The sequence below is a fragment of the Aethalodelphis obliquidens genome, unplaced genomic scaffold (genome assembly GCF_003676395.1).
Source record: "Aethalodelphis obliquidens isolate GAN/ISIS:26980383/991018 unplaced genomic scaffold, ASM367639v1 scaffold1, whole genome shotgun sequence".
Taxonomy (NCBI): domain Eukaryota; kingdom Metazoa; phylum Chordata; class Mammalia; order Artiodactyla; family Delphinidae; genus Aethalodelphis; species Aethalodelphis obliquidens.
The window spans coordinates 81553304-81624558 of NW_020837945.1; the positions used below are offsets into that span (position 1 = coordinate 81553304).

Here is a 71255-nt window from a genome sequence, read left to right on the forward strand (position 1 = left end):
ATGAACAGATTAAATAATGAAGGTCTATTTTTCACTTATTTCAAAATATGGGAGGATATTTTGATAAATATATATTTATATAAATATGTATATTTATATGGTGTGGTTTTTCTTTTGCCTTGGGCTCAATATGGCTCTGCAAAGCACCGCCTGACAGATTGGCACTATTATGATCATTTTATACATGCAAAACTGAGACCTAGAGAGGTTGGGTAATTAATTACCAGAGGTCACATAGCTAGTAGGCAATGGAATTGAACCACAAACCTAGGTTTGTCTCCAAAACCCAAGCTCTTTCCAAAATTGTGTTGTGTTTTTGTTTAAGACATTAGACCAGGGTTGGCAAACTTCTGTAGAGAGCCATATAGTAAATATTTTCAGCTTTGTGGGCCAGTGGTCACTGTTAAACTACTCATCTTTGCCTTATAGCAGGAAAACAGCTATAGGCAGTATGCTAATGAGCATGGCTGGATTTGGCCCATGGGCAGTCATGCACTGGATTATAAGAAAATATCTCAGGCTCAAATACGTTATATCTGAAGATGCTATAGCCAGATTTCCCTGACATCCTACTTGAATATGTTTCTTTTAATTTAACAGAGGGAAGACAGTAAATGATAATCAGGCCTGCCCTACATAGGGGTCTGAATTCATCACTGGATGGCAGACATCACCCATCCAATTGTAATTTTCCAGTTGTCAACAGGAAACAGCATTTCAGAGGGATTGAATTTCAAAGTAGTCTGAAGAAGAAAGGCAGAGTTTCTCCTGTTTCAAATAGACTCTAGTAGAAGAGGTTAAGGTTTAGAAACCAGTTTAACACGTTCTGCGGTTCTTGATTGGGCTGTTAATACTACCTCTAAGCAAACTTGACTTTGTAACAAAACAGCAAAATAACCAACAAGAGGTTTGCTTTCTGAAGGCATACATAGTAGTTAATCATTTTAGTAATACCAACATAAAGTAAAATGTAAAGAACTATATTTATGAGGGTGAATCAATTTAACAAATTTGCTATTCACATATATCTAGTCCTTGCATGTTCTCCAAATTGCCTGAGAATTTCAGGCCCAAAGACAAGACAAGTTCCTGAGCTTGGTGCTGGGGACGCAATACTAAACTAAAAACAATACAGTGCCTGCCCTCAGAGGAGCTTAAACTAATTTGTAACATGGTCCAAAATAAGATGTGTAATGTTTTCTTTTTAAAATGTTATTAATTCTGAGAGGAAAAGCGTTAATAACCTGAGGCAATTTTAAACAAAGAACATTGGAAGTGGAGTGTATGACCCATTGTTGTTTGCATATGATTTTCCAGGCCTGTTACCTGCAGATATATTTTTATATAGTTTCAATCATAATGCATGTGCCATTTCATACTTCATTTATTTTATAAACATTACATCATACACTCCTTATAGCATTTATATGGCTCATTCTGAATGGCTGAATAATGTGTTAACAGGTTGATATTCATTTATTCAGGAAACATTTATTGAAGCCAATTCCAAGCCAGGTGCTCTTCTTGGCACTGGGAACGTAAGAATGGATAAACGGACAAATAGATCAGTCATCCTGGAGCTTCTGTGCTAGTTGGGGAAGTTATTTCAGAAAAGGAAAGAATGCTTCAAGTTTGTGGTAGGAAAAAGACAAGTAACATTTAAGGGGAAAAGTTCTCTGGAGTGGAATTCAACACAAGAAGGAAGTAGAAAAGCGTATTATTTAAAGCCAGGGCATCATTTAGGCCAAGGAATTCATTTACAGATATGAATAAACTTAGGAACTATATTACCCACTAGCCACTTTTTTTTTTAATTGAAAAAAAAGAGTCAACTTTAACCAAACTGCATCCAGGAATGTCTCCAAACAATCGAACAAAGCAAAATGATAAAATTGTCCTATTGAAGAAACCAAGAGTTTCTACCAGCCCCAGAGCCTCTGAGGGTTAAGCAAAGAGCAGCTCATTCCTGAGGCTGGTTCTGTCCCCCACCCAAGTTTCTCATCCCATGAGCAGAGTTGGGGATGGGTGAAGGACCATCCACTAGCCCGTCTTGAAAAGACAGCAAGAGCCAGTCACCCAGGGGTGAATGGAGAAGGCTAGGAAAAGGACTCACTGTGAGCAATAGTCTCGTATATTATAGAACTAAAACTACATAGCCAGGGAAATATGGTCCCAGAAGATAATTTTTATATACACTTCATCTTTATTCACAGTAGTTCATGTTCTGTAAAGGCACTAGAAGCACTGAAGTAGCAGTTACTGAACCACTGCTCTTAGAGGGAATATAGGGTTAGGTTCCTGTGAGCCTCTGCTTATGACATTTTAGTTGACTGATCAATACATAATCTTATTTTATGTGTGTTTCTGTTGAAAGACACCTTATTTAATATATATTGTTTTTTAAATATTTATTTATTTATCTACTTAATTCATTTATTTTGGCTGTTCCGCGTCTTAGTTGCGGCTCACGGGATCTTCGCTGCAGCATGTGGGCCCTTAGCTGTGGCATGCAAACTCTTAGTTGCGGCATGCATGCGGGATCTCGTTCCCCGACCAGGGGTCAAACCAGGGCCCCCTGCAATGGGAGTGTGGAGTCCTACCCACTGGACTACCAGGAAAGTCCCAATATATAGTGTTGATTTGCTAACATTGAACTCATGGCCAGCACTATAACTCATACCTGAACAAAGCTTATCTCATACTCACATTTTCTCTGTAAGGTACATCACAGCCTTCATGAGTTTAGAAATGCCAGCCAGCACTTGAGGACTATGTCTGGGGGATTTTAAACAGTGAAATCACCAAGAAAAGGCACAAGAAGCAAAAAACATGGCAGTAAGAGGCCAGGTAAAGGACATTTGCTATGAGAGCTGAAACAAGAAGGCAGAGTGTCGCCGTGTTTGACCTCAGCTGAGAGTGATGTGTGGGGCAACTCAGATTTTTTGCCACTCAGCACCTAGCCGTGAATAACTGGAAAAGCCCCTCAAGTATTGATTTAGGGGGTTACAAATACATTTGGGTTTTATTTTAGTTCTTAGGTAGAGTGTTTATTGCTGTGCTTTATCACAGATATTCTGCATTCTTCTTTTAATGTATTAAATATTATGTAATTTTTTTATTTATTAAAACTAAGAAAGGTTTGGCCCTCCAGGGCTCCCAGTCTGCTGCTGAGGTCTGAGTGGCAATCACACTCCTCTTCCGTCTGGGTTTCAACCAATTGAGAACTTGACCCAGGGCTAAAAGTATCAGCTTTATTGTTGGCATAGCTGGATTTGAGAAAAGTGGAGGTCAAATCGTTTTCTCCTCCTAATGCAAACCAGAGGTCCCCTGCTGACCTCTCCCCAAGTGGCAGGGTGTACCTGCCACCAGAGAGGAAGAGGAGGGAGAGAAACCACTTAAGGGAAAAGGAGAGAGGGGGCAGCCCTCCTTCCTGGGGAGTGGAGTGGGTGTCCCTTGGACGAGGCACACCCCAACTACCGGGATGCCGAGCAGGGGTGACAAATTCTTGTTTTGGGGTGTTACAAATAAATTTCAACGCATAGGTGAATTCACAAGTATGAAATTCACGAATAAAGAGGATTGACTGTATTTTGACAGTGTTTGTGTGAGTGTGTGTGTATGTGTGTGTTCTGGAGAAGAGGTCAAGGAGGATATACAATACAGGAGGCAATACAAGTGCAGTGACTTTCTTATCTTTCTTGGTAGGGAATGAGGAGCTAGAATAGATACAGTAAATAGAATAGAAGCTCTCTGTGATTGATACACTAGGAAATAGAGGCTTAAATTTTATTTTTAAACTGAAAAAGGAATCACCAGATGAACTAAAAGTAATTTTATAACTAATAAAAATCAGGAGGTAGAGGGGAGAAGTATTGAGTGTGCTAATGCCCTCATCATTTATAACAGAGGGTCATGAGATGCTGTCTCGAGTTACTAAAGCAAGGACTAGAGCAGAATAAGGAAAGATAACTGTTCTGACAAAGGTCAGCAGCAGGACACATGGCAGAAGTTAAAAATATGCCCTACAACAGTCTGAAATACAGTTTCCAGGTGCTCAAATCTCCTTGCCAGGAGTTCACGTTGGAGGATAAATAAATCTGAATAAATATTGCTAAGTCTGGAGCAGTTCTGCATGTAGTCTATTTCTGACCTACAGGCTACACCTTGACATCCCATGAAATAGAGATTTAAGTGTTTCATCTAAAGTTATAAAGGTCAATGCCAGAAAAAATTAAAACGGGCTATAAACATCCCAGTATGAGAAAGAAAATATAAACGGAATAAACCAAAGAAAAGAGAGACAGGGGAATCCGCATAGCAAAAGCAATGGCCTTTTCCAGAGCACAATGCTGTTGTAAAAATAACTAAGACATTTAAAAATACTTGAAGTCACAGTGGTTCTATCAAATGAAAAATAAAAATCCATTTGTTCTGCCCTTCTTGCTTTTCTGAAACTGTCAGTTTTAAAGGCTTCTAGTAAGGACTCAGCAAGCCAAAAAGATTGGTTGAACCATTCCATAGTCATTAAAGTTGGCAGTTTCTGCTGAAAAATAGCTCTGGCCCCAAACTTCAGGATGCATCTCTGAGCCTTCCAAGTACTCAGACACACGGTTTATGACACATTGACATAATATCGCTCAATTGGCTCAAAATGAACAAACCCTAGTAATTAAGCAGTCCCCTTCTTTGGAAAGGGATCTCTATCTTTTCCAGTATGACTTCATTCACAATTAATCTCCGCCGCATAAGTTTCTTGGGCAGGTAGGTAGCAAGTGAAAGATGACATAATTTCCCCAGGCCACCTGGTGAGTCAGTCACACAACCAGGAACAAAACCCAGTTTTACTGATGGCTAAGACCTAGAGGCTCAGCCCTACCCTGTGACTCTTCCTGTCCAATAAAATGACTAAATGAACAGTCAATTATTTACTCTGCGACTTGCTCTACAAGCACCAGATAAGTTTCAGTCCGTGTTCACCTGGGGCAAGTGATCTACAGGAAGAGAAAAATGAAAGGGGCCAACAGATGGAGAAAATATTTACATAGCTGAATAAGTCCTGGGCATCTAATGCACAGCATGGTGACTATAGTGAACAATACTGTATTGTATATTTGAAATTTGCTAAGGCAGTAGATCTTAAATGTTCTCCTCTCACACACATAGACACACACATGCACACACACAAGTTAACTACGTGAGGTGAATGTGTTAACTAACCTTATTGTTGTAATCATTTCTTAATATATATATTAAATCATCACATTGTACCCCTTAAACTTACACAATTTATTTGTCAATTATATCAATAAAGCTGGGAAAAAAAAGACAGTATTTACATTGTGAGCATACTTTACTGCACAATCTACTGGATAGTACAGAGTAAAAGGAGGAATATATGACTTTGGGGCTCAATTTTTAGCCACATCTTTTCTAGGGTGAGGCATTTCAAAGCCTCCTTAATTTCTAACCTTCTATTTGAGCTTCTTTTGCTCATTCTATTTTGGAAGTTCACTCACTCCTAAGTACCAGAGCCTTTGCAAGAAGTTTCACGTAAAAGTATCCATGAATGGACCCAGGTTGTGAAGGAAAGGTACAGCCCCCAGGATGAAGGCCACTCTGAGGCTCAGAATAAGGGAGGAGCAATTCCTGGGTGTGCAAGTGCAGATTCACTGAGAATAGGGGCCCAGGGCAAATGGTTCCTAAATTCTTATTGGAAGAAGTCAGAACAGATGTTTCCCAAGGCACACTTGTCTTTTTTTGGGCCAGTTGCAAGTCAACTGTCTTCCCAGTCTGTTCCCTCTCCTGAAGAATGGTCATGGTTAGGGTCACAATAATAGTAATAATAATAAATAATAATTATTATTATAATTTAAAAAATAGTCCTCTCGATCATCATATTATTGTGTCTGGATACCAATGTCGATCAGAGGTTTACTTTTTTTTTTTTCATTTATTTTTAGCTGCATTGGGTCTTCGTTGCTGCATGCAGACTTTCTCTAGTTGTGGTGAGCGGAAGCTATTCTTTGTTGTGGTGCACGGGCTTCTCACTGCGGTGGCTTCTCTTGTTGCGGAGCACGGGCTCTAGGCGTGCGGGCTTCCGTGGTTGCAGCCCGCGGGCTCTAGAGTGGAGGTTCAGTAGTTGTGGCTCGCGGGCTTAGCTGCTCTGTGGCATGTGGGATCTTCCTGGACCAGGGCTCGAACCCCTGTCCCTTGCAGTGGCAGGCGGATTCTTAACCACTGCACCACCAAGGAAGCCTTAGTCTCCTTTAATGTAGAACGTTTCCAGTCTTTCTTTGTCATTTATGACATTGACTTTTTTTTAAGAATACAGGTTCTTTTTTAAAAAAATAGAATATTCCTCATTTTATGTTTGTCTGATTTTTCCTCATGGTTAGATTCCAGCTATGCATTCCCTACTAGAACACTTCACAGGTGAAGCTGTGTCCTTCCCAGTGCATTACAGCTATAGGCACATGATATCCATCTGCTCCTCATTGGTGATGTCAAGTTTGATAACCTTGTCAAGGTATTGTTCACTTTCTCAATCTTACAGTTAATGTTTCTTCACTAATCTCTAATGAGCAATCTGTAGGAGACACTTTATTTTTTTTTTAATATTTATTTATTTTGGTCGTGCTGGGTCTTAGTTGCAGCATGTGGGATCTTTAGTTGTGGCGTGTGGACTTCCTAGTTGTGGTATGCACGTGGGATCTAGTTCCCCAACAAGGGACTGAACCTGGGCCCCCTGCATTGGGAGCACGGAGTCTTACCCACTGGACCACCAGGGAAGTCCCTGTGGGAGACACTGTAAAACCGTACAAATATCATGCTTCTCCTCAAGATCTACATCCCCACCCCAACCTCAGTTTAGCATCCATTGATGATTCTTGCCTAACCAATCTTTGTTATGATGGTTGCAAAATGATGAATTTCAACTCCAGCATGCATTCCACATTTATCAGTTTGCGTTCAGCATTATATTGTAAGAGTCCTCCTCTCTTCTCCATGTAGGTATTGTTTCTTTGTTTATTTATGTATTTATTTGTTATGGAATCATGGATTCCTGGTTTTCAAAGGCCTATCATTTATTACTCTCCTTAATTGTTTTGTCCTCAAGTTATCCCAGATCTGGCCAGCAGAAGCCTCTTCAAGCTGGTTCCTGTGTCCCTATAACATGTTTTTAAGCACTCTCTTACTTTCTGCCATAAAACATTCTCTTACTTTCAGCTCATCTTAAACTGTTCCCATTACATCCCCAGCCTTTCCATTCTTAGAGCCTGGTCAGCAGGACATATGCTTAAAGGTGGTGCTTGAGCAAAGAAGGAGAGAGAGAGCCCAAGAAAGGCCACCATGGTTAACAGTTTCAGATGCTTCTGAAAGGTGCAGGGCAAGGCACATCATGTTCTCTACCACCGTCCCAGGTGGGTGCTATAGACAAGGAAAGAGATGCTTGGACTCCACAGATTCTGTTATTGAGTCCTCTACCACGTGCTGGGCACTGTGAGGGATATACAAGATTACAAGACACCATTTCAAGGAGACTGGTCTAGTGGGATAGACACATATGTACAGAAATACCCATAATACATCCCTGAAAATGTCTTCATTGTGCGGTCAATGTGGCACATAGAGGGGTTTGGGGAGTTCTGGGTTGAAGGACAGACAGTAATTATGGCTGGGAGAGTCGGAGAAGGCTTCGTTGAGGTGACTTTTGGGTTAGACCTTGAAAGAGGGTAGGGTTTGGAAAAATGGTTTTATCAGTGAAAAAGAAGTTACTACTTATGTACTCCGAATCAGGTCTGACTTTGCAACTTCATTCAACTAGATCCAGCCTCTTGCTAGGTGCCGTGAGGCACATAGAAAGGACTCCAAAGGGTGTAGGACAGCACTTTTGCTTTATGCCCAACTAAGGAAAGAACCGTCACAATGCCATATAATTTTTATTTTCAGACACAGATGAAACATGTCCTTCATTTACCAAACTGAGCTTTCACAGTGCAGTGGTTGGAACGGGACTAAATGTGAAGTTGATGCTCTACACAAGGAGAAACCCGACCTGTGCACAAGCCATCAACTCCACAGTTTTGGGGAACTTGAACGTGACCAAGAAAACCATCTTCACTGTCCATGGATTCAGACCGACAGGCTCTCCTCCAGTTTGGATGGAGGACTTAGTAGAGGGTTTGCTCTCTGTAGATGACATGAACGTGGTTGTTGTTGATTGGAATCAAGGAGCTACAACTGTAATATACAACCATGCCTCTGGAAAGACCAGAAAAGTAGCAATAGTCTTGAAGGAATTTATCGACCAAATGCTGGTAAGCGAGAATTCTCTTAGATGATTCAGGGTCAAGTTGAAACTGGCTCAATATCTGGATATTTAAAGCCAAGAGATAACTACAGTGACCAGAAGGACTATTTTTGCAATGTTTTGCAAATCTGAATAAGCCCCAGGGAAGGTGAAGGGAAGGGCCCGAGGCAACGCCCATGCGTATGGTTGTACAGGTTGTGCACTGCACAGGGCACCCATCTAAGACAGCACCATTGTCATTGTAGACATTGTAGATTTATATGTCTATTATGATAATTTTCTAGTGAGTGACAGCAAAGTGTCCTGAGCAAGGGGCAGCTTTTTCTAACTCACATAAAGGTGTCTAATGGGTATGAGAGGTTCTGTCTAGGGGTTTCCTGGCTTCAATGCCTAGAGTTTCCTCAACTTCTATAGCTCTTCCTTTTCTTAGAAATGCCAAAAGTTTAGTGACCAGATTATCCAAAACCAAAACTGATACACATGGTTGATGAACGATTTGTGTGTATGATTTATGTTTTCAGAAGACTTACAAAGATGAAATAAATCTTAAATTTAATTTAATTTAATCTATCTCATGAACTGTCCTTTATATGAAAAAAAAGAAGTGACTTGACACCAGGACTACTTCAGAGAGTCACACCTGGTGGCCACTGTGGCCAGGGGTGACATAAATTTTACATCAACTTCCTACTTAAGCCACAGACTTCAGGAAAGTGAATATTAAAATGACTCATGAATGGCTGGCCCAGGACTATGGTCAGTGTGCCCCGCCCCTTTCTTTCCTTCCTTCCCTCTCCATGGTGACTTCATTAACTGAGCCAGCATCGACAGAAAGGAGTTCATTAAATGTTTGGTTGCCCTTCTCAGTTGGGAAGGTTTTAAGGATGTCTCAGCTTGGCTTCTAGCAGAAACATGAATGGAGACACCACGGCATAAAGGTGAAGGCATAAGTGTGGAGTTGGACAGACGGGTTTGAATTCTGCCCTGCGCCCTCCCTGCCTGACCTTGGGCAGATGACTTCAACCCTGGGCTCAGTCTCCTCATCTGTATAATCAAAGGAATAGCATTTAGTTTGTCGTGGTGTTGTGACATTTCAATAAGATAATGGATATAAGGTGCCTAGAAATGTTTCTCCAAAGTCAAGAGTTAGGAAATTTCTCCAGATGTTGTCACCTCCTTGGCCCCTCACAATTTATAACGATGGACCTCTTGAAATTGCAGGCAGAAGGAGCTTCTCTGGATGACATTTACATGATTGGAGTAAGTCTAGGAGCCCACGTAGCTGGGTTTGTTGGAAAGATGTACAATGGCCAGCTGGGAAGAATTACAGGTAAGGCTTCCTGTGAATGGGCACAGGGTAACCAGACTGCCCAGGGTGTTCCCTGGGGGAGCATGATGCAGGCAATCCTAGTCCTTGGGTTCAAAGCCAGCTCTTCCAATTACTTAACCTCTCTGAGCAAATGTCTTCTTGTGCAAAGGGAAGACCATAGTAGTAATTGATCTTAGCAATATTAAATTTATTATTTAATAAAATAGGTGCAAAGCACTTTGTAAATTGTATATGCCATAGAAAAGATTGGTGGTGACTTTATTTCTCCTATGGCTAGAAAAACAGCTACATCCCATGGGGATTTTGCCCCGAGCAGATAGCCTTCTTCCTTTCATTTAATCCAAGATAGTTTGAACTATATACCTAATATATCCCCAGGCATAGCTGGAGCCTCATGATAGGAAAATGAGATGGGAATTATGTTGTCTGGAGCTTACTCTGTGAATATCGGCTTTCAGGCCAAAGCTGAATAAAAACCCTCAGAAACAACAGCAGGTGAAACTCCAAAGATTCCCTTGCTGGGTTCATTTGCCTAGTGTTCTGTAACTTTCCATAGCTACAGATGAAGGTCTGAGGGAGGCTTTCTCTTTCAGAGACTCAAGCCTTCCATACCTTTCCCAGAATCGATCCTTACATTGAGATAGCCATTCCAAATCTAGGATATCTGGAAGGTAGATGTGAACAGAGGGAGGGAGGGGAGAGGTAAATGATTCAAACCAACGACATTTGGGAGGTAACCTTTTAGAGCCACAGGTCTGAATGTGCTACTTAATTTGACATGTGGCCCTGGGCATGTCCCCACCACCACCCCCTGCCCTAAATCTCTCTGTCCCTCTCACATACACACACACACCCACATTGGCCGGTGTCTCTTCTAACTCTGGTACTTGAGGTCACATTCTTTTTCCTGGCTATTTTTTTTCTCACTTTCACCCCAAAGGCCAAGGTTGCCCTTATCTTATTTACTTGCTTTCCTAGGGAAGCAAAGCTCTTTTTCAATTTTTTAAAATTATTACTATAATGTTTTAGAAAGCAGTGTGTCTTTACTTTTTAAAAATTCATTTTCCCTTATGGGTACAAAGGACAGATGGCTCAAATGTGCTTGTTTTCCTTGTCTATTGGGAGCTTCTCCTCTGGGAGCTGGGACTTATCCCAGTGGTGTGTTTAGAAGCTGATCAGCTCTCAAAAAAAAAAAAAAAAAAGAAAAAAAAGATTTATAGCATTTGCTGATTTCCATGATGTAAATACTCCCACTGTGGCTGGTTTCAAGCTACTGACCTGACATCACTGACCACACAGTTTGGGGAGAGATAAGCAAACTGCTCTCCAGTGCTGGTGCTGGGGGGCTCTGGCCCACCACTGCCTTATTCTATCTACCCCCTAATTTTGCTCCTCAGCCGCCCAGTGAACCTGTTCCCACGACTACTTTGGATGGGAATGCAGTGTAACCTGGCCTCTGACCATGGAAATTCCCTGAGCCAACCTCCCTTCCACCCTGGGCCTATGTGGCCCTGCTCTGTGACCTGGACTCAGTCAACGGTCTGCAGCTCAATTTTCTGTCTCCTCTGAGGGACCCATGTTCTCCCAACTCCTCATCCTCTCTGAGCCCCAAGGTCAATCTCACCTGTTACTAGAGCTATTTCAGGGCAAGAGCATTTCCCTTCTCCACTCACCTTCCACTGCCCTGCCAGAATGGGATCACTGGATTGAGGGGCGGGAATTTGGCCTGTTACCCAAGGCCATAATTCACTCCCAACTCCCAAGAACTGGGTGATTCTGCTTGTTAATTATCTAGACCAGAATGGCTGCTTCATCTCGTCCATTTCCCATTTTTTCTTCTGCTCTTGCTTCTCCTTTTGCTCTCCAGGCACATCTCCTGGTGTTACTTTTCATTAATTTCTTCAACAGAAGATGGAAGAAATGAATGGATTTTAAAACATTTCAAGTACCTATATCACTTGATAATACACTAAATTTGATTCTTGCAAAAATCACCTTGGGGTGCTGGATACAATGCCGACTTGCTGAATTGGTATCTCTGGGCTTGGGGTCCAGGAGTCTGTACTTCCTTTATTTTTATTTTTTTTGGCCATGCTGCGAGGCATGTGGGATCTTAGTTCCCCCACCAGGGATCAAACCCATGCCCCCTGCAGTAGAAGCGTGGAGTCCTAACCACTGGACCACCAGGGAATTCCCGGTGGCCTGTACTTTTAACCAGAAGATGCAGGTGGTCTGAACACCATACTTTAAGAAATGACCACAAAGCTGTGTTGTCCAATATAGGAGCCACAAGCCACAGGTGCCACTGAGCACCTGAAATGTTGTTAATGCAAATCGAGACATGCGGTAAATGCAAAACACACACTGGAATTTGAAGACTACGTACAAAAGAAGGGTATTAAAAAATTTCAAATTTTTTATATTGACTACATGTTGAAATAATTTTCTGCTATACTGGGTTAAATAAAATGTATTATTAAAGTCAATTTTCCTTGTTTCTTTTTACCTTTTTAAAGTGGTTGCTAGAAAATTTTAAATTATATATGTGGCTCACATTATACTTCTATTGGACAGCACTGCCTTGGAGAGTTAGTTCATGGTGACCTTGGGGATAACAGGCCCCTGAAAACGCATGCAAAATGTTTGACGTCTGTCCTGGGGAGAGGTCCACAGCTTTTATCAAATTCTCAAACTGGTTAATCTTGTAATCAGAGCCAGGGACTAGCTAGACACTTTTCTGGCGATCACAGAGCAACAAGAAAGAGCTCCATTTTGTCATTTTTGTTTCTATTCTATAATAATTTCAATATTCTGGATTCAGATCCCAGAGTGCTTTGGTAGGTCTTCTGAAGTAGCAATTAATTCTACCTCTATTTTGCAGATAAGGAAACTGAGGTTCAGAGAAGTAAAGTAACCTGCTTAAGATCACACAGCTGGTTAATGCTAGGTTTGGGGTTCCACGTCACATCCATCTGACTCCAATGGTCTCTGCTCACACAAAATATGCAGCTTTTTTTAGGGCAGTTTGTGATTTTTGGCTGACAGTGTAAGCTGATCATTTGCTATGACTTATCTCTAAGGACATCATATGTCCAAGTTTACTGTGACCATCCTCATTTGTGTCTTCTGTCCTGGCATAATTATTAATAGCAGCCTTATCACTTTCAAAATTGCCCTGGTTTGGATTTTATAGGGTAAGCCAATATATCTGCTGTGGATCTGGAGGTTGCTATAAACTGAGGCTCTCACTGTTCATTTTCTCAGACTGGAAATGGTGCTGTTTCATGTGAGGAGGGGGAGGCTTCCCCAGCAAGGTCTTTCCAAGGTTATGAGTTTCTCATTCTGTGCAGAGAATATCCTGTGGACTTGGGTACCTGGGTGTTGATCCACCTCCTCCCCACATCAGTTTCAGTTGGGAGCAGACAGAAGGGGAAGAAAAGCTGGGGGGTGGGGGAGTGGGGGAAACAGAGGGAGATAAAATAAGGGGGCAGATAAAGACATGCCTCAAGGAAGCAAGGGTGTTGGCCAGGGAGAAATGGAGAGATTGGGGCTAGAACCAGGACTGCTGAGGCAAAGATGCTATCTCTTGGATTTTATACCATGGGGGTGGGGGGGGGGATAGGGGATGTCATTTAAAGTGACCTTCATAGATTAAAAACTCGGAGACATCCCTTGAAACCTTTTTCACTCCAGGTAAGTTTCTAGTTAGCAAGGTCTTTGGGATCCTCTGGTGTTTTGTTTTTAGTTTGTGGTTACATCATCATAGGAGCTGCTCTCTTGTTTTTACAGATGTTTCATAATAATGGTGAGGAATGTCCAGCTACCATTGACCAAGAGCAAGAAATCAGTTCAGGCCTTTATGGGATGGGTTAATTTTGCAGGAACTGGCACCCACCTAATTTCCCTCTTCCATACCTAGTCTAATACCTGGCCTGACCAGTGAGTCTCACACTTTCCCACTCAGTTTGCCAAACCCAGTTCAATGAAACCAAAAGCTCAACAGAGAGAGGTGGTTGCACTGTGAGGCTGTGGTTGCATTGTGAGGCTGTGGCCCTGGCTAAGACACTTGACCTCCCTGAACCTCAGTTCATTCACCTGTAAAATAGGAATGACAATAGCTACCTTTCCTCCTTTGTGATGTGGATCAGGTGAGCCCATAAATGTGAATAAAAATGGAAACAATAAAGGAGCTTTTTTAATAACAAGAAAGAAAAGTTGAGTGAAGTTTCTGGATTATTTAAAATGAGATAAAGATAAGTACAGTGTCTGCTTTTTATATGCACTCTTAGATGCTTTTTTCCTGAGGAACCAGTTTATTCCAGTCCCTGGTCCCCATATGTCTGTGCACTCCCTGCTGTGGAGCCCTGCACAAGGTATAGTACACCTCCAGATGGAGTCCGGATGAGTTCTCAGGGGGCACTGTGAGGGTAACCACCTTTAGTGTGGGGAAAGGCTATACAGGGCTGTGGAAAGGAGCCTGACACAGCAGGAGGGGAATGTGAGTGCTTGCCCACCCAAGGATTCCCCGAAGCCTGTGAGCCATCTTCGTGGGGAGGGATCCAAAGCCCGGCTGCAGGTGACTCACAGCGTGGGGCTGCCAAGCCGACTCTGTTTTCCTTCCAGGTCTGGACCCTGCAGGCCCTTTATTCAATGGGAGACCTCCAGAGGACAGATTAGATCCCGGTGATGCACAGTTCGTTGACGTCATCCATTCTGACATTGATGGTAACATTCCTTGTGGGTCAGCGACCACCCACACCCTCACCCCCAGACTCCCAAAGAGTCTCCCGCTAGGGGGGTTGTCATGCAGGGGTGGATCAGGTTCCTCTAGATTCCCTCTTTTCCTACCGGGCAAGTTTCCAAATCCACAAGAATACTGAAGGGAAGTTGCTTTAATGCAGGCACCCAGGATCTCCTGATGGAGTAGAGGTGCATTTCCCATTGTCTCCTGTTATTTTTAAAGTGATCATCTTGACCAGTCAAGGACAGGCTGATTTGCATACCATGTGGACAAATGTTTCCATAAGTACAACTGGGTTTGGATGCATGATTCCCTGTTTTTGTTGGTTCTTTGTCATTATTTCCTTAAGCTGAAAGATATGTTTAAGTGTTGTGTCTCTCCACACAGAGCATTTCTGAACCACCTATAGGTCTCTAGCTCTCTGTGGATCTTCCTGGCTATTTCTATCTTTTATGGTGTGGATTTCATTTCTGGGATTGGGTACCTGGCTTGGGGGTTGGGCTGATGTTACAGATGGGTCTTTATATCCAGATGTTTGGGAGAAGAGCTGGAGTAGGAACTTGGGGGAGGGCTGAGGGGACAGACCATAGTGGACATTTAATAGTACATCTCCTTTGTGATACAACCACCTGAAACACCCTTGACTGCCTATTGTGGGCACTCTGGTGTGGTATTCAGCAATTGTTTGCCTTAGAAGAAGTGTCTCTGGGAAATAGCTGTGTTCTTACTATGCAGTTTGCAAAGTATTACCTTACTTAGGTGCAGTACCTCAATGTTATTTTAATGCTTGACGGCATAGAGTAATTTATTTTTTGTTCTTGGAGCGGGCAAATTTTGAAGGAAAAATATAAGCTTTGCAGTCAAGGCAGGGGTGGACTCAAATCCCAGGTTTGGTTCTTTCTGGTGGTATCATGTTTGGTCCATAAGTCCTCCAAGCCCCAGAATCTTCATCTGTAACTTACTTCATCTGAATTTACCAATGGCTACTTTTCAGACATTGTGAAAATTAGAAGAAATCTGTGTAAAACCCCTAGTGTCACACCCACAGACACATGTAGTTTCCTGAACATATAATAGCTATTATCATTATTGCAATGATACACTATATATGTGTTTATACATATATATACATACATACATATGTATAATCTTTTTCTTTCTTTCTTTTTTTTTTGGCCACACTACACGGCATGTGGGATCTTAGTTCCCTGACCAGAGATTGAACCAATGCCCCCTGCAGTGGAAGTGTGGTGTGGAGTCTTAACCACTGGACCACCAGGGAAGTCCCTGTATAATCTTTTTTTTTTTTGTGGTACGCGGGCCTCTCACTGTTGTGGCCTCTCCCATTGCGGAGCACAGGCTCTGGAAGTGCAGGCTCAGCGGCCATGGCTCACGGGCCCAGCCGCTCCGTGGCATGGGGGATCTTCCCGGACCGGGGCTCGAACCCGCGTCCCCTGCATCAGCAGGCGGACCCTCAACCACTGCGCCACCAGGGAAGCCCCCCTGTATAAACTTTTAATCAAGCATTTTACTGATTACTTTGGAGTTACAAGGTTAAAGAGAATAAGCAATTATTAAATCTATAATTTTCTAGGTCCCCATTTTCTAGAAGAGTTTCCAATCTTTTAACCATCCTAGATCCCCAAATTTTAAAGGTTTCTCCTACTAAGTAAAGGTTCATTTTTTCCTGTTTCTTATTCATTAAAGACTTACACACATGTAATTAGAGGCTCAGGAAGCACCTAGCAATGAGTGTTCCAGCCAAAAATAACATGAAACATATCATTTTATCAGCCATGCAGTGAATGAGTGACCAAACTCTCTTACATTTTCAGAAATATGGGAAGTAAATTCTGTTACCAGCTTCATAGTCTCCTACTTGGAAATCACTGCTTTCTAACTAACTATCTGGCTAACTTTGGATAAAATATTTAAATAGGTTTAACGACAACAGCAGCAGCAAAGACAAGAATGAGACAATCTCTGCCTATATCCTAAACAGGCAAATGAGCTGTGAGATGGGAAAAGTTCAAAGCAGTATAAAAGCCTAGTATATTGCCTTTTAGCACTGGGCTACAGGGAACCATTAGGAAACATAGACTTCTACCCAAACGGAGGATTGGATCAACCTGGTTGCCCCAAAACAATATTTGGAGGTAAGTGCAGATACTTTATATTTTGTAAAATAGTGGTTTAAAAAAGGCGTATTTTAAAAATCTGATATTATCCTATGTGAAATCGTTTTTAATCAAAAACAAATTTCCTGAGAAGATAGAGGTGGTATAAATATAAATTATAAATTAAACATTATTACTCAAATATACTACTTAAAAAAAATAACCATATGATTAAAAGCGATTTTGAATTCTCTCTCTCTCTTGAAAAGGTGTGTCTTTGACCTAGAAATTACACATTTGGAAATCTCTCCTAGAGAAATAATGGAAAATGTAGACAAAAATCAGAGTGAAGATATTCAATATGGCATTGTTTATAATAGTTAAGTTTTTAGAAATAATCTAAATGTCCAACATAGGAGAATTATTAAATAGTATGGTGCATTCTACACAAAGGAATGTAATTCTTAAAAACCATATTGTCAGATTAATGAAAATGCTTACAATATGATGTTAAGTGAAAAATACACAAATTATACAGTATAATCCCAATTTGTTTTTTAAATGTATATTTGTACATGTGTAAGTGCAGAGAAAAACACTAAACATAAGTGCTCCAAATAATTATTAGTGGTGATCTCTGGATGTTGGATTTCTAGGTAATTTTTGCATCATAATTTGCTATTATTTTTTATTTTCTAAATGAGCATGTATTAGTTTTATAATGAGAAAAAACTCACAAAACAAAAATGGGTAGTTGGAGGGCAACATTAAAGTGTGGTGGGGGACAGAATTAAAAAAAACCACCCTGGGCTTCCCTGGTGGCACAGTGGTTAAGAATCCGCCTGCCAATGCAGGGGACACGGGTTTGAGCCCTGGTCCAGGAAGATCCCACATGCTGCGGAGCAACTAAGCCCGTGAGCCACAACTACTGAGCCCGTGTGTCATAACTACTGAGTTCGCGTGCCAAAACTGCTTAAGTCCATGCACCTAGAGCCCAGGCTCTGCAACAAGAAAAGCCACTGCAATGAGAAGCCCGCGCACCGCAACAAAGAGTAGCCCCCGCTCGCCGCAACTTGAGAAAGCCCGTGCACAGCAACAAAAACCCAACGCAGCCAAAAATTAACAAAAAACAACCCCCCCGCCAAGTGCTCTGAATCTGTATTTCACCATTGTTAGAGACAATTAAGCAATCATGGAAATAATTCTAGAAAGAGATGATCTTGTTCCAAAATGGTAGCTGTATATGGCTCCATGGGAATGATGTAGTGTTTGAAAATGATCCAGATGAAATGACATAAGTAGGGCCAATCACATTGTACCATAAATGGTGTGTATTCAAATCCTGTCCTGTGTGCTGTAATGTAACTACATCCATGAGCAGCCAAAGATAATGTGCTTTGCTTACAAAGGACATCCTCTGTAGCATTATTAACTTCATTGTTTCTGCAAGTGGAAGTTCCAGGAACAATAATTAAATGTCGACTTGTCAGATTTTACTCCAGTCCAGCTTGGCCCCATGCTTCTCCTCTGTCACCCAGTTTATTTCTTTATGTCCTCCACTGATCTCTTCTATGGGCATATGTGGACTCCGGAGAAAGAAGGAACATTGATCTGACTCCAGCTCCCAGTGCCTCTCCAAACTACTAGCTCACAATCACAACTCCTCTTTCCATGGGGTTCACTGTCTGCTATTGAGATCCTTACCTCCTTTGATTACCCATCTTTGGGACCCAGTTCCTGTTTCTGAATGACTTCATCGTCTGACCCATCAACCTTCTGATGAACCTCTCTGATGTTTTGTACTGAAGTCCTTCATCAGCTCCAACTCTTCTGATGGCCACCTCTGTGCCTCATCCGCTTCCTCTCTCACCATCACATCACAGGGCACCCACCAAGAATTAACTTGAGGCTTGTGTCTCACCTCTTCTTGCCCACTTACAGCTTCCAGTGCCACCTCCTATTGTTCAGCTCCTCTCACTTCACCCTTCACCTTTGGAGCAGAAATGGAGCCCCTGCCACTTGTCTGCTCTCATGAATGCCCTGTGCACCCCCAGGCCCTTAGGTCTCTGCCATGTCAGCCCCCATCTTTGCTTGGGCACATTCTGGAGAAGTCATGGAGTCTTGTTGATCAAGTACAAGGTCCAGGCAAACTTGTTAACTTCTCCATGGCCCCCAATAATGCCAGAAAAGCCTCATACGCATCTCTTGCGGACTCCCTATGGTCACTCCTCATGCTTCTATTCCAAATACCGCCCCAGCTATAAACCCTCACCTCTTAGAGCTGAGCTAGATTTGACTTTTGTACCTAGATCAAGGTCCCACCCGAAGAAGCCATTTTATCTATCCTAACCTTAGATCACAAAGTTGGTCTTTACATTCATTTCCCCATCTGACCCAAGGTGGAAGCATCGCCCCATCCTTCTTCACAACTATCTCCTCTTCTTGCCCTCATTGGGGATCTTCCTCTACAAATTGCTCCCCAATGCCGTCTTTCTCTCATGTATTTACTGGTTTAAATGTGCTTGCCTTCTGCTGAAAACCTCTGGTGGATCTCTGACTACCACTGACATTTCCTCTTCCTTTCACTGACAAAGGAAGGACAAGGTCAAGTCCTTTAACCTCTCTGAGTCTCAATGTCCTGCTAGGTAAAATGGGGGTAATCATGCCTATCTTCTTGTCTCCTGCCATTTGTCAGCATGAATCCTGATCTATTGGTTTTATAAGGATTAAATGGAATCAAGTACATTGAAGCTGTTAGCACAGTGCCTGATGTAGGGGACACGATAAATTATGTGTATAAACAATATGCGAGGCACTATTTATTACTAAATGTTACAACTGCTCTACTCTTTGATCATTCCTTTTACAACCCAGGAATGCAGTATTTTAAGTGTGACCACCAGAGGTCCGTGTACCTGTACCTTTCTTCGCTGAGAGAGAACTGCACCATCACCGCGTATCCCTGTGACTCCTACCGGGATTATAGGAACGGCAAGTGTGTCAACTGTGGCATATCACAGACGGAGTCCTGCCCACTTCTGGGTAAGTCCAGCAAGCAGTTTCCCACTCTGATGAACAAAGAGCTAATTTCTGGTAGAATCCTAGCACCATTTTACCATCTAAAAATGGGCCTGAAAATCCTGTGTTTTTAAAAAACTTACTTAGTTTTTTCTAGCCAATTTGTTCTGTGAAGTACTCTGGGGTCTCCTAATAATAAAGAATGTTAGAAAGGCAATCTATATAGGATTTCATCCAGAAGGTAGTGCCACCTCCCTGTATACTTTATTCTAGCAAGAAAAAGAAGGTTTCAGAAGACTTTCCAAGCTCACCCAGGCACAGTCACCTTATGTAGTCTGCTCCTGTGGGGACAGGAGCACTCTCTCCAGGCACACAATCTCTCTGCTGGGGGAGGGTTTGGCAAACCGACCCCTCTAACAAATTGTGTCTGTAAATGCCCTCATGCCACACTCTGGTGCTGTGTGCATGGACACATACAGGGGTGGGCTGGGGTAACAGACACCGTGGAGACTGCTTGGATATTTGCTAAGCATTAGTGGAAATATTCTGGGTGGTGGAGACTTTGCAACTGGATGGTCATGAGAATTCTCTAATTGTACCCAAAGGAAAGACTCAAGTTAACATCAGGGCATGCTATAGACAAGGGGTTCTCAGACTTGACTGTGCATTTGAATCATCTACGGAGCTTTTAAAAAATACTGATGCCTGGGTTCCACTTCAGATCAGTTAAATCAGAATGTGGAGGCCACTCCCTAGCAGTGGGGACAGAGGAGAGAGAGAGGCCCCAGGGATGGCCCTCAGCCTCATTCCTGTAGGCACGTGAGGAAGGAGGACATTTCCCTGCCTGTTGACAGAGTAACACAGCAATTCCAAGTTCTCTGCACTTCAGGGGCCCAATCACAGTTCTTCAAGGAAGCACATCGCTTTCCAAAAGTGATGCTGTTCTAGGTATAAACCTGAATCTGTTTTAAATAATCTAGAAAATGAATTGCTGGAATATATCAGTGCTATTTTTAGTCTACCCAGTGTGTGTCACTCCCCACAATCCCACCCCTGCTACTGAGGACCAGGGCTGGTGATGTAATGTCAATAGATAGGGGGAAAAGCCACTGGAGGGTCCTTTGGCAAGTGGGTACGTGGGGGATTGTCTCGATGGTGGTGGCAGTCAAACCCGCTGTTCTCACTATCTCCTCCATTGCTTTTACATTTATATAATATATGTTAATGTTACACTTTTCTGACTTATTTTATAGGCTACTATGCTGATAATTGGAAAGACTATTTAAGGGAGCGGGATCCTCCTATGACTAAAGTGTTCTTTGACACAGCTGAGGAGAAACCCTTCTGCAGTGAGTGGTGAATGTGCTTGCTTGCTGTTGCCCAGCTCTTCTAGTTTTGGAATGGCTGAGTCTCAGCTTCCTGGCTACTTCTTGGCAAATGAAGGCCATGGTGAAGCATGGACTTTGGAGTTGGAAGGACCTAGGTTGAATCCTGACTCTCCTACATAATAGCTGTGTGACCAAGACATTTAACTTCTCTGAGTCTCAATGTCCTGCTTGGTAAAAGGGGGATAATCATGCCTATCTTCTGAGTTATAAGGATTAAAAGCTCAACAAATCATAGTTGTTAGCTTCACTGGATGGCCATTCTAATCACTAAGATCTTCCAGGAAATTTGTCTGAGCCCCAAGAGACGTGAAATTGTGGTTAGGAAAAATCAGGTGTCAGCCACATCTATGGGCCAGTTCCAGCTCCAAAACTAAAACAATGACCTTCTAAAGACATTGAGAGGTTGGGTATTCAAGATGGGAGCTAAATGGGGCAGCAGATGATCAGATGCCCCGGGAAGCAAGTAGGAATTTTCCTGGGCAGATGTACATCTTACAATCTTATCCCCCTTTTCACTTTTCTTGGGAGCAACCCTTATAAAAGAGGTTGCACATCACCAGGTTTCCCTCCTTCTTTGGAATCATGAGTGGCAGCCCAGGGTTTGGTGTCTGCCCAATCCAAATGGGGCAAGCCCCTGAGTAATAATGGGCCATGAAATGGCAACCCCATGGCTGACCTTATTCCCTAGTGGGACTGTCATTTCCCTGAGCCTCTTTCCCCTTCTCTGCAAGTCTGACCAAGAGATAGCAAATCTGACTATCATGGTGGGATCCCCGTCTTCCCAGAGCATCCTTGACCTTCGGGAGCAGAGAGTAGGGAGGAAGAATAGTTCTCTGGATACGCTACGTGCTCTCGTTTATTCAGTAGGAATTAATGGATATCCATAGGTATTACTGCTGGGATTACAAAGAGGAATAACCATCCCTTCCTAGTTACCGTTGTAGTATATTTTAGCTTTTTAAAAAACCCCATAAGACATTATACAGGCAATATTTGTACAGATGTACACATATGTTTACCACTTTTTGGTTATCATTTTTCTTACATTTTGTAAATAAAGTGTGTTAACTAATGATGAGAGAATACCAGAGCATGATAAGAGCTCTGAGAGAGACCTGACTTAGTCTGAGGGTCAGTGAAGGCCTTCTGGAGGGAGTGCATTCAGCTGGAACCTGAAGGATGAATTGGCAAAGGGGGCAAAGTAAGAGTGTCCAAGGTGGGGAAAGGCCCAGAAGCAAGAGAGAGCATGGCAGTGCAGGTGGTGTGGCATGACTGGGGAGGAGATGAGGGAGGCTGGGTAGGCTGGCGGACATGGCCCAGATTGAGGAAGACCTTGACAGCTGTGGAGGGTCTCTACATGGCCCCCTATTTGGTTTATTCTAAAATGGGCAGGGATTGAAGTGAACCAATCATACTTGGCAGTAGGCCATGAGATTTCAGTCGATAAGGTGGAAACACTGATCCAAGAGTGATGCCTACACATGGCAACTGCATACCACTGAGTCCTGCCATCACTCAGGCCATCTTTACCAAAGAGAATAGAAAAAAATATTAGAAAATTCTGCCCTGGATCTTTGCAGAAAAACTAGAGGAAGAGAAAAGGAGACTCAGTTATTAGGGAGGTTGGGTTTTTACGAATTGAACCTTCAGGAAAGCAGTTGGTAATATTCTTCTCTTACCATGTTCTCTCCCTGTTTTGTAGTATATCATTACTTTGTGGATATTATAACTTGGAACAAGAACATAAGAAGAGGCTCCATTACAATCAAATTGAGAGACAAAGCTGGAAACACCACAGAATCCAAAATCAATCAGTAAGTTGGGCTGGGATTCTTTGCAGCTTGCTATTTCCTTTTTTGCTCAGAGAAATTAAATCCCAAACATATCTACTTTTTAATTATAGGTCTGTATGAGTCTTTGGGGATATACTGCTAAGTTACTTCTTTTTTTTTTTTTTTGCTTAGTTACTTCTTGTGGCTCTTGATCTTTCAGGCTCTTTACAAATGGAATTGGTACAGGAATTTTTTTCCTTCTTTCTTTCCTTCCCTCCCTCCCTTCCTCCTTTCCTCCTTTCCTTCCTTCCTTCTTTCCTTCCTTCCTTCCTTCCTTCCTTCTTTCTCCCTCCCCCTCTCCCTCCTTTCTTCTCTCCTCCTTCCTTCCTTTGCATAAACATTTAATTTCAAAAGTCATCCCTGCTAGCTATAAATGATTTAAACAGTAAAGAAGTATGTAACATAAAAGCACAAACCTTGCCCCATCCCAACAATCCCATGCCCAAAGGCACCCACTCACATACACACGTTTCTATTCTTTTCTGAGCTCATAATATACATATATACATAAATATATTTCTGACACTCAGAAAATCTAATTTGCAATAGAAAATTGGAAACACCCTAAAAATCCAATGATGGGGAAATTGTTAGTTCCCATATAATAAAATAGTATTCAAACACTGAAGTTATTTATAAAACATTAAATGAAATGCTTATAATGTACTAAGTGAAAAAATGCAGGATATAAAATTATATAAAGTATAAAATTAGCTCAACACTGTAAAAATAATGAAAAAGAAACATGACAAAACATGTTAGATTGCCCCTTGGGTGGTAGGAATGTGAGTGCTTTTTAAAGTTTCTCTTTACTTTTCAATTTGCTGTGCTGTTGTATATATATAGTTTTAAAATAATGAATAATTTTTTTCATGTTAATTTATAATCAGGAAAAAGGGGAAAAAAACCCCAAACCCTTTAGTGTAAGCAAAGGAATTTGAGGCTCCTTTCATTCATTTACTTAGGAGATGTTTCCTGGGTCCTATTATCTACTAGACACTTGGGTTGTCTCTTGGCCTCATCCATAGAGTACCATGTAGATGGTCATCTGAAACTGGCAATCGCCTTCTGGGCTCACTGTGTAGATAAATAAGGAAGGTGTGGGTGCAGGGTTTGGAAGTGACTTTTTTTTGGCTGCACCGCATGGCTTGTGGGATCTTAGTTCACTGACCAGGGATTGAACCTGGGCCCTCAGCAGTGAAAGCGCAGAGTCCTAACCACTGGACCGCCAGGGAATTCCTTGGAAGTGACTTTTTTAAATGCATCCTTGGATCATAATAATAACAGCCTTTGTTTACTGAACCAAGCACATTACAGACATTGGTTAATGTAATTCTCACTAAAACCCTGTGAAGTGGTATTACTATCCCTATTTTTTTAAATTAATTAATTTTATTTATTTTTATCTGTGGCTGTGTTGTGTCTTCGTTGCGGTGCGTGGGCTTCTCATTGCGGTGGCTTCTCTTGTTGTGGAGCACGGGCTCTAGGCGCATGGACTCAGTAGTTGTGGCTCGCAGGCTTCAGTAGTTGTGGCTCTCAGCCACTAGAGCGCGGGCTCAGTAGTTGTGGTGCATGGGCTTAGTTGGTCCGCGGCACGTGGGATCTTCCTAGACTAGGGCTCGAACCCATGTCCCCTGCATTGGCAGGCGGATTCTTATCCACTGTGCCACCAGGGAAGCCCCTATCATCCCTATTTTATAAATGAGGAAACTGAGCCTCACAGAGGGCAAGCAGTTTGGCCGATATCACACTCCCTTCAGCACCGATATCCCCAAACCCATAGTGGGGCAGCATTTTCAGGGAGAGAACCACTAAGGGGCCGCATCTTGAGAAACCAGCCTCAGGTAGTTTATAGCATCAATGAGGAAGGTGGGCAGAGACCTCATCTGGAGAGTCTAAGAAACAGCAGGGGAGATTGTGCAGTTATATGAGGAGCACTCACTCAGCAAAATTTGGGTATTCGTGCCAATAATTGGTTACATATTTGCTTTGCATGTCTTAGAAATTTGAATTTCATATAGCGAATTTCTCCCAAGTAGGAATTCCTAAAGTTGGAGGCTTGTTTCTTGATTAAGATAGAGACCTTAACATCTTTATTTTAGTCATGTTTAGTCATTCCTATTTTAGTCATGTTTGTGAAAAAGTCATCACTGATCAGAGAATATATGGGAGAAAAGGAAATAGTTGTTCTATTTCATGGTAAGATTATGGATACTTTTCTCTTTTTTGCCAGGTAAACTTGAACATTTTAGTGTTTAGTATTTTTATGATTTAAGAAAATGGAAATAATAATATTAGAATATGTACCCTGAGCTTATTCAGTCTTACCAGTCTATGGGTTACAAATGAAGTCACATTCAAGGATATTATCTGCCTGTTGACTCTCCCTGTATATGTGTTTTAGATATATTTCTTTTTTTTAACCTTAAAAAAATTGAGATATAATTCACATACCATAAAATTCACCTTTTTAAAGTTTATAATTCAGGGGGTTTTAGTATATTTACAAAATGTGAAACCATCAGTACTATCTAATTTCAGAACATTTTCGTCATCTCAAAAAGAAACCCCATACTTGTTAGTAGTAATTCCCCATTCCTCCCTCCTGTCCAGCCCCTGCCAACCACTAATTTGCTGTCTCTATAGATGTACCTATTCTGGGCATGTCATATAAATGGAATCATACAATATGTGGTCTTTTGTGTCTGGCTTTCTTTAAAATTTTTATTTATTTATTTATTTTTGGCTGTGTTGGGTCTTCGTTGTTGTACGTGGGCTTTCTCTGGTTGCAGCAAGCGGGGGCTACTCTACATTGAGATGCGTGGGCTTCTCATTGTCGTGGCTTCTCTTGTTGTAGAGCACAGGCTCTAGGCACGTGGGCTTCAGTAGCTGTGGCATGTGGGCTCAGTAGTTGTGGCTCACGGGCTCTAGAGCGCAGGCTCAGTAGTTGTGGCACACAGGCTTAGTTAATCTGTGGCATGTGGGATATTCTTGGACCAGGGATCAAACCCGTGTCCCCTGCATTGGCAGGTGGATTCTTAACCACTGCACCACCAGGGAAGCCCTTGTGTCTGGCTTTTTTTTGGATTTGCATGTTTTCAAGATTCATCCATGTGTAGCATTCATCAGGACTTCGTTCCTTTTTATGGCTGAACAATATTCCATCGTATGAATATTCTACATTGTATTTTGGTCCACTGACCTCTGGCCCAGATGCACCACTGTGCTCACACATACCACATTTTAAATATCCATTCACCAGTTGATGGATATTTGGGTTTTTTCCACTTTTTGGCTATTATGAATAATGCTACTATGAACATATATGTACACGTTTTTGTGTGGACATATGCTTTCGTTTCTCTTGGGTATATACCTAGGCATGGAATTTCTGGATCATAGAGGACTTTGTGTTTAACCTTTTAAAGGAACTCCCTGCCAAGTTGTTTTCCAAAAGGACTGCACCATTTTACATTCCCTCCAGCGATGTATGAGAGTTCCAGTTTCTTCATATCCTTGCCAACACTGTTATTGTCAGTCTTTAAATGTTGTTTTTTCTTTTTAATCATGATAAAGAAGCATACGATAAAAAACCCCATAAAGTGTACCAACTTAATCATGTTTAAGTGTAAGTTCCTTCGTAAGTATATTCACATTGTTGTGAAACAGCTCTCCAGAACCTTTTCATCTTGCAAAATCTGAAACTCTATATCTATTAAATAACAATTCCCATTTCCCCCACCCCCTATCCCCTAGCAACGACTATTCTACTGTTTTTATGAATTTGACTACTTTAGATACATCATATGAGTAGAATCATACAGTATTTGTCTTTTTGTGATTGACTTATTCCACCTAGCATAATGTCCTCAAGTTTTGTCCATGTTATAGCATGTAACAGGATTTCTTTCCTTTTTACGATTGAATAATATTCCATTGTATGTATATATCACATTTTGATTATCCATTCATACATGTCTGTCTTTTGTTACAGCCATTCTTGTGGGCATTACATGATATCTCACTGTGGTTTTGATTTGTAATTTCCTAATGATTAATGATGCTGGGTATCTTTCATATGCTTGTAGACCATTTGTAGAGCTTTTTGGAGAAATGTCTATTCAGATCCCTTCTTTTCCTTTTAAACAGACTTTACTTTTTAGAGCAGTTTTAAGTTCACAGCAAAATTGAGCAGAAAGTACACAACTTTCCCACATACTCCCTGCCCCACATAGGCACAGCCTCCCTCAGTACCAAAATCTGGTACCAGAGTAGCACATTAGTTACAACTGAAGAATCTACATTGATATGTCATTATTACCCTAAGTCCATAGTTTACATTAGGGTTCACTGTTGGTGTTGTGCATTTTCTGAGTTTTGTCAAATGTATAATGACATATGTCTACTATTATAGGATCACGGAATAGTTTCACTGCCCTAAAAATCTGTGCTCCCTCCCTATTCAAATCTATTCATCCCTCCCTCCCGGCAACCTCTGGCAACCACTGATTTTTTTTTTTACTGTTTTCATAGTTTTGCCTTTTCCAGAATGTCATGTAATTGGAATCATACAGTATGTAACCTTTTCAGATCGGCTTCTTTCACTTAGTAATATAAGCATTTAGAGTTCCTCCTTTTCCTTTCTTTTTTTTTAATGGCTTGACAGCTCATTTCCTTTTGGCACTAAATAATGTTCCATTGTCTGATGTATCACAGTTTACCCATTCACCCACAAAAGACATCTTGGTTGCTTCCAAGTCTTCGCAGTTTTTTTTTTTTTTTTTTTTTAACATCTTTATTGGGGTATAATTGCTTTACAATGGTGTGTTAGTTTCTGCTTTATAACAAAGTGGTCTTCGCAGTTTTGAATAAAGCTGTTATAGACATCTGGGTGCAGGTTTTTGTGTGCCTTACCCATTTTTAAACTAAGCTAATTATCTTTTTATTGTTGAGCTGCAAGAGTTCTGTATATATTCTGGATACAACTCCTTTATAGTTTTAGGTCTCACATTTAGGTCTTTCATCCATTTGGAGTTAATTTTTGCATGTGATGTGAGGTAAGCGGCTTCTACTTCATTCCTTTGCCTGTGAACATCCAGTTGTCACAGCATCATTTATTGAAAAAATTCTTCTTTCTCCATGAATTGTCTTGAGACCCTTGTCTAAATCAATTGACCGGGAACGCCCAGGTGGTCCAGTGGTTAGGACTCTGTGCTCTCACTGCCGAGGGTCCAGGTTCAATCCCTGGTCGGGAACTAAGATCCCACAAACCGCACAGCATGGTCAAAAAAAAAATTCCATCCACCATAAATGTAAGAGTTTACTTCTGGACTCTCAATCCATTCCGGTGATTGATATATCTTATCTTTATGCAAGTACCACATTGTCTTATAGCTTACTGTAGCATTACTGTAGCTTTATAACAAAATTTGAAATCAGGAAGTATAAATCTCCCAACTTTGGTATTCTTCAGAACTGTTTTGTTATTCTGGGTCTCTTGAATTTCCATATAGATTTGAGGATCAGTTTGTCAATTTCTGTGAAAAAACAAAAGAGGCAGCTGGGACTTTGAGAGGGGTTGTCTTGAATCTGCAAATCAATTTGGGGAGTACTGCTGTATTAACAATAGTAAGTCTTCCAATCCATGAACATGGTATCTTTCATTTATTTAGGTCTTACTTAACTTCTTTCAGTGATGTTTTATAGTTTTCAGTGTACAAGTCTTGCACTTTTGTTAAATTTAATCCAAGTCTTTTACTCTTTTTTATGTTACTGTAAATTGAATTCTTTCCATAATTTCATTTTAGATTATTCATTGATAGTGTACAGAATTACAACTGACTGATCTTGTATCCTGCAACCTTGCTAACTCATTAGAGGACTCAGTAAGATGTTCTATGTACAAGATCAGGTCATCTGCAAATAGAGATAGTTTTACTACTTTCTTTCCAATCTGAATGTCTTTTTTTCCCCCGCCTTTTCTTGTCTAACTGACCTGGCTAGAACTTCTTTCTAAGCTGAATAGAAGTGGCAAGAGACAGCCTTGTCTTGTTCCTCATCTTTGGGAGAAAACATTCAGTCTTTTAATATTAAGTACATATTAACTTTTTTTTTGGTAGATGCCTTTTATCAGGTTAGGGAATTTCCTTCAATTCCTAGTTTCTTGAGTATTTTTATATTGAAGGGATATTGGATTTTCTCAAATGCTTTCTCTGCATGTATTGAGATAACCATTTGTTTTTGTCCTTAATTCTATTGATATGGTGTATTAAAATAATTGATTTTTGCATGTTAAATCCACTTTGCATTCTGGGATAAATCCCACTTGGTTAAGGTATATAATCATTTTTATATTTTGCTGGATTTGGTTTGCTAGTTTTATTTGACTTTTTTGAATTTATATTCATAAGACATATTGATCTTTAGTTTTCTTTTTGTGTGTGATGTCTGGTTTTGATATCAGGATAATACTGGTGTCACAGAATGAGTTGAGAAGTGTTTCCTCCTCTTCTATTTTTTTTTTTTTTTGGAGGAGTTTGTGAAGAATTTGGTGTTAATTCTTCTTTAAATATTTGGTAGAGGGGCTTCCCTGGTGGCGCAGTGGTTAAGAATCCACCTGCCAATGCAACGGACATGGGTTTGAGCCCTGGCCCCAGAAGATCCCACATGCCGCGGAGCAACTAAGCCCCTGTGCCACAACTACTGAGCCTGAGCTCTAGAGCCCGCGAGCCACAAGTACTGAGCCCATGGGCCACAACTACTGAAGCCTGCGTGCCTAGAGCCCATGCTCCGCAACAAGAGAAGCCACGACAATAAGAAGCCCGCGCACCACAAGGAAGTCCCAACACAGCCAAAAATAAATAAATAAAAAAGTGTTAAAAAAAAAATTTGGTAGAGGGGCTTCCCTGGTGGCACAGTGGTTAACAATTCGCCTGCCAATGCCGGGGACACGGGTTCGAGCCCTGGTCTGGGAAGATCCCACATGCCGCAGAGCAACTAAGCCCGCGTGCCACAACTACTGAGCCTGCACTATAGAGTTCACAAGCTACAACTACTGAAGCCCGAGTGCCTAGAGCCTGTGGTCTGCCACAAGAGAAGCCACCACAGTGAGAAGCCCGCGCACCCCAATGAAGAGTAGCCCACGCTTGTTGCAACTAGAGAAAGCCCGCGTGCAGCAACAAAGACACAACGCAGACAAAAATAAATAAATAAATAAATAAATAAATAAATAAATAAAAAAAAATTAAAAAATATATATATTTGGTGAAATTCACCCATGAAGCCATCTTGGCCTGGGCTTTTCTTTGTAGGTTTGCTTTTTGTTTTTAATTGCTAATTCAATCTCTTTATTATAGGTCTGTTCAGATTTTCTATTTCTTCTTTTTAAAATTTATTTATTTTATTTTTGGCTGCATTGGGTCTTCATTGCTGCGCCCGGGCTTTCCTTAGTTGTGGTGAGCGGGGGCTACTCTTTGCTGTGGTGCACAGGCTTCTCATTGCGGTGGCTTCTCTTGCTGCGGAGCATGGGCTCTAGGCGCGTGGGCTTCAGTAGTTATGGCTTGCGGGCTCTAGAGCGCAGGCTCAGCAGTTGTGGCGCATGGGCTTCGTTACTCTGCGGCATGTGGGATCTTCTCGGACCAGGTATCGAACCCATGTCCCCTGAACTGGCAGGTGGATTCTTAACCACTGCTCCACCAGGGAAGTCCCTGTCGTGTCTCTTTTTTTTTTTTTTTTTTTGCGGTACATGGGCCTCTCACTGTTGTGGCCTCTCCCGTTGCGGAGCACAAGCTCCGGACGCGCAGGCTCAGCAGCCATGGCTCACGGGCCCAGCCGCTCCGCGGCATGTGGGATCTTCCTGGACCGGGGCACGAACCGTGTCCCCTGCATTGGCAGGCAGACTCTCAACCACTGCGCCACCAGGGAAGCCCTGTCGTGTCTCTTTTAAAAATCCCTTTCTTGAGAGATTTTGTTCCTGTAGTTTTTACCGGTTGTTATTCAGACAGCTGAACACAAGCCTTCAGTTTGAGAGGTCCCCTCAAGCACCAGAATGGACTTTTCCTCCTCATGACAATTTTCAATTTGAAACAGCAAAACACTCTTGGGCTGCAGCATCAGGGTGATATTCTGGTCTTCCTGAGGACATTATGGGAAGTCAGGCTCTTCTGGCCACATGTCCCCCTTCCCTAGAACAGAAGTACTCAGTGGTGGACTTCCTTTTGTTCTCTTTCCTTTTATGGGCCATTACTTTGGGGGTTGGTGCCTTAATCTTTTCTCACACCCCTAGGCAGTTTGAAATTCCACAGTGAAACCTGAGAGTGACGGTCACCGGCAAGTGCTTGCCAGGTTGCTTGAGTGTGGTAGTCCGCACATCACATTTTTTACATGAAAGCACACGTTTGTATGCTCTTTGAGAATTCTGAGGAGTCTTTGGTAGGTTTTAATCGTTCCAGTCTTTTGCATTTTTCCAGTTCTTTTTGCAGTTAGCAATCTGGGTCCCATCAGGGTCTGGTGCAGCGGGGAGGCGGCTGCCTCCTCCCTGCCTGCAGAGCAGGGGTGCCCCGGGCACGCGGCTCCGCTGGGAAGCTCGTTTTGGTGGTCCCATGTCCCAGCACTCAGTCCTGCCGGCCTCCTCACTCGCACCCAGCCCGGGCAGGAGGTGCCCCTTCCCTGCAGCTGCTGCGCAGGCGCTGTGTGGAGCCGGCAGCTGCACTGCCCCACCCGCCAGGATCCGTCCTCCCGCCCGCAGCTGGCGGCCATAAAGCCTGCACCCCGCAGCTTCCCCCCACCCCCCTTAGAAATGCCTTTATTATTATAATAATTATTTCACTATGTGCGGGAATTCTTTGAGGATCTGAGGAGTAGATTTCTCCAGAAAGATTTTGCGTTTGCCTGTCAAGTTCCTGGAGATACCATCCATCTGAGACCACTTTAATTTTTAAACTTGAGGTTTCTCAGACCACAAGTAGTTTGAATTTAGCTGCTGACCCATGTGAAGGGCACTCAGCCCCCTAGCTCCTCATAGCGCCAAGATTCGAGGTGGGGACTTTCTGTCACCTGAGGTGGTAGAAGGTTTTTACTTCAAATTCATGTTTAGTTCACTCTTCCCCCAGAATTCTCCTATTCAACTCCCGACCTTGAGGGGTCCATAGACTTTGTTTCATGTCCTACTGCACTGCAAGGCCATGAAAATTGAAGCTCAAGGTTACAAAGTTTCAAAAAAGACCAACAAAAGGTGATTTCAGGATTCCTATCTATTTGGATTTCTGCTTTCACATATTTTGAGGGTTTCTCAGTATTCTTTCCTTTCTTCTTAGTTCAGTGCAATTTAAAAGGTTTTTTGTTTTGTTTTTTGTTGTTTGTAATTGTATCCACTATTATGAATGCTTTCAGGGTATTTAGTGCACCATACTGCCAGAACTCACAGTTCACTGTCTCTCACTCTATTTACTCTTGTATGAACCCAACGCTTGGTTAGTGCCTCCCCATGTATTTCCAGACATCCTTCTAGGAGGAAGAGAGCATCTTACCTCTACTCATGGACAACCCTGATCAGCTCCCGATCTCCTTTTTCTTCTCCCGCCTTCCTAGTACCCCCACTGGGTTCTGCCATCTGCAGGTGGCATCACCTTCTCCTGGAGTCCCTGCCCTTTCCTGATTCCATAGCTGCCCTTGGAGAAGTGGGAAGGGATCCTTTGTTCTCTTGCTACACTCTGATCAAGAGAGGACCAGAGTGGTGCTGCTAATAAGCCTCTTTGGTTAAACCACTCCTTTCCTATTAGCTTTTTTTTTTTTCCTCTTTATTGTGGAAAATTAAAGTTTACAGAAAAGTTGCAGTAGTACTAAGAGACTTTTCTTTTTCTGAACCATTCTACAGTAATTTCCAACATGCTGCCTCATCAACCCTAAGTATTTTAATGTGTATTTTCTACAAACAAGGATATTCTCCTACATAACTACAATTGACCATCAAAATAAGAGAAATAATATTGATACATTACTACCGTCTGATCCTGAGACCCCATTCTAGTTTTACTGATTGTCCTGATAATGTCCTTTGTAGCAAAGGGATTCAATTCAGGATCACTGGCTGCATTTGGTTTTCCTGCTTCTTCAGTGTTCACTTTGGAACAGTTCTTCCGCCTTTCCGCGACTCTTTTTTTTTTTTTTTTTTTGCGGTACGCGGGCCTCTCACTGTTGTGGCCTCTCCCGTTGCGGAGCACAGGCTCCGGACGCGCAGGCTCAGCGGCCATGGCTCACGGGCCCAGCCGCTCCGCGGCATGTGGGATCTTCCCGGACTGGGGCACGAACCCGTGTCCCCTGCATAGGCAGGCGGACTCTCAACCACTGCGCCACCAGGGAAGCCCTCCTCGACTCTTTTGACTTTGACACTTTTGAAGATTACAGGTCAGTTATTTTTAGCATGTCTTCAGTTTGGGTTTGCCTGATGTTTCCTCACGATTAGGTTCAGATCATGCATCTTTGGCAAAGACACCACAAAGGTGACGTAATGTTTGTCTCAGTGCATCCTATTAGGAGGCTCACAATTTTGATTGTTTCATTAATGTGGATCAAGCAATTAAAGTGATTTCTGCCAAGTTTCTCCACTTTAAGGTTACTATTTTTCCCTTTGTAATTAGTATTTTGTGGGTAGGTACTTTGAGACCATGTAAATGGTCCATTACTCCTCAAACTTTTACCCACTGGTTTTAATGTTTTGTGGTTGAATTATTACTCTGATGGCTGCCATATGGTGATTTTTCTAATTCAACATTTAGGAAAGGCATTTTTTCTCATTTATTTATTCATTTATTTGTTTCATGTCCAAATATATCAATACAGACTCCCAGATTTTTTTTTTTCAGACTCCCAGATTTTTATATTTTATCAATGGGGAATTATAATCAGTTACTATCATTATTTATTTTGATATTCAAATTGTCCCAAATCTGGCCAGTGCCTTTTTTTAATGCATTTTTAATTGTGGTAATAAAAACATAAGATTTACCATTTTAATCATTTTCCAGTGTACAATTCAGTAGCATTAAGTGTATTCACATTATTGTGAAACAGATCTCCAGAACTTTAAAAAAAAAAAATTATATATTTATTTGGCTGCGCCAGGTCTTAGTTGTGGCACACGGGATCTTCTCTGTGGCATGTGGGATCTAGTTCCCTGACCAGGGATCGAACCCAGGCCCCCTGCATTGGGAGTGTGGAGTCTTAACCACTGGACCACCAGGGAAGTCCCTCCAGAACTTTTTCATCTTGCAAAACTGAAACTCTATACCCATTAAGTAACAACATACATTTCTCCCTTCCCCCACTCCCTGGCAACCACCATTCTACTTTCTATTTCTATGAATTTGACTACTTTAGATATGTCATATCAGTGGAATCAAACAATATTTATCTTTTTGTGACTGGTTTATTTCATTTAGCATAATGTCCTCAAGGCTCATCCATGTTGTAGCATGTGATAGGATTTCCTTTCTTTTTAAGGTTGAATAATATTCCATTGTAGGTACAAATCACACTTGTTTAACCTGTTCATCCATTGATGGACATTTGGGTTGCTTTTACCTTTTGCCTATTGTAATAATGCTGCTATGAACATGGGTGTGCAAATATCTTTTGGAGAGCTTGCTTTCAATTCTTTTGAGTATATACCTAGAAGTAGAATTGCTGGATCATGTGGTTCTATTTTAAATTTTTTGAGGAGCCTTCATGCTGTTTACCATAGTGGCGGTACCATTTTACATTCCCACCAACAGTGTACAAGGGTCCCAATTTTTCAATATCCTTGTCAACACTTGTTTTCTGTTTTTGTTTTTTTCACAGTAGCCACCCTAATGGGTGTGATTCTATATTCTTTTGAACATCTCCATCACTCTTTGAGTGTTTCCTTACTTTTGGCACACATGTTGTTCCAGGATCACTTTGTACTTTCCCTGCCCTAGCGCTGGAATCAACCATTTCTCCAGGGAGCCCTGTTCCATTTTGTGGAGATAGTATTTAGAAACCAAAAATCTGGGCAACCTTTTGGATTAGTTTTACTTGTGGCACTTCTGCTCTGCACAGTGAGGCTGGGGTGACAGGCACCTCCTCACCCCATCCCGACCTCCAAACTAAGGATTCATTCCTAGAGCAATCATTTCTCCACAGCCTATTCTTGCAGCTCCCCAGAGGGACAGTACCCAGGTGAATCTCCCTAGTGGATACACCTTAGGCTTAATTTGGGATTCCAATTGTAGGAAACATCTCCACACACTTGGAAAAAAGAGTAGTGGAACCTGGGTTGTAGCTGTTTTAAGGTTTCTCTTGAGGGCAGAACTGAAAAAATATATGCTTAACCACAACTTCTAAATTAGTATCTAGGGACTTCCCTCGTGGTCCAGTGGTTAAGACTCCACGCTCCCAATGCAGGGGGCCCAGGTTCGAACCCTGGTCAGGGAACTAGATCCCACATGCCGCAACTAAGAGCCCGCATGCAGCAGTGAAGATCCTGCGTGCCGCAAGTAAGATCCAGCACAGCCAAATAAGTCAATAAATATTTAAAAATAAATAAAAAAAGAACTTATAGGGCTGCTTGCATTAAAAAAAAATAAGTTAGTATCTAGTCTGGCTTAAAAATATACCTGTGCATCTAGCAATGCAGTTTAATGGAAAGACCATAAATTTGAACTCAGCCAGAACCGGGTTTTAATCACTGCACTGCTACAGAGAAGCCCTGTGACCTGGGTGAGCTTCAGCTTTGAAAGCATCTGTTTCCTTGTTTGTAAAATGAAGACAATAATACCTTGCAGAATTTTTCAGGGGATTGGAGAAATGTGTCAAGAGATGAGGATGCTGTCTGGCCTATAGTAGGCAGCGCATACCTTTCCAATGTCACAGCATCTCATCAGTCAGCAGCTTCACTTACGCAGTCCCTTGGAATCCAACAGACTTTGCCCATGAAAGTTGGCTAGTGCAGGCTATGGGGTCAAATGGCTACTTGCTGATGAGTGATTTTGTAGGCTTCAAAACTGTTTTCTTTCATTGGTAATTCATATCCACTTAAAAATATATTATTTCTTCCTTCCAGTGAACCCACAACATTTCAGAAATACCACCAAGTGAGTCTGCTTGCAAGATTCAATCAAGATCTGGATAAAGTGGCAGCCATTTCCTTGGTGTTCTCTACAGGATCTGTAACAGGCCCAAGGTACAAGCTCAGGATTCTCCGAATGAAGTTAAGGTCACTTGCCCATCCAGAGAGGTGAGCTGAGGCAACGTCTGACAAACCCCTGTTTTCCAAAGATGTTATTGGTTCCTGTCCAATCTGCTTGGTCTTAACGTTTTAACAGGACTTCATCAATCACAATGAAAGAAGTGAGGGGTTTTCCAAAACTAGACTTGATAAAAATAAGTTGCCCAGTAATCCAAGAAAAATTTACTGGTATGCACTTAAAGACAAACGGTCCAATAATCCAAAGAAACAATGTTGTTATATGCTTAGAGTTACACGATTCCTCCCTAATCACTCTACCCACGCTGCTTGCAAGCTGATAATTTGTTGTAGAAAAGAAACTCTCATATAATTTGGCAAACTGATAAAACACAGCCTAGCATTAAAAAAGGTACAGAAAATTTGGAATGTTTTATTCCATTGATACAGGATACAACTACTATATCAATGTTAAATTTGATAACTGCACTGAGACTGTGCTTGTTCTTAGGAAATACACACTGAAGTATTAAGGGGTAAACAACCTATTCTCAGTTGGTTCAGAAAAAATAAACTGCATGTGTGTGTGTAGAAAGAGAGAGAGAGGCAGAGACAAAGAGAGGGAGAAAGAACAAAGCTGTGATGGTATGTGTGTTTTGTGAGTAATGCCACTCCTACATATATTCCTAGTGTTCAATCTGTGGACAGAGACAGGAAATGATGTGAGCAGTTACTACTTTATGTTTATAAATTCCTTTTTCCTGAAGGTTTAGGATACCTCAAAACATTTAATAATACAAGTTTTTTTTTTCCTAAGAGGATAGTCATTACATCTTTTTTCTTTTTAATTAATTAATTAATTAATTTTTGGCTGCATTGGGTCTTTTTTTTGTTGTTGTTGTTATATGATACGAGGGCCTCTCACTGTTGTGGCCTCTCCCGTTGCGGAGCACAGCCTCCGTACGCACAGGCTTAGCGGCCATGGCTCACGGGCCCAGCCGCTCCGTGGCAAGTGGGATCCTCCCGGACTGGGGCACGAACCCGCGTCTCCTGCATCGGCAGGCGGACTCTCAACCACTGCGCCACCAGGGAAGCCCAGTTATTACATCTTAAAACTGGGACTTTTAAATACTTCTTTCCCTGATTATCAAAGGAATACATATTCATTTTATAAAATCTGGAAAGTACAGAAAGTGTTAGGAGGAAGAAGAAGAATACCACGGATAATGTCATTATTCAGAGGCAACCACTGTTAAAAGTTTTGGTTATTTCTTTCTAATCTTCTACTTTTTTTTAATCATTTATTTATTTACGGCTGCATTGGGTCTTCGTTGCTGCACGCAGGCCTTGTCTAGTTGCCGTGAGCGGAGGCTACTCTTTGTTGTGGTGCACAGGCTTCTCATTGTGGTGGCTTCTCTTGTGGAGCATGGGTTCTAGGTGCACGGACTCAGTAGTTGTGGCTTGCGGGCTCTAGAGTGCAGGCTCAGTAGTGGCGCACAGGCTTAGTTACTCCGCGGCATGTGGGATCTTCTCGGACCAGGGCTTGAACCCATGTCCCCTGCACTGGCAGGTGGATTCTTAACCACTGTGCCACTAGGGAAGTCCCTTTCTATTTGCTTTTAAACCTAGTTGAAATTATATGGTAAATAAAATTTTACACCCTGATTTTTTTGCTGTTGTTGATGTGGCTTTGCTTATTTAGCACAAGCATTTCCCTAGAACATTAAAAATAATTGCTAAATAATTTTATATCTGAAAGAGATGATATAATTTACTCTACTAGAATGGGGTATTTTTATTATTGTATTGACGAGCATATTTCATCTTATTTTCACAGGCCCCAGTTGTGTCGCTATGATCTTGTACTGATCGAAAATGTTGAAACAGTCTTCCAACCTATTCTTTGCCCAGAGTTGCAAATGTAACTGTTGTCAGGACACCCGGGTACCAGTAACATCAAGAATGCTACAACTACAGGATTTTTAAAGCTTCACCTCGCCTTCTCCTCAAGGCATAAAAAGTACGGAATAACCAGGGTTTTTGTTTTGTTTTTTTAAAATCATGTCCTGTGGATGTCATATTGCAAAATATCAAGTGATCCTGGATTATGAAACAGTCCTGGGAAGGGAGCCCCTAAATAGGGCAAGTCAGAAATAGCCAGGCTCCTGACGGCGCAGCGCCTTGTTAGGCTGTGTCCTGGGGCCTCATTTGTTCCGAACTGTTGGTTCTGCTGCCTGCCACTTGGGCATTTCTGCCAATCACAGTGGCCAGGCAAGCATCTTAAGGGAAGGACTGGCTGGAGACATCACTTTGGACTCGACCCCATGTTCTCTGTGCCAGATCCCTCCGGGCTCTGCACAGAGGGGGAATGGCTTCCTGCCTTGTTTAAAGTGGGGCTAGTGCAGGAGGAGGTGGGGACAGACCAACAACCAAGAAGGCAGCTGCTGGGACTAGTGGATGAGGGAAGAAGAGCAGATGAAGCAGTGGGGCAGCCTTGCTCACAGGGACAAGGGATAGAGTGAGAGGCAGGAGAGAAAAAGCAGAGCTTGTTTTTCACTTAAGGTGAAGAAGCATCACTTTACATGCAACCCTCATCTGAAGCAATACTTAAGAAATGTTTTGTTTTTCTTTATCACCAATGTAATCTGTACTTGTTGAAGGAAATTTCAAAAATGCACGGATGCAAATTGAAAATATGCTATCCATAATCCCACCTGTTAGAGGTAATTAATGTGAACCTTTTGGAGCGATGCTAAGTAACTTGTTTTGCCAACATGTGAATTCAAAGCACTAACCGGTCTGCTCTTGGCGCACCCGAAGCTCCCAGTTTGAGGAATTCTCAGGCTTCCCTAGGAAGAGGTGCGATCCATGAATCTGAAATGACAACAGCAGCCAAGTCAAGAGGCCCTCCCAAGGGCCAAGGTCAGAGAGGTCAGAACCACTTGAGGTCAGATGCCCAGGGTGGAGACAGAGCCAGAGGGGTGGACACCACCCATCCCCCAGCCGTGGCCACTGCAGGAAGGTTCCTGGGATTCCCGAGTCATAGGTTCACTAACCTCCTCCCCGTCCAAGTGACTGCTCTCCTACTGCTTTCTGTGTGGAGAGCCGTATTTTAAAGAAACAGACTCTCTGTTTCAAAAATGATGGAACTCTGTGAATGTAATCCAGCGTGGCACACTTGATTTATACCTATATAGCAAATCCAGAGTCTATTCCACTTAAGTGAGGGATGCCTGCAGCGAATGTCTGAACTCTGAAAGGAGTAAGGCTCAGCGAGGCTCCTGCCCACTTGCACATCTTTTCAGCCTTCTTCCTTCCCACGTTTCCTCAGCAGTGGTGGATACAGAGATCCCAGTGCTGATAGGTCCTGATTTCTTTTTTAGAGTTTTATTGGTCCTGTATTTTGATTAGCACAGTCACTTCTTTGTGCTCTTTGCCTTCCTTGGTAAGCAGGGGATCAAAACAACATCAAGAAAATGCCAGGAATAGCATTTCTATCAATGTATAAGCTCCTCAGGCCAGTGGGTGTCTCTGAGCTTCTCCTGCTGGCGTCTCCTAGCATGGTGCCCGGCTCACTGGGGAGTGGGTGGGTGGGTGGGTGAACAGATAGATAAATGAAGGAGTAAAGGAAGTTTGTTGCCTGGAGTGGAGGTGAATTCAATGTGTTTCATGTAACAGTGATCAGGTGAAATGAAGGCAGTTACAGGTGTGGCCACTCTCTTCTCACAATCTTTCTCCCAAGGCCCCTGGAACTTTCCTCTCTGTCTCTTGTTACCCTTGCCTCTCTTCCCTTCCTTTTGTCAGTGTATTTGTCTAAATACCCAACCCAAGATGCAATGAAACTGCAGCCTACCCTGTTCCCTCCTGTCTTCACCAATATCTCCCACTCCATGTTTGGACCTTAGCTGGATGGTCCAGGGGAGTCTTCCTGGCCCTCATTTCTCCACAGAGCCCACTGGACCTGTCCTTCCGTAGCACTGTTCACTGTTTAAGCTGCGTTTATTTACATTTATGTGTATGATTATTTGATTACTGTCTGTCTGTCTTCTCCACTAGGCTGCTCTGCCAGGCAGAGGCCGTGTGCCTAGTGTGGCACCTACAATGCAGTCTGTGCTCAGGAAATACTGATTAAATGAACGCTCCCCATTATCTTGTGAGCCTTATGGAGCCATGTTCGGTTGTGAGGGAAGACCAGGCCTCCACCCCCAGCCACAGCCCATTTCCCTAGAGGTGCCCACCCTTCGCTGCCTTAGACCTCTCTCCCAGGCACCTCTGTTACTCTTGTCTCTGTTATCTCTGGAGGCCCACTGCCCACTTCCCAGGCTCCCTGGGAAAAAGAGAGTTTGGCTTTTGCTTTCACGCCTCTTCGCAACTTCCAGGTGGTCCCAATACCGTCCTTTAGCAAAGCCCACCTGTCCTGAAGCCTAGGAGATTTTGCTCTTCCCAGCTCCTGTTTTTGCACCTCAGCTAAAACCCTCCAGGACCCTCAGGCATCCCTGGGTGACTCCAAGCCGGGCTTGCTCTTCCACGACTCCCTTCCACCACCCACTTTGTATGTGCTACTATCGCTGCTTGTATTAAGCCATATTGTAATAGGTTTCCACGTCTGTATCTCCTCCAAGACTGTGAGCAGCACAAGAGCAGCTGCTACTTATTTGTCTTTGCTGCCCTGGCACCTAACACAATGCCCGGCACAAAGCAGGTGCTCAACAGATGTCTGTTGAACAGAACGGAGTGGATTTGTCCTTAGGGACTCGAGGGAGCCACCTGCATTCTGTTTTAGACATCAACACACTCATTCCCAAAACCTAAACTTAGAACCTCCCACCCTCAGGCCCCTGCCCCATGTTCTCATTCCTGACCTGGGATGCCAGCAACAGAAATCCACTCATATTTACCCGGACTTTATCAGAGAGAGGAGACTTGTGGAATCCCAGGGAGAGCTGAGCCATCAGACCTCACGAAGGGCAGGGATGGGGATGCCCTGGACCTTCAGCAACGAGAGCCCATAGGCATTTACTAACCCTCGTGCTCTGCCATGTATCTCCCTGACTCAGCTCCACTCCCTCCACAGGGCAGCTGTGGACCATTGGGGTCCTTGGGACCATTGGGTCCTTGGCCACTCGCTTACTATATGGCCCAATCCCAAAGCTCAGCCCTCAGATCCTCCTCCTGGGGCAGGTGTCCATGCTGTTCCCATTGGTTGTGGTTGGAGCGGGGATGGGGAAACAAAGCCATGTGGTCTGATCAGAGCTACTCCTTTCAATTGCTCCGTGTAGATCCAATTAAGCCAGGAAACGTGGTGGAGCCCCATGATGAAGGCCCATGGGGAGCGGCTGGCTAATGTGCTCTCACTAGAGCCTCCTGGCTTTCCTTCCCTCCCACTCCCCTGCACCACTAGCCCCTACCTGTTCCCCAGTCCAGCATGTGTCCCTGGTGAGGGTTGCCGCTGCCCTTTACAGGCTGCCTGGTATGTGCTGCAAGTGGGTGGCCTCAGGGGAGGCTGTACAGCCTGCAGGCGGTACACCGGCTGGTTAGAGCTGGCTCTGCAGGTGCTGGGTTGGGGGCCAGGAGGGTTGGGGAGAGGCGGGCTGAGAGTGGGGAGCAGGGCCCCTTCCCCGAAACAGACAGGTTGAGCAGGAGGAATCAGAACAGGAGGCAAGGTGGGTAAGTCAGGGGCAGCAAGCAGGGGCTTGGGCAGTGAGCCTGTAGGCAATCAGGTTTGCATCTCCCAGAAGAGCTCTGTCAAAGGTCCCTTGTCACCTGGTGTTGGCCGAGTCCCACAGCCCCTCAGGTCTCCTTGCTGGATTTTCCCATGGACTCTGACACTGTGCACTGGTTCCTTTCTAACAGTCTTTCTTGGGCCCCCAGTGCACTCTTCCCCCACCACCCTATCTCTCATCCAACATCCCTGAATGAAATCTTGTTCTCTTTCACCAGTTCCACTATTTTCTTACCAGGCTTCTGATCTCCATCTTCTCTCTGAAAAAGGCAGGTAGGATACGTGGTTAGGCTCTGCTGTTTGCTGGGGTGTGACCTCTGTCGACTGACTTCACTCTGCCGAAGTCTCCATTCTCTGGACTGTAAAGTGGGGGCTGTTAGGAGCCCCTGCCTCATGAAGGTTGTTATATAATAAATGCATTCATGCGTGTAAAAGTCTTCCTGTGGGGTGAGCGTGCCTAGACTCAGTGAACATCAGCTGTTGTTACGTTCCCTCTCATGGTCTCCCTAAGAGCCCTTCCCTCCTCCCATTTCAACTGTCTCCTCTAGACAGATGACCTCTAAATCTGAATGTTCAACCCGAGCTCTGGATCTTCACCTGCTTGTTGAGAGGCAGTGTGAGGCAGAGCAGAGAGCATGGGCTCCGGAGGGGCCGATGAGGGCTCAGTCCTGCTCAGCACTCACAGCTGTGGGCTTCACAGCCCTCACAGTGACTCCATCTGAACACCTGCTCAGCCACTCATCCATAAGAGGGATGATGACACTTGCTCCTCTGGAAGCTTGGCCACGTCTGTTTCCTCTGCAGCACCAACGTGCTCTATAATTATAACTCCCTCCATCCTCTCCCCCAACCAAAGGCAAAGTGAAGTCCTTGAGAGCAGGAGCTTTTCTTCTTGTTCTCTGCTCAGCACACATCTAGCACAAGCTCAATATTGTTATTCATTCACTTTCTCTCCCCTGTACTCCTCTGACTTCTCAAAATCAGCACGTTCCACACCAAACAACCAACCATTTCCTCCGTAGACCCAGTCCATTAATTTTTTTTTTTTTTTTTTTTTGTGGTACGCGGGCCTCTCATTGTTGTGGCCTCTGCCGTTGCGGACCACAGGCTCCGGATGCGCAGGCTCAGCGGCCATGGCTCACGGGCCCAGCAACTCCGCGGCATGTGGGAACTTCCCGGACCGGGGCACGAACCCCTGCCCCCTGCATCGGCAGGGGGACTCTCAACCACTGCGCCACCAGGGAAGCCCCCGGGTCCATTAATTTAACAAACTATTATTAAGTGCCAATAATAAGCCAAGCACAGGGCTAAGGGTTTGCATAGACATAGGATGGTGAGACCTTGTCTCATTTACAGAAGTGTTCACTGTCTCCTGAGGAGATGGATGATGACACTGGAGCACAGTATTTGCTATCACAGGAATATAAACACTCCACAGGCAGCCCCAAGCACAGAGAAGGCACAACCTTTCTGACTGTAGGAGCTGGAGAAGCCTTCTCAGAGGAGGTGACAACTGCTCCGGGTGTTGCTGAAAGAGTAGGGATTTTCAGGCAGAGAAGTTTTCCAGGGAAGAGTGTTGTCAGAGGCACAAACGAACACGGTGCATACACGGTGCATGTTTAGCTGGAATGGGAGACTTGAAGGGAGGAAATGAGACTGGAAGGCTGAGAACATTTCCCCGCATTGTAAATGGAAAATTTTACACATACACAGAAATAGGGGAAATGGTATAAAATCCACCTCCATGTGCTTATCATCCAGCTTCAGCAATTATCACTTCAATGGCCAATCCTGTTTTATTTATATCCCTACTCACTACACTCCCATCCCATTATTTTAATGCAAATCTCAGACATTGAGTCATTTCATTCATAAATACTTCAGTATTTTGAAAAGGATATCTTTTTTCTTCTTCTTACAAATGAGTCATAGTATAGTCTAACACTGCAACTTGTTTGATTTTTTTTTTAAATTAATTTATTTTATTTATTTTTGGCTGCGTTGGGTCTTCACTGCTGCGCACGGGCTTTCTCTAGTTGCAGTGAGCGGGGGCTACTCTTCTTTGCGGTGTGCAGGCCACTCATTGTGGTGGCTTCTCTTGTTGCGGAGCACTGGGCTCTAGGTGTGCGGGCTTCAGTAGTTGTGGCAGGTGGGCTCAGTAGTTGTGGCTCGCGGGCTCTAGAGTGCAGGCTCAATAGTTGTGGCGCACGGGCTTAGTTGCTCCGTGGCATGTGGGATCTTCCGGGACCAGGGCTCGAACCCGTGTCCCCTGCATTGGCAGGCGGATTCTCAACCACTGTGCCACCAGGGAAGCCCCCAACTTGTTTGATTTTTATCCTAGCCATCTATCTGGCTACTGTACTGTATCAGGATACATAACGTTGTCTCCCTCTTTCAGGAAGCTACTTAGTGTTCCATTTGTGAATATACAATAATTAACCTTGATAGTCCCCAAATGATGGGCATTTAGGCTGTTCCCAATATCCTCATATCAAAACAAAGTTGAGAGAATACCCTTGAACATACATCTTTGTCTACCTACAGGCATATCTATGGGTTAAATTCCTGGACGTGGAATTGCTAGGACTTTGTGCACTTTGACTTCTGACAGGTGCTCTTTATTTGGCCCAGGAGGGGCTTCGAATGATACAACAAGGACGGTTTCTGTTTTCCAGGCTTGTGACATTTTGGAATCCTCTCTGTCATTCTCCACTTAATCAGCCACGTCCTACCAACTCAACTCCTCCGAGTCTGTCCACCTTCCTCCCCACTGCTGTGGTCCTGGCTCAGGCCTGATCGCTTTCTCACCAAGACAGTTGCTGCTACAAACTCAGAATGTAGTCTAATCATCTGCCAGGGCAACACATCCTAAAACGGGAACTACATCATTCTCTTGCTTAAACGCCTCTATTGGTGTCTCCCCACGTACAATATTAAAAAAAAAATCCAACTCCTTAGCTGCCTTTCCATGCTTTCCAGTTTGTTCCCACCTTCTCACTCATTTCTCACACACCTTTAGGCTTCAAGGAAACTGGATGTTAGTGCCCTACTGGGGCCCCCAGCTCACCTTCTCCCTCCTGTCTCTGTTGTGGAAATCTTGCTCATCCTTTATGGTAAACTCAAACCCCACCTCTTCCATGAATCCACTCAGTGCAAGACCACTAGTTTTGAACCCAGGGTGACTTGGATTCTAATCGTGACTCTCTTGGGGAATGTCACTTAATCTTTCTGAGACTTGGATTTTTCATCTGTTAAATAAAGACAAAAATACCAACCTTGCAGAATTGTTGTGAGGATTAAGGATAATGGGCACATAGTAGGCGTTCAATAAAAGGAAATTCTCCGTATTTCCGTGGTCGCTTTGACTATCCCACCGCACTGGATTGGAGCCTCTGGTTCTACGCGGGCTGCATTTGCTTTGTGTTACACCTGGTGGTCGACAAGGCCGTCTTGACCACTAGACTGCAAGCTCGCTGTGGGCAGGGCTGGTGATTCACCCCGGACCACCTACCGCCTGGCAGAGAGCCTGCAAATAAGTGGAGAACGGGACAGATATAAACGAAGGAAAAAGATATACAGGCGGAAGGAGGGCAGACGCAAGCGCGGAGGGGCTGCAAGACAGCTTTCTGCTGGACTCTGGAGCCAACTGCAAGCGGAATCCGGGCCGGGGGTGGGGCCAGGATATGGGGGCGGGGCCTGGAGCGGACCCCCGCCCCTGTCCGTCCACTAACGCGCTCCGCTGTAGCAGTCCGCTAGCAGCGAGGTTCCTGGCGCTGCTTCCGGGCTCCTCCGCGGCGGGGCGGGTCCGGGTGCTGCTGGCGCCGAGATGCGCCCCGTGCTCGGCCTCCTTCTGGTCTTTGCCGGCTGCACCTTCGCCCTGTACTTGTTGTCGACGCGACTGCCCCGCGGGTCGACACTGGGCACAGATAAGGAGGCTGGAGACAGGTGCGTGGCGGCGGTGACGGGGGCCGGGGTTCGGGTCAGAGGAAGGGAGCCAGGTCCGAGGATGGGGTCTAGGAATCGGATTTTCGGGTTCCTGGATCGGAGGCATCGGGGGCTGGGATTTGGGGTTCAGTTCTGGGACTGGAGATTGGGCCGCGTCTACACAGTCTTGGGCAGACCGGGTGGACGAGAGCGGGGCCTGGCCCTGTCTGGGACCTGCGTGCTGCCGGCTGCGCGGGAGTGCTCTCTGGTGCCTTTGGGGTGGTGATTTGCGGAGGGAAACGCGGCGCCCTACCTTGGGTGGATCCTGCTGGAGCACCTCTGTTCCCGCCATTGGATCGCCTCTTCAGCGGTGTTCCCGTCGCCTTCCCAGGCCCAGCCCTGATCCCCGTTTGCATCCGACCTTCGCCTCTATGTGGACCCGCAGCCTCTTCTTTTTTTTAACATCTTTATTGGGGTATAATTGCTTTACAATGGTGTGTTAGTTTCTGCTTTATAACAAAATGAATCAGTTATACATATACATATGTTCCCATATCTCTTCCCTCTTGCGTCTCCCTCCCTCCCTCCCACCCTCCCTATCCCACCCCTCCAGGTGGTCACAAAGCACCGAGCTGATCTCCCTGTGCTATGCGGCCCGCAGCCCCTTCTTAACGACTGCTCTCAGCCTCACTCCATCCACCTCCCCACTTCACTTCACTACACTTCTGTCAGGTCTGCCCTTGGGGCTTTAAGGCATCCGGTCTTCAGGAGAAACGTTGATGGACAACTTTAAATTATTCACTAATTAATTATCTGCTGTCTTTTCTTGGCTGTCTCTGCTCTTTTCCTTTTACTCCCTGACAGGTTGAGGCAGGAGGCAGTACAAATACCTACCGGGCTGATTTGTCGTGATAAACCAGCATACTGTTTATAAAATGGAAGTGTGTCAAGGATGTTACTGATGTTTGAATATTAGGACAGCTGTTTTCAGTGACTGTATTCTTTTACTCTAGCTGGGAAGACTCTGCTGTGGGTGTCAGACATACTAAGAGAAACATTCTGATGAGAAACAGGAGGGTTTGCTTATAATTGATCATTGATGGATTCAAGAGTTGTTCAGCTGGCAGAGGCAAGGTAGCCTTTACACTGTAACCCTTGTACAGGGCTCAGAGTGCACTGAGGATCATATAGAGAGGCAGGGTGAAAAGCAGGCTCTTTGAAAGGGTTGGTTCCAAGCCTGACATATTATCAAGAAGATTATGTTTATGGTATGGACAAATATACTTTCCCAGGGAACCTTTAATTGGCTCTTTTGTGACTGATAAAGCAGTCGTTTTACCTAGTAACTTTGGAGCACTGTGAAGTTTGAATTGTCCTTGGCCTAAAGCTTAGGGAGAGGGGGTAACTCCTAGAAAGAAAGGCAGTTTAGGATGTTTAGTACTTGCCTAGAAATTAATCCATTTGCCTCTTAAGAATAGTTCATAAAACCTGAGAGCTAAGAGGGAACTTAGTGATTATCCACCTTCAACACCTCATTTTTCCGATAAGGAAACTGAGGCTCAGGGACTAGCCTGAGATCACACAACTGGACAGTAGCAGAGTTGAGATGCTATGCCAGGTCCCTTGCTTCCAAACCAAGGCTCTTCTCCTTGCCTCTGCTGTGTTATATCAGGTCATCCATTATTCTGGCCTCCCATTAAGTGTGTGTTCCCAGCAGACCAGATGATGGTCACATTTATAAACCTACTTTGGAAAGAAGACACAACAAGTGACTTTATTAGGTATTAGGCTGATCTGGACTCTTGTTTCCATCTGCTTTTCCAAATCTCAGGTCACTGTGGTTCCCCTCGGACCTGGCCGAGCTGCGGGAACTCTCCGAGGTCCTTCAAGAGTACCGGAAGGAGCATCAGGCCTACGTGTTCCTGCTTTTCTGCAGTGCCTACCTCTACAAACAGGGCTTTGCCATCCCTGGCTCCAGCTTCCTGGTCAGTATCCTGCCCTCCTCCTGTGCCTGCCTCCCGGGAAGCCACCTTCTGTCTTTGTAGAGGGGCCCTTAGGCTGCAGATCCTACGGTCCAGAGGACAGACTACTGTGGCTATCATTTGTTGATGGCTTTCCCTGTGTCAGGCACTGTCCTAGTTGCTTTACCTGTACGACCTTATTTAATTCTCCTAAGAGCCAACAATGGGCACTTTTATCCACATTTTACAGATAAGGAAATGAATGGTGAGAAGTTAAGTAACTGTCCCAGGTGACAAGGCGAGGAGGGGGTTGGGCTGAGGTCTGAACCCACATCTGCCCAGCTCCAGAGCCTGCCTTTCCTCTCAGGTATGCTGCTTTTGTTTCTAAGGATTGGATAGGTGTGGAGCACTGTCCTTGAGACCTCTCCCCCTCTGCATGTTGGTGTTTCTTTTTTTTTTAAATTTTTAAAATTTTTTAAAATTTTTTGTGGTACGCGGGCCTCTCACTGTTGCGGCCTCTCCCATTGCGGAGCACTGGCCCCGGACGCGCAGGCTCAGCGGCCATGGCTCATGGGCCCAGCCGCTCCGCGGCATGTGGGATCTTCCCGGACCGGGGCACGAACCCGTGTCCCCTGCATCGGCAGGCGGACTCTGAACCACCGCGCCATCAGGGAAGCCCCTGGTGATTCTTTTAAAATCTTTTTTCTCCACTAGTCTGTGAGTTCCTTGAGGTCAGGACCTGTTCCTTATTCTCAGCCTATGTGCTTCTTTGCCTGGCCCAGGGAAGTGCCTTTATAAATGTTTGACGAACAGATGCAGGTTGTTCATGGTGATGTTAGGCTGTAGAGGATTGGGAAGTCTCCCTGTGTGGAGAGGACGAGTCATTCTGGTTGTCCGGGCGGCCCCCTGGCTCTCGGGAGCCACAGTGTTAGACCTGGGCTTGTGCTGGGGCTCTTGGGTGCTTCTCATCAGTTGCCATCTCAGATGATACAGAAGAATCTGTGCTGTCCTCCCAGCAGCATTTTAAGCTGGTTGGTATAAATGTATATGTCTGTTATGGCTTTGGGTCTGAATCCCAGCTGTGTAACCCTGAGCAAGTCATTTAACTTCTCTAATGCTGTTTCCTCATCTGTAGAACCGGCATTCTCCTATGTAACCCCCTAGGATTGTTACATGGGAGGATTAAATGACACAGTGGGTGAAGAGGGGCTGGCACGGTGATGGTGTGCTGCCTGGCACTTGTTGCACTTGTTGAATGATTGGGTGACTGAGCAGGAAGACTTGAAAGCTTCCTTCTGCCCTGCTTCTCCCTCCGGCCCCAACATTCAGCTCAGGCTGGATCCACCTAAGCAGTTTGTTAGAAACTGGAAGAAAAGCAAACACGTTCTGCCAAGAGAGATGGGGGTGTGTATGGTGCTTGAGGCCAGGGACTGACTCCTGGGGCTTCCCCTGTACCTCTTTCTCTCTTGAGCTGATCCCTCTTCAGGGCGAAGAGCCAGCTGCTACCTGGAGGTGAATGCTGTCTCTGCCTCGTGTGACTCTGGGCACGATACTTAATCTTGCACCTATAGAAGGGGTGAGGATGGTATACTAAACAGGGTCATAGTGGGGATTAAATCAGACCTGTAGTCAAGCACATAGTAGGTGCTGAGGAGATCCCCACCTTCTCACTTCCAGGTTCCCCTTTTACTTTCTCTCTTGGATCCCATGTTTGGCAGGATGATGTCTACCAGCCAAACTGCACTTAGGAAGTATTAGTTCACTTTTCCATTTTTGTCAATCTAAGGCTTTTTTGAGTGTCAGCTAGAACTCTGGTCAACATGGAACCCCCAGTGTTAGCATTATAGAGAAGTAATTCCTACAGGAAGGAAAGACATGAGACATTTTCTAAAGCTTAGGAGGTCTTCCTGAGGGAAAATTCATGGTTTGTGTTTATTTAAAGTAGCAGAAATAACTTGTGAGCTTCATTGCTGCCTCTTCCTAGGGCACCAGGGCTGGCGGGGCCTTGCACAGCCCAAGTGGCAGGCTGGGGGCTGTATACACAGATTTCCCCATTTAATTGTCTCGCCCGCTGAGGTTTTAATCTTCTTCCCAGTTTCAAAGGTGAGGAGACCGAGGCCGGGGGCTGTAGTTCCCAGCTCCTTCATCACTTTTTTTCTTTTCTTTAAAAAATTTATTTATTTTTGGTTGTGTTGGGTCTTCATTGCTGCACCTGGGCTTTCTCTAGTTGCGGCGAGCGGGGGCTACTCTTTATTGCGGTGCGCGGGCTTCTCATTGTGGTGGCTTCTCTTGTTGCAGAGCACAGGCTCTAGGCGCGCAGGCTTCGGTAGTTGTGGCACGCGGGCTTCAGTAGTTGTGGCTCATGGGCTCTAGAGCGCCCATGTGGGATCTTCTGGACCAGGGCTTGAACCCGTGTCCCCTGCATTGGCAGGCGGATTCTTAACCACTGTGCCACCAGGGAAGCCCCTTCATCACTTTTCATTCATCTCTTTAGAGTGGGAGTTAGGTTTTCTCCAGGAAAATCACTGAAGGAGGAGGGAACCTAGGACTCTTGGGCTCCAGGACAAGATGGCTGGTAGCTGCCAGATGTTCTCATGGCAGAGGATTTGTTTTCTTTGCAGAATGTTTTAGCCGGTGCTTTGTTTGGGCCATGGCTGGGGCTTCTGCTGTGCTGTGTGCTGACCTCGGTGGGTGCCACATGCTGCTACCTGCTCTCCAGTGTTTTTGGCAAACAGCTGGTGGTCTCCTATTTTCCTGACAGAGTGGCCCTGCTGCAGAGGAAGGTAAGGCGAGGGGGTACATCTAAGTGCCGGGCCCCCAGAAAGTTACCACGTGGCCCTGAGGGGAGTAGGGGCAGAGATCTCCCACAGTGTTCCTCTATCCTGCCTCAGGATGTCCCAGGGGTCCTGTTGATGTCTCCAGGAGACGCAGATCTGAGCTCAAATCCCAGCTCCATCACTACCAACTCTGTGTCTTTGGGCAGGTTCCTGACTTTTCTGAGCCTGTGTCTTTGGGCAGGTTCCTGACTTTTCTGAGCCTCAGGTACCTCCACTTTAAAAATGAGGAAAAGAATCTCTGCTCTGGAATTTATAGAATATGTAAAATAGAATATGTAGAACAGTGCCTGGCATTAACAGATTTTCAATACCTGGAGACTCTTTCTGCTGCTTAATGGCCTTGTCTTCTTTGGCTACAGGTGGAGGAGAACAGAAACAGCTTGTTTTTTTTCTTACTGTTTTTGAGACTTTTCCCCATGACGCCAAACTGGTTCTTGAACCTCTCGGCCCCAATTCTGAACATCCCCATCGTGCAGTTTTTCTTCTCTGTTCTTATCGGTAAGACGTGGTGTGTAAATTTGAGTCTCACAGTTGTCCTGGGCATGTGCCTGCCTCTGCGAGCACAGGCTCATGAAGAGCATCGAAAGGCCTTATCTAAAGTAATTGTTCCTGACTGCAGACCTACTCGGGCTTGAACATGAAAACCCATAAAAATACTTCTGGAAAAAATAGGGATTGTTCATTCTGTAACTGTATTTAATGCCTATTGTGTGCCAAGCACTGTGCCAGGCCCTGGGATTAGAAGAGTAATCTGTGTAACACACACATCTTGGCCCATAGTAAGGGCTCAGTAAAAGCAGAGTTGGAGTGAGGGGACGTGGGCAGAAGGTAAGTGGAGGCAGGGGAAGGGTCAGAGCAAGGGGCTTCCTGTTTGGCTTTGGCCCGTTTTGATTAAGATCTGCCTTAGGAAGAGCTGGTACTAGTGCGGTTCCTTCTTGCCTTTTGACAATTGTATGACCTTCAACAAGCTCCTTACCCTCATGGGCCACTTGGCCAAATGAGGGGCTAGGACTAGAGCAGTGTTTCTCTAAGTATGAGCTTTGAACCATCTGAATGGTAAAATTGTTAACAGCCTGTAAAATCACTGACTTACTTTCTCCACACTGGAAGCAAACCACCCTCTCTAAACCTAAGGCAAGGGTCTCCTCTCTTAACCCTTCTTTAGAACATGGAAGGGAAGGCTACTCAGGGCTCTGGGTCAGACATGACAAATCTGTGGTTGAGCAGCTGCTATTAATAGGGAATTCCTGAGAGAAGTTGAGATCTTAAATTGAAGCAGAATCTACCACGGCTAATTCTGTCAGGCAGCCTTTTAGACAGCATGCCTCAGCACCTCTGTTAGCAGCCTGTAATCACCCAGGTGGCACGAGACTTGGAAGGACTCCAGAGACTGAGATTCTAGTTACCCTTCTGACAAGCTGTGTGACCTTCATGAGTCTATGATCTTGAGGCATCATCTACTAGAGGAGTGGATCAGATCATCAGGGAGTCCCAAACCAATCAGAATCTTGGGAGTGGGGGTCAGGAGAGGCTGTTAGAATGCAGGTTCCTGGGTTCTACCCCAGACCCAGGTAACCAGAATCCCTGGGGTGTTACCCGAGGATGTGGTTTTTTTTTTTTTTTTTTTGCGGTACGCGGGCCTCTCACTGCTGTGGCCTCTCCCATCGCGGAGCACAGGCCCCAGACACGCAGGCTCAGCGGCCATGGCTCACGGGCCCAGCCGCTCCGTGGCACGTGGGATCCTCCCGGACCGGGGCACGAACCCGCGTCTCCTGCATCGGCAGGCAGACTCTCAACCACTGCGCCACCAGGGAAGCCCTGAGGATGTGTTTTTAACAACTTCACCAGGGGTTTGTTATACAACCAGCCTCTCTAGCCACCAGTCAGACTTGTGGGATCCAGTGGATTTGATGACCTCTTACAGACAGTACAGAACATGAGTAGTACTACTGCTTCTAAGAAACCTGTTTTTATCACAGGCGTACTGTAAACCTCATAATGCTGGTGCTTCTCTTTACTTTGGCTGTTGGGCGCTCAGAACCAAATTTGGGGTCACCTCTAGCAAATGAGTGAACTTTATGCATTTTTGCTTAAGTACTAACTGTACTTTGTTTATTCTTCTCTCATTTTGTTTTATTCTCCATTCATTTTGTTTTTTCCTATTTAAAAAAATGTCTAATCTTACTGTAGTATATATATTTTGTGAACCATCTCAAGTCCTTTTGCTGAATGAGACAAATGTATGTGGGAAGTGAGGAAAGGAGGGGCAAGAGTGGAAAAGAAGGGAAAGACGTAATATGTTTAGAGGTCAGGAATTGGGCAAAAACAGTACAAAACTGGAGTCACTGTTGTGAATTCCTGGTGACATTTCTGAAGGACTATTGTTCTTCATTTTCCTGCTCCCCAGTAACAGGCTCTTTCCCTTTTCTTCTTCAAGGTTTGATTCCATATAATTTCATCTGTGTGCAGACGGGCTCCATCCTGTCAACCCTGACTTCTCTGGATGCTCTTTTCTCCTGGGAAACTGCCTTTAAGCTGTTGGCCATTGCCCTGGTGGCCTTAGTTCCTGGAACCCTCATTAAAAAATTTAGTCAGAAGGACCTACATTTGAATGAAACGAGCAACGCTCATCATCTAAATAGTAGAAAGTACACCTGATCTGGATCCTTTGGTTGCCTCGTCCCTGGACTCTACTGTTTATTTATTTGTGTAATGGGCGTGGTCCTCTGAAGCCCCTCATTGTTTTTAAATTATTCTCAACAGTTGATTTAGACACTATTCTTCTGTGTGCACTGTCTTGTCATGAAGGACACTCTGTGCTCTAGAAGGTGAATTATATCAGGTTCTCAAGGCAGCCCTGATTTAGCAGGACACTCTGCAAAATGGATGGCCTCCTAGCAAATCCTGTTTGTATTTTACTGAATAACAAGGAACTCAGGCCAAGCCCTGAGCTGCTTCGGGAGAGGCTGCCGATTGCCCTTGTCCAGGGCGCCTCGTCTGCACAGTGATCAGCTGTTGTGACAGGTGTTATCCTTTTACGTCCCTCGTGGACATGATTAGTGTAGATAATGACATGTGAACCCACATCACTGACACCACTCTTCATCTTGTTAGTCTCCTGAAGAGTGATCCTTCTGCACTGTTTTGCTGATGACCTACCTCTTCCATAAATCAGAGGAAACAAGCTGACAAACTGCATGGGATTTCCATGTACAGCTCAAAACCACAGTGATTGCTGTGATGCTCTTTGTGTTCAGACGCACTGATGTTACCACATATGTCACATCTCCTCTTGTTTGCATGTCCTGACAATTCAGCTGATTGCAAACAGACTATTGAATATCAGTGGAGCAAACTCTGTATGTTATGAATACTCTGAAGAAGTTCTTACCCATCTGGATGGGCAGAACCCTTGACTCACTTGAACCAAATGACTGTGAGTACATTTTCTAGTCTGTCCTTTCTGTGTGGAAATCCCTCCTCTGTCTTGCTGGGACAATGGATTCAGTACACTCCAATATCACCCAGTATACCCTCTGAATGCTTTTTTTCATTTTGTCATTTCCTGAGAATAACTGAGGGAATAATTCTATTTTATCTTTTAATTCAGGTGAATTAAGGGGAGAATTTGGTTTTGGATTAATTTGTTGTGTTGTATTTTAATGATCTGTAGCTGTCATGGCTTCCTATGGCTGCAGGATTGAATTGGCACAGACCTGTTCATGCTTCCAAGGACAGAAGGGCCTTGGCACCTAAAATGACCAGCTCTGGGATCCTGTACCCTACAGGAGTAACTCATCATTTCTTAGCAGAACTGTTGTCCCTGGGCACCATCTGCTGGGTTTTTGATTTGGCTTGGCCAAGAATCTTGCCAAGGCTTTAATGTAGACCAGTTGTTCTACATGAATTCTTGGGAATTCATGACAGAGAATGAATTTCCAAGCAGTGTTTTTTGGACATGGTATAATCCAAAAAACACAACAAGGACTTCATTTTTAAGGATGTGTTGCTTTAAAAGAAGCTTGATAACAAGAGTGGGAGTGAGGAGGATGCCAACTGGACTTGGAGATCCGTGGCTCTTTGTGTTGTGAAGTAGGAGGAGGGAAGGGGAGACACAAGGAAGCTCTCTACACTATTGAAAGTATGGCCCTTTGCCCTTTATCCAGATCCTTGGATTGGTCTCTCTCCCATCTCCCCCGTGATTTTGCAACAATGTGCCTTATCAGTTGTGAGTTTACAGGCAAAGCAATTTCCCAAATAAATGGATATAAATATTCTGTGTGGTGTGTGTTTATACATGTTGCTAACTTTCGATTCCCATTGCCAGTGGGAATCAGGATTGGCTGAAAATCAGACAATCCAAAGTGGTGTCTTAGCTTTCTACTCTCAAGCTTCTTACCAGTTGTACACACTGGAAGCCAGATTTTCACTTTTGCCTTTTCCCTCGTATGCATACTTTATAGTAGGGTACCGATACCACAGAAGTAGCTGTAAGATGGGCAGCAGGAAAGTCGTAGGGAAGAAGAAGAGTGCCTGTCTAGGATACGACAGAATAATCACCAAGAGACGATAACCAAAGAAAATCATGGTCATCTCTTCCTTCTGTGGATGTGTCTGACGAAAGAGCCCCAGAAACCAGCTTTTCCCATCACCTATTTTTCCTGGCTGCGGGAGACCCAGTCATGTAAAGTCTTCCTTTCCCGTAAGTTCTGACAAATACTGAGACTTGTGAAGGCAGCTCTCAGGACACAAACAGTACCTATAAGGAAAAGACAGGACAGAAAACAGTGAAGTACACTTTTTGTTTAATTCCATGCATTTGTTTGCTTTGATAGTCGCTCTTGTTCCCATTGCTGTACAATTGTTCAATACAAAGAGGGAGCCGGCATCAGAACCCACACAGGGAGCAGGGGAACTAACAGTACCGGAGACCTCAGAGGACACAGATGAGGGAGATCATTCTGAGACTTGACTACAAAAAAAGTTAATTTGCTCCAAATTGAAAGGAACTCAAATTATTGCAATCAAGAATCAAAGTGGGTCGTCCCACTTCCAGACTCTGAGAAGTGGTTGCTCGAGGTAGTGAGCTACCCGGGCGATGTGGTCAATAAGGGACATCTTCCTATTAGCCTGCGCCTTCTGGTGGGGTTCCCTCTGGTCTGCAACCACGGGAGGACCCTGTGTGTCTGGTCACTGGGCAGCAGCCTGGGGCCAGGAGCCAGCGTGCCCCTGAGTGCTGTGAAGTGGCTCTAGCGAGTAGGCCTGGGATTTGGCCGGACGTTTTCTTACAGTGGCCTTACCGTCTGCTTGGGGGCTTGGCCCTGTGTGAAATCCTGCCAGCATGCTCCGGTTACGTGACAGTTAACAAAAGCCTTAACCTAACCCTTTTGGGATTACCCTATTTCTCAGAACAGTGATTTCAGAGCTCCCCTCTTCTGCCACCTGTCCCTGAGAAGTGTTCCAGGTTCCACAGGGGTCCTCCATTTGGCAGTCTAGTTCCTTCCAGTTTGAATAGGTGCTTGCAGTAATGGCTGTAACATGCAAACAGGCAGACTAATGTGATTCTTATGTGCTAGTCTGTGAGGCTGCTAACATTGGCGATGTGAGTATATTAGGACATTTATTCTATGAAATCAGCAATGAAGAAAAATCTTGCTGCCTAGAAAGGCACTAAATTCATACTGACAGTACAAGTCAGAGTCTTGAAAAGAATGTCACGTTTTGGTACATCAGTCTCATAGAGTCTAAGGAAGAAGCAAGTAACTGGGACTTGTATTAACTTTCTGTTTATAGAAGGTGGTGGAGGAACATGCTCATTTAACAATGAAATGATGTAAATGAAGAGACATTTTGGAATTCAATATACAATTGGAATCGTACTCCAAAAGGGCAGTGGGTGGAGGCACATGGCCTTTTTGCTGTCATTGGTGCTGCCCCCTGATAGCTGTAGGGTGGGATCTATAAGGAGTACACTGGTATATCCTGTCATTCTCCCATCAGGGCTAACTCGAGATCTCAAACCACCTTAGGAAATTAATTATGAGGTTAGAGCTGGGACAGCAAACAGATCTCCCCTTGCACACCAATTCCAATCAAGTGCCAATTATGGCTCCAAATGCTGTGTTGTGAGAGGTTCTGAGGCCATGTCCAGGCTCAGTAGGAAAGAATATGGTGATCAATAAATACCACGGTCTTGGGTATTGAGGGTGGAGATGGCAGATGGTGGTATGAGGTGGTATTTTGGTTTCTGGCTTGGTAGAAAAACAAAATACAACATAGGGCACTATACTGCAGAGCAGGGCAGGAATTCCTTGGAATTTGTAGAATTCAGTCACAGGAAGTTCAAGTAGAAACATTTTAAGGAAGGGGGGCGGACTGAGACAAAAGGGCATGGAAAAAAAGGGTAAATCTTTTGATCGATAAGAATGCATTCACACTGGAAAAACGTCAATGCTCCACAGTGGGAGAGGGCATTGAAAATTGGGTTGGTACCAGGAAAACCCCAAATCATCAAATCTATTATTACTTAGGGTAAGAGGAAAATTTAGTACAATGAGGCCTTTAAGTGGAAGTCCAGTGTACTTATTAAACCCTACTAAAATATCCTTAATTCTAGAAGGATGGATTTGTTGATACTAAAGTTTTAAAATATGTGAACTTCAAGCTGGTCATACCGAACCATCATACAACACAGTTAACACCTTCACCTCCCTGGGTAGGTGCTCCCCACAATCTCACCAACAGGTCCAAACTTTAGTGGTGGTAAGGTCTATTATAACTGCAAAGGAGGATGCAGGCTTCTCAGTCCCTCTGCCAAGCAATTTTAAGAGGAATTGTTATTCAGAGGACATGATCTAGAAATAGATAGGAATCAGAACCAAATGCCCATCTGCAAAACAAATAAAAACTCATTATCTTGCAGTCAGTCAAAACCAGATGCTAAATGAATGTGGAATTCACTTCAAGGGGGTTAAACTTTTGATCAACAATGAAGCTTGAAATCATAGTCCTGTGATTCCTTAAAGCACTGCCACCCAGTTGTCAGACTGAAGAATTAGCTCTTAAATTCCCTGAGCTCTTCGTTCCACTCTTCAGATGACTGTGGAGTTGTTCTCAAAGAAACACACACTAATTCAAAATTGTGCTGGTTATTTCAAGGCAGGCAGTGAAGGGTAGCCTGGGATAGAGAAGGCATTTCTCTTTTAACCTAGACTAAAGACACCGTTCTCTGAAGCCTCTAGTCACTTCTACTAAAAAATAAGTAAAATGTTCAACGTGGAACTTTATTCAACTTTTTTTTTTTAAATAAATTTATTTATTTATTTTTGGCTGCGTTGGGTCTTTGTTGCTGTGTGCGGGCTTTCTCGAGTTGCGGCAAGCGGGGGCTACTCTTCGTTGTGGTGTGCGGGCTTCTCATTGCGGTGGCTTCTCTTGTTGTGGAGCTCAGGCTCTAGGCATGCGGGCTTCAGTAGTTGCGGCTCATGGGCTCAGTAGTTGTGGCTCGCGGGCTCTAGAGCACAGGCTCAGTAGTTGTGGAACATGGGCTTAGCTGCTCCACGACATGTGGGATCTTCCCGGACCAGGGCTCGAACCTGTGTCCCCTGCATTGGCAGGCGGACTCTCAACCACTGCTCCACCAGGGAAGCCCTATTCAACTCTTGACAATAGAGTGAATGACTTGAATATTCAATACTGTTTGCTATGCTAACTTGCTCATAACAGTCAATCCAGACAGGTATATGGCATTACCATGACAGACAGTCAAGATGGGAATTCAAAAAAGTTATCAAAATTATGAGGTATTGGGGTGGGTTTTCCAGGAAGACCATCACTGAAAGGGGTAAGACACGTTAACCTTCATGTTCCTCTTTGGCCACGACAGGTGGGCAAGACCTGGACACGCTGAAGGGTCAGTGTTGTATGTTGGACAGAAAGAGGACACAGAGGGACTTCCCTGGCGGTCCAGTGGTTAAGACTTCACCTTCCAATGCAGGGGATGCAGGTTTGATCCCTGGTTGGGGACCTAAGATCCCACATGCTTCGCGGCCAAAAAAACAAGACATAGAACAGAAGCAATATTGTAACAAATTCAATAAAGACTTTATAAATGGTCCACATCAAAAAAAATAAATAAATAAAGAGGACACAGAGTTGTAGCCTCTCTGTTCTCAGAAGTAATGAACCAGAGAGATTCACAGTATGGTGTGGTCTGAAGTCAGAGGATGAAAAATATGGGCTTTCAAGGTACTTTTCCAGCTCTGTGACTAAGAGACTAAGCCTCATTCTAGAATTTCTCTTGTCTTGCTATGGGGTGACATCACAGTTAGGCATTTTTTTGGTCATGCCATCTCTTTATTTCCTTTTTATAGTCTCCCAACTAGGAGAAAAATGTTGGTTTTATGGGATTTAGTAGGAAGGAGATTACAAACTATGCTGCCAGTTCTTGAAACTATCTACCCCACAGGCCCCATGCAGATTCCCTGTAGGCCTGTTCCTCTCAGGGCATTAAATAATTCTGTTTGTGCTTCTAATGTAGTCCCATGATTTTATTTCTTAAGAAACTCGAGAAAATGTACAGCTTTTGAACTCTTTGTCCACCACTCAGTCATCTGATGCCCACCTAGGAGCTTTTGCGATCAAGTCAAAATCACAACGTATCCACTGGACCTCAGGGCGGTACACGCATCCTCAGATGATTGTTGTTGTACACAGAAAATGAGGGAATACAGCTAAGACAAATACCAGGGAGCTCCCAAATGGCAGTTCCATTTTCATTCCTTCATAAAAATCCATAATAATTCATGGTTAGCAATAAAAACAATCATTGTGCTACACCATAAACCACACTTTCTGATCGACAGAAAATGAGAAAGATAATTATAAAATAAAATAACAATGATAATAATACCATAACTTAAGATCTTTCATGTAGTCCAGCTACAGAATTTATACAAAATGGAATAATTTAATGAAACAATACTGCTCTCTGTATAAGTTAAATATTTTCCTTCAGCCTACCTAAGAGCTATAAATTACAGACACTAAATTTTAAATCAATGTCTCAACATAAAGTGTAAACAAATGGAGGGATCAAAACAAGCAAAAGGAACTGCTCTATATTCCCTCCTGCTTTTCCTTTTTGGCCAATGCAATCAGTGACACCCAGAGGAGGGTGATGTTTTCATCTGTACTGGAAATGGTTTAATACCTGTGTATGTAAGTCTTTCCTGAAGTCTAGTCCGATGCAATATCAGAGCGTCTAGCCACCCTCTCCAGGTCTTGAGCTTCGAGGTTGTTTGGCTTTAACTGATTTTGGAGACAGAGACAGGAACTAGGCCAACATCTGTTTTTATATAAAATTCTAGATAAAAATTTCCTTAACGCCAAGGCACCATGAGGTACCTTGGGATGTTTCTCAGAGCCCATGACACTAGAGACAGGAAGGACCTCATGCCTTGGACAATATTTTTCCAATCTCTGCTTAGCATCAGTTGTTCTTTCTATGAATTTCCAAATCCAATTATTCAAAACTACATTGATCCAAATACATGTTACAAGTAGCATTTAACAAAAATGCTATCGTGATAGGGGAGGGGTTGCCCTTTGCAAGTTGCTTATTTTGCCTTTATTCTGATAGTGGTAGCCAGTCACTACAGCTTCTGGGATAGAATGAGTTAACAAATAAAAACATGGGGGATGGTTTGGGATTGGACATCGGGCAGACTGACACACCTCCTAGCTGTCTTCAAGGACTGTTCTGTTTAAATCAATAAAACTCTAGTAGACAAGCAACCTGGTTCCAGGGTGGGGTGATCCCATCTTCTGCACGTAGTTGAACTGAGACATTCTGAGAATGTCCTTTTACAAATTCCACATTTGCTCTTCCAACACTGTTGGACATTCTCTTTTTGTCTTCTCCTTCTCTCCTCCTCAGGCTCTCCCTCCCCTGCCCCCTTTTTCCCTAAAAGAAGCGGCCAACAGGTGGAAAGGAAATAGGCTACAGGAAACTGGCACTTGAGTCTGAAAAATCAACACATTGGTCAAGGTAATGCATTTGCCAAGGTAGTGACATTGACAGCATAAAAAGCAGAAAATTTGTCAAGGACAAGGTTGGACACTGTCTGTAAGTCTCACTACCAACGCTGCTCAGCGTTTTAAAAATGAGATCAGCTTTGACACAGGCAGTTTTCTTTTTCCTCCTAGAGGAAGCACATGCCCTCAAAGGCCTTGGGTGCAAGTCTCTGGTCTCCAAAATTGTCTAGGTCTTTCCATCACCCATCTGGACAAGCTGGGTGAATTTAATGTGGTCTGTTCACAGATTACCTGGAATTGCTTTTCTTTTGCTGTTTTTGTTTTCTAAAATGTTCAGTATGTCTTGCTCTGGCTCTTCTTCAGTCACTTATGGCCAGAGGAACTGGTCCCCTGTTCAAGCAGCAGTTAATACCTCCTGGCTCCACAGATTCCCAAGGATGTTGCTCCTGAATTCCACTTCTGTTCTTTCCTCCTTTCTTTCTCTCTCTCTCTCTCTTTTTTTTGCAAGAAATTATTGTCTTTCTCTCTATCATATATAGTTCACTCTTTACAGTACAAAGTGTTAAAATGTCAAACAAAAATAAATATCAGTGTTACAGTAGCTAGAATATTCAATAAAATAGATCCCTGCCATTCTTGATTGAAATGTTCAGTGAGACTTAATTTCATTTGGATATTTTTTTCCAGAGATTTGTGAAGTCTCATGTTCCTGTTATTGCAGCTCACGTCTAGGGGTAAGAAAGATGGGGCAGCTCTCTTCCCAGACAAAAAAGCAGGGAGAGAGTGGGAAGAGTCTGGGGGTGGGATGGATGTGAAATGCCAGTATAGTCATGAGATCTTCAGGGTAGGTATTCTTTCATTACCAAGTAGCAGAGCTGTAGTGTTTATTGGTCCTAACTGTGGCATCAGAACGCTCCCCATCTGAAGAGTCACAGTCCGATTCTTCAAACTGCATAGGATTCTGCAAAGTCAAGACAACATAAGACCTTAATTCCTTTCTGCAATCACTCAGTAAACATATTTTGAGCACCTCTCATGTGACAGGCGCTGTGCTGGGTTGCTTGCTAAGATAAAGGAGATCAGGTCCTGTCCTTGTGGGGTTTACGGAGAAAGAAGACATATAAAGATGATGATGGCAATTATGACGAAGGTGATGACAGTGATAACAGTGCCCCCAAAGCCCTACATATATTGTTTACTATGTCCCAGGCACTGCTGTAAGTGCTTTAACATCTATTAATCCACTCAATCCTCACAACAACCCTATGAAATAGGGGCTGTTATCATACCCATTTTACAGATAAGGGAACTGACCTACAGCGAGGTTAAGTGGCTTACCCAATGTCACACAGTGAGTTAGTGGAAAGGCTGAGATTTGCATCTAGGCAGTCAGATTTCAGGGTCTACACTTCCAACCACTATGCTATCGTGCCTCTCAGAAGGCAGTACCGTCTGTGAACTAAAGTGTTACATGTGCTCTGATAGCATGTAGGGGCTGGTGGGGACACAGAGGAGGGAAGCTCACACCCTTAACCAGGTTGGGAGATGGGGTCGGAAGTGATGCTTGAGTGAAATCTTGGAATGAAGGGTTCCTGAGCAGTTCCATGTCTGTGCTTCCTTTGGGAGAACTGCCCCCATTCTGGGGGGGCTCTGTTATCTCTGTACTTCTACTGACTTCATGGAGGCAGTTGTTTTATCTTATATACTAGACGATGATTGTAAAGGCCCTAAGGACTTGAGCATGTTCTAACCCAAAGAGCTCCAGGAAGGGAAGAGTGATGAGAGGAGAAGGGAGGAGAACCCCCCACCTCATAGCCACGGTCCTCCGCACACAGCTTGCCCAGAGACATCTGCGTCTTCACACGGCGCACAGCACACTCCTTGTCAGACAGCCCGTCTGAATGCGAGGATATCTCAATGGGGATCTCCGGCGTCTGGGACAGCAGGTCATCTAGCTTCTCTGCCAGGCGGTCTTCGAGTTTATCCACTAACTCCTCAGGGCTGTTTGAGTGGTCACTGGTATTTCCTTCCTCTCCGTCAGACACAGAGAAATTCTCAGAGCTAAAGGTTGAATATGACTGGCAGCTGCTGATACAGCGATGGGGCCTAGAACCACAAAGAACCAGAGGAACTTAGTCCCAGGAACGGCTACTTTCCTTTTTTTTTTTTGGCATGCCCGGGATCTTAGTTCCCTGACCAGGGATCGAACCCACGCCCCCTGCAGTGGAAGCGTGGAATCTTAACCACTGGATCGCCAGGGAAGTCCTTACTTTCCTTTCCTTGTCAGTCAGTCACAGCCTTGGTGGGAGGTGATCTAGTTCTTTTTTCCTGCCCCTGAGGGAGAGTCAAATCCCAAAAGGTAGAAACTGTTTAAAGCAACAGAGAGAGAAATCTGAGCTCTGTTTGTTTTATATGTTTATGTGGCTCCACACAACGCTCCAAAACTGATGGCTACCGCTGGTCTCTGAGAAAATCCGCTGGTCTAATGACACTGTGTACACCGGTGTGGTATGGAAACGTTCACATTGAGAGTATGCTTCTTATACACAGAGAGTCAACCACCTAGGTTCTCAAGGGTAAAAGAGACTTTGGAGAGTCTCTGGTCTGACTCCTCTCCCACAGCAGAAAACTGGAGGCAGAGAAGGGAAGTGACGTGTTCAAGGCCACACAGCAGAGCTGGGCTCGGGCCAGGTCTACTCACATACCACCATGTCCTTCCCTACCTGCCTGGGCATGGTGGGGCGTTTCTCATGGGGCAGAGCGGCCCAGAAGGCCGACCCCCAACAGAAATGTGCTTGGAAGGAACATTCACTCTGCAGCTGTGGGCGCTGCCCAGCCAGTTGCTGGCTCATTCCAGGTAACATCTGGGTTTAGCTCTGATGAGGCAAAGCTCCTGGGGTAGGGGGAGGGGATTTACGAAAGTTCCTCATTTCTTTTCCATTGTTAGAAGCCTAGTAAATAAGAATACTGTTAGCTTACGCTGACTTAACAAACAAAACAAATAAGAAAAAAGAAGACTGCCCTTTCCCTCTGTCATTGTCTGATCTTTCTGTATTTCTTAGTACAAAGCGATTTTGATGGCATATGATCTGAGTTTGGGTGATGGGCAGGCCAGGTGATGGGCTGGGGGCGGGGGTGGCATCAAGGACACATGAAAAGAGGCCAGATGGAGGAAGCCCATGTGGGAAACGGAAGTTAAAGTAGGACTCACACCTTCTCAAGGCTGGTAATCCAGGGGCTTCCCTGGTGGCGCAGTGGTTAAGAATCCTCCTGCAAATGCAGGGAACACGGGTTCGAGCCTTGGTCCGGGAAGATCCCACATGTCGCAGAGCAACTAAGCCCCTGCACCACAACTACTGAGCCTGCGCGCCTAGAGCCTGTGTTCCACAACAAGCCACTTCAATGAGAAGCCTGCGCACCGCAACTAGAGAAAGCCCACGTGCAGCAATGAAGATCCAAGAAAGAAAGAGAGAAAGAGAGAAAGAAAGTCTGGTAATGCAGAAGGGAGACAGAGAGAAGAATGTTATAATATTAAAAGCAAAACCGTGAGGTAAAACCAAAATTTTGCATCATAGCAAGAAAGAAAGGTGGGAAGCCATCAGATGGGCTGAGTTAATGGTGGTCATAAGAACAAAAGCTGGAAGTAACATAATTGTGATGCCTGTAGAATGAGGTCAGAGGGTGAAAAGACATTTTATTCGGGCTCAATGTCCCTGCATAGGAGAAAACACAGCGTCCAAGGAAACAACAAGACAGCAATGGCAATGTGGTAGGAATAGCTCAGGGGATGAGGACAGATTTCAATTTTGTGTACAGCATAGGGACCCGGAGTACAATTTACCAAAGTACTAGAAGTCCCTTGGTTTTAGGAAATTCCTGGTTCTGGGTAGGTACACAAACCTTCCTGGGGGATTCTTAAAGGCTTCCTCTTCAAAAACAGATGCCTAGTAGCAGAAAAGGCCTCCTGGGAGGAAAACTACCTTCCATACTTCTACAAAAGGGCAGCTCTTAATTCTAGAAATGAGGGGTGTGGTCCTTCTTTAGTCCTATAAGCAAAGTTATTATTACTGGCTAGGCAGGAAGCTATTTCTAAGGATGGGTGGAAGGAGGACTCGACTCATTTAATTATACTTAATTTGAGGTATAAAACCCAAGGCATGGAGAGTGCTATGGATTTAATTGCATCCTCCCAAAATTCATATGTTGAAGCCTTACCTACAATGTGACTGAATCTGAAGAGAGGGTCTTTAAGAGGTAATTAAGGTTAAATGAGGTCATATGGGTGGGGCCCTAATCTGACAGGTCTGTGGCCTTATAAGATGAAGATCTCTCTCTCTCTCCCCCACCATGTGAGGACACAGCAAGAAGGCTGCTGTCTGCAAGCCAGGAAGAGAGTTCTCACCAGGAACCTTGAACTTGGACTTCCCAGCCTCCAGAAGTGGGAGAAATAAATTTCCATTGTTTAAGTCACCCAGTCTGTGGTATTTTGTTATGGCAGCCTGAGCAGACTAATATAGGGAGGTACACTAGAAATCAGTAAAATTACCCATAAAACAGCACAGCCATCTCTCATAAACTGCCCACTATGTTGTCAATTATAACCTTGAATCCATATTTATTTTCCCCATCTTGCAGTTCCTATCTAGTGAATTTGGATAAACTAGAATCTGCTGTGCATAGCCAGCTGCCAAAATGGGCAATGGTAGGTTCCAACTTCCCTACAAGCTGGCTAGAAAGCAGCCTATGATCGAACCGGAGGGCAAACTCAGGATTTTCCCTGATTACACTGAAGGCAATCACATGTGTTTATTGGTTTTACCTCTGTCTTCGTGGAAATTCAACTTCACTATCTACTTCCCCTTCTTCCTCTTCAGAGGAGTCATCTCCACTCTGAGGAGAACAAGGAGGGAAGAGTCTTATTTCTCTTTCTCTCTCTCTCTTACACACACACACACACACACACACACGCACACAGTCCCTGTAAAAGATTTAATTTTCATCAAAGACATTGAGTGGTAGCTTGCTGTCATTTTTAAACATATATCTCTTCATTCATTTAGCAACTTTCCCTGGGTGTCCATGATGAAAGGCCCTGAACTTGAAGAGGGGAAACTGGAGAAGAGGTCTTGGATTTTGGGGTGGTGTCTTGTAACCATTGTCACTTGTGGTTCTAGGCTCTGATATAGAGACTCCAATAAGAGGTGATCTTTTAGTTCTTCAAAGCCCAACAACTACTTTTTCCCCTTTTATGTACCAATCACCTTTTCACTAATATTATAGTTATTATGCTTACATCATCTCTACAACTAAGACATACATTATTTAGGGTCAGACCCCATCTTGTTGTACTGTATTCCTCCTCCACCATTAATACAACACTGCATACAAGGCAGGTGCTTAGCACATGACTGAGTCAGCATGTGGGCACAGATAAGAGAACTCTGGTTGGGACATCTGAGGCCTCATCATTGCTGGGGCTCTGTGGTTGATCTGGAAGGGTGGGTAAGTGTCCCATCTGAGAACATGATCTTCCCTGTGAGGGAAGATTCCATTTCCCTTCCAGGGCATAGGAACAGCCCCACTTCAGATCAACTGTCATTAATGCATAGGATTACTACAATCCCTTGTGAGGTGGGTAAGTAGGTCCAAATAACTGTACCAAAAATTGAGGATAATTTACCTTTAAAGTCATTTCTGACAATCCATCACTTTTACCCATTTGTATTCTGATGTGCTTTTTTGCGTAGGAAAGACAGGGATGGAGTTATCCTGACTGTGGAGATGAGCACTTCCCCCTAGAAGACCCGTGGGAGTGTATCTCAGCAGAGAGAAGTTAAGCTGCTCCGTGGGAGTGTGGTTTTAGTGAGGCCAAAAGTAGAAGGGGTGTGTTCCGTGGCCTGCAGACCCACAGATGCCTCAAAATGGCATCAGGATGGTTCAAAGATACATGTTACTTGGGAGGGGACGGGGGAATGGGGTGATTGCTAAAGGGTGCAGGGTTTCTTTTTGGGGTGATGGAAATATTCTAAAATTAGTTGTGGTGATGGCTGCACAACTCGAGAGAAAGAACTGAGTTATACACTTTAAATGGGAGAACTGTGTGGTATGTGAATTGTATCTCAATAAAGTTGTTACGAAAAAATTATGTTATTGGCTTTAGGGGTCAGAGGAGCAGAGACTGACTTAGCCCAAATCCACTGCACTACCTGAAACACAATTTATTTCTGGGAAAGCTCAGTCAATAGCAGCACTGTATGCGGAGGAAGAAATACAGTTCTGAGACAGTGGCCTTCAGCTTCAACTGCTTTTCTAGTAAATGTCTAGTTGACCAAAACATCCTCATTTACATTTTAGACATTTTCATTCCTTCAACTGAACTTCTGATGAACGATGATGATATGAAACAGTAGTTAGAATTGAGTGGGTGTTTTCTCTGTGCTAAATACTTTTCATACATAGTGTTATTTTTAACACATTAGCAAGATGAGCTCACATTTTTGGAAGGTTGCTATGTGCCAGGTCCTGTTCTAAATGTTTTATATGTATTAACTCATTTAATCTTCACATCGACCAATGAGACAGGGTCCACTATTAGCTCCATTTCATAGATTAGAAACCGATGTTCATAAAGGTAATAAGTGGAAGAGCCTGGCTTTGAACTCAGGTCTGACTCCCAAGTTAGGGCTCTTACCCACAAGGGAGGAGAGGTAGCCCGCCTCCCAGCTAATAAACCACAGGCAGCCAGTGGGCGAGGAACAGGTTTCAGTGACTGAGAACCAGCTGGATCATGACGGTTATTAATTAAGGCGATACTGTGAAGAAAGCTAGTTCCATGGGGGATTAATAGATGTTATTTTAAAAAGGCAATACGGTCACATAGGTGAGGGAAGTGCTGGATTAAACAAGGTTATTGCATGATTTCTCAAAGCCTAGGATTTGTTAATGTGAGCTTAGGAAGTCCAAGAGGGGACAGAGAATACTGTTTCCCAAACATGTTTTATAACAGGAGACTTCCTTCTTGCTACATCCCTTAGGACTAGGCTAGAGTAGCGGATTCCAAACTATTTTGATGACATGTTGCTAACACATGGCTATTTTTCATTGATAAATTATCTACATTTGAATCAGTCCCCTGATTCAGGAGTTTCCAAAGTGTACTCCTTAGTCCATCACTTAAGCAGTGTGGAAAGTATTAAAAGTAAATAAACTGCTATTTATGCTTTTGTTATCTCATCCTTTTACAAAATGCATATTTTTTATGTACATTTTATACTGCATAGAATATGACAGGCTCTGACATTCCTTGAAGGCGGTGACACACACCGCGGCTACCATCACACCTTACCTTCTGAAGGGGCCTTGTTTTTCGAGGTAGCGCTGGGGGGGTGATGTGATGAGAGGTGGTGAGGGATGATGCAGACCCACAGCCGCTGAATTCCTTTTCTTCCATTTTCTCAGAACCTTGGGCATTTTCCGAGAGGGGATTGTGTGCTGGTGGCTTGAAAAGGTTGGGGTTCCTCCCCACGGGCTTGGCAGAGGGGACGTCTATGGACCCATGCTGTTCTGGCCTGCGCTGGAGGCAGGGGTCATAGGGGTCAGCCTGACAACAGCCCCAGGGGCCAGCCTGGCCCTTGTCGGGCTCAGAACTTTTCCAGCAATCTGCTGCCACGGCCGTGGAGATGAGGTCAGGGCTGGAGCCAGGCATCTGTCTTTGAGCATGGCTGCTGAGTGGGCTCCGTAGGGCCGCCGCGGGGCCAAAATACCTCAGGTTGTTGGCGCAGGTTGCAACGTCCTGTCCGTGCATATCGAGTCTGGGACGGTGACTCTGAGACGTGGCAGGAGGGGGTTGCTGGTGTTGCTGCTGCAGAGGACTACGGTGATGGGGAGAAGGGTATTCGGACTGAGCCTGGTGCAGGTAAGTGGGATGGGGTGAATTTTCCCGGGCTGGCTGGCTTTTTAAGATCGCCGCAAAGTCACTATGGCTGCCTCGGCTACTCCCGCGGCGGTGGCGTGGTTTGCTCCGATATCGGCTCTTGCTGCTGGAGGTGGACATTTTGGGACTTCCGGACAAAGGGGATGCAGTGGGAGCCACTTCCACACTGGGGATACCTTCAGATCTCAACAGATCTGGCCTGGGAGAAAAGAACAGGTTTGGTTTTAAACACATGAAGACACATTCAAGTTTGGGGAAATGTATCCCAGGCCTTAAAGTACACATAATCTTTGAATCAGCAGTTACATACACAGGGATTTATCCAGTGGAGATAAGGGATGTGCACAAAGATGTATGTTGGAAGATGTTATGTTAAAGCATTGTTTAAAATAGCAGAAAGCTAGAAACAACCTAATGTCCACTTACAGAGGATTCCGTTTATTCCTTCTGGATTTTATTCTGTGCTTCACTAGCTGAGTACTCAAACCCCTTTAAATTCTAATTTTACCCTACAGGCTTCTTGACCTCTTCCTCATAGTATCAGCTCTCAGCTTGGTGCCAATATGCCAAGGCACAGGCATGGGTGTTTGCTCACGATCAGAACTCTGTCTGGTGATGGATCCCATGAGGGATCACAAAGGACAGAGGTCTGGGACCAGAGAAGGAAACCTCAGTTAATTAGACAAGAGGCTAAATGCAGGGAGTTTCGTCTAGACATGGTCCCCTTGAGGGCTGCTACTAAGTCATATCCACCTTTGCATGTGAAGGACACTAGCAAGGAGTCTTGCTCACAGTAGGTACTCAATAAATGTTTTAGGAAGGGGCCGAAGGGGGTGGCAGTAGAGGAGGGGGAATTAATAGACAGCCCAGGAGGTTGCGTAGAGCCAGTAAGAGAAGGGCTCATGTGGAACGACCTGGTATTCTACCGTGTTCCTAAAGGGAGGAGGGCCTCTCTCAGCCCACTGAGCTAGTCACGTGGCTCATGTGCAGGAGGAACCCAGAGCCTGCAGGTAAACCTTACACACACCAACACCAAGGCACACAGGCAACCAATAAATGATTTCTAAACTGAAGAACTGATTCAGGGCAGAGACTCTAGGATGCCAGGCAGTATCGCTACCTCCTTCCTCCCAAAGAGTAGCCCCACCCTTCTTTCGGACCAGACAGACACAAATCAGCTGGAGATTTCAGAGCTGGAGGGCCCAAACTCTTTTTTTTTTTTTTAAAAAAAACAACAGAATCCTTTACTCAAATGAATTATGAGAAACCCAATATATAAAAGAGATACAGTAAGAGAACAGATTGGTGGCTGCCAGAGGTGGGGGTGGGAATAGGGGGTGGGCGATATGGGTGAAGGGGGTCAAAGGTACAAACTTCCAATTATGATATAAATAAGTCATGGGATGTAATGTACAGCATGGTAACTATAGTTAATAATACTGTATTGGATATTTGAAATTTGCTAAGAGAGTACATCTTAAAAGTTCTCGTCACAAGGAAAAAAAATTTGTAGCTGTGTGTGGTGATAGATGTTAACCAAACTTATTTTGGTGATCATTTTGTAATATACACATATGTTGAATCATTATGTTGTACACCTGAAATTAATATAATGTTATATGTCAATTATATCTTAAAAAACCCAAACCCAGATATAGTAGAACAGCTGAAGAGAGGAGGGAGAGCAGAAGCCCCTCCCATGGGGCTCCCCCTCCTTGTCCTCTCTACCCCTGCAGTGGCCTCAGAGACACCTCTATTCAGGCCCTAGGGGGTCCCAGACCTTGTAAGGAAACCACAGATGCAGTCCTGCCTTCATCCTATGTGATGAAGAACCCAAACCCCAGCCAAAGTGGCTCCTGGTCTCACAGCTCATTACTATTAGAACCCAGACAAGAAGTCTCTCCTACTTGACAGTCTGGCTTGTTGGACGTCAGAATACAGCTTGAAGGTGCGCACAAATCACTTGGGAGCTTGTTGAAATGACTGCACGGGTCTGGGATGGGGCCTAAGAGCCTGCATTTAGCAGCCGCGCTCTCAGATGATGCTGAACTAAGGACTACAGTTTGAAGAGGCTCACAGGAAATCAGTAGGCATCCGGCAATAGGAGATGGGTTTTTCTTCTCTTTCAGGAGAAGTTCAGTTAAAGGCTTGTCTTAGCACAGAAGTTCCAGGTATAATTGGTTTATGATGAGGCGGGTAGGGTACTGTGCTGCTGTCAGCATCTTCCTGTCTCAGAGTCACAGCTTTGTGGTCAGCTGGCCAACTTGTGGCACAGAAGGCATCTGGATCGAGGAGGTCCTGGGGCTTTTTATTGAGGAAAGAGAGCCCTCCAAGGCCCAGTTAGGGCATCTATCAATACTTACACAGTAACTGGCTATGGCGGGATCTAAAAGAAAGCTAAGGTGAGAGTGCCATTAAGTCAGGTAAAGGCTGTGTTTATTGAACCTGGCAGTGCAAAACGCAAAGAATAACGCTGAGACAGCGCTTCACAGTTGACAAAGCAATTTACAATATATAAAACACAAGTTTCCTACCATTACAATATCCATGTTACAGATGAGGGCACTGAGGGATCAGAGGGTAACTTAGCTGGCTTGTGTCTCTCACAAAGCTAGTAAATGGCAAAACTCACAACTTGAAGCCAAGTTTTTGGACACCGAGAAATAGTTCTTCCTCCATTCCAAGCTTCTCCATATTATGAAGTATTTAGATTACCTTATTAGACTATACTCACTTGTGATGGGCTTGGTGGATCCATCACTGAACTCCGACTCTCTTTTCAGTCCCTAACTAAACGCAAACTGAAACCAAGGCTAAAGGATAGTGGATGGTTTCTCCTCTCTGATCGCCTCAGTGGGCATTGGCCTTCTGACTCCATAATCACTGGACTGTCCAAGTAATCTGA

At 44.2% G+C, this 71255-nt stretch overlaps 3 protein-coding genes across 3 annotated transcripts in view; 2 read left to right on the plus strand and 1 right to left on the minus strand.

Annotated features, from left to right (window-relative positions):
• The first annotated feature begins 7399 nt into the window (after positions 1-7399).
• Positions 7400-38941, plus strand: LIPH (lipase H). The gene is made up of 10 exons (XM_027121915.1): positions 7400-7421; positions 7951-8318; positions 9533-9641; positions 14265-14366; positions 16449-16538; positions 19374-19541; positions 20771-20866; positions 22608-22719; positions 35819-35992; positions 37779-38941. Exons 1-10 carry the CDS (start codon positions 7400-7402, stop codon positions 37864-37866), a joined length of 1329 nt encoding a protein of 442 aa, XP_026977716.1. The 3' UTR covers positions 37867-38941.
• A 6510-nt stretch (positions 38942-45451) lies between these two features.
• On the plus strand, positions 45452-54662 carry TMEM41A (transmembrane protein 41A). The gene is made up of 5 exons (XM_027109759.1): positions 45452-45608; positions 47419-47572; positions 50170-50331; positions 50745-50883; positions 52823-54662. Exons 1-5 carry the CDS (start codon positions 45490-45492, stop codon positions 53041-53043), a joined length of 795 nt encoding a protein of 264 aa, XP_026965560.1. The 5' UTR covers positions 45452-45489; the 3' UTR covers positions 53044-54662.
• A 6229-nt stretch (positions 54663-60891) lies between these two features.
• The window catches only part of MAP3K13 (mitogen-activated protein kinase kinase kinase 13), a 155965-nt gene continuing 145601 nt past the window's right edge, over positions 60892-71255 (minus strand). The window contains exons 12-15 of the mRNA XM_027109730.1: positions 67763-68549; positions 65237-65307; positions 62226-62523; positions 60892-61378 (exon numbers count right to left, since the gene is read on the minus strand). Coding sequence (XP_026965531.1) covers positions 61277-61378; positions 62226-62523; positions 65237-65307; positions 67763-68549 — 1258 coding nt within the window. The 3' untranslated portion in view covers positions 60892-61276. The remainder of the gene's footprint in view (positions 61379-62225; positions 62524-65236; positions 65308-67762; positions 68550-71255) is intronic.

Bases quoted from the DNA above. Each gene is read 5' to 3' on its own strand.
- LIPH (XM_027121915.1), top strand. From the start codon at position 7,400: ATGTTCTCTACCACCGTCCCAG. The intron at 7,422-7,950 runs GTGGGTGCTATA...TTTTATTTTCAG, and splicing joins GTTCTCTACCACCGTCCCAG to ACACAGATGAAACATGTCCT. The intron at 35,993-37,778 runs GTGAGCTGAGGC...TTATTTTCACAG, and splicing joins TCACTTGCCCATCCAGAGAG to GCCCCAGTTGTGTCGCTATG.
- TMEM41A (XM_027109759.1), top strand. From the start codon at position 45,490: ATGCGCCCCGTGCTCGGCCTCCTTCTGGTCTTTGCCGGCTGCACCTTC. The intron at 45,609-47,418 runs GTGCGTGGCGGC...TCCAAATCTCAG, and splicing joins GATAAGGAGGCTGGAGACAG to GTCACTGTGGTTCCCCTCGG. The intron at 47,573-50,169 runs GTCAGTATCCTG...TTTTCTTTGCAG, and splicing joins TCCCTGGCTCCAGCTTCCTG to AATGTTTTAGCCGGTGCTTT.